This window comes from Spinacia oleracea, chromosome 1, assembly GCF_020520425.1.
Source record: "Spinacia oleracea cultivar Varoflay chromosome 1, BTI_SOV_V1, whole genome shotgun sequence".
NCBI classification, from domain to species: Eukaryota; Viridiplantae; Streptophyta; class Magnoliopsida; order Caryophyllales; family Amaranthaceae; genus Spinacia; species Spinacia oleracea.
Genome location: NC_079487.1, coordinates 64,520,902 through 64,592,990, shown reverse-complemented (window position 1 = coordinate 64,592,990; position 72,089 = coordinate 64,520,902). Strand labels below are relative to the sequence as shown.

The 72,089-nt window shown below is 38.9% G+C and overlaps 1 protein-coding gene and 1 pseudogene across 1 annotated transcript; one reads left to right on the top strand and one right to left on the bottom strand.

Annotated features, from left to right (window-relative positions):
• Nucleotides 1-11,622: 11,622 nt before the first annotated feature.
• Nucleotides 11,623-14,633, top strand: LOC110779924 (protein trichome birefringence-like 38). Its single transcript, XM_021984370.2, has 5 exons — nucleotides 11,623-11,964; nucleotides 12,208-12,376; nucleotides 13,548-13,723; nucleotides 13,838-13,996; nucleotides 14,139-14,633. Exons 1-5 carry the CDS (start codon nucleotides 11,669-11,671, stop codon nucleotides 14,428-14,430), a joined length of 1,092 nt encoding a protein of 363 aa, XP_021840062.2. The 5' UTR covers nucleotides 11,623-11,668; the 3' UTR covers nucleotides 14,431-14,633.
• Nucleotides 14,634-18,289: 3,656 nt separating this feature from the next.
• Nucleotides 18,290-23,252, bottom strand: LOC130465405 (calcium-dependent protein kinase 27-like; annotated as a pseudogene).
• Nucleotides 23,253-72,089: the final 48,837 nt, after the last annotated feature.

The following is a 72,089-nucleotide window of genomic DNA, read 5'->3' as shown; positions in this document are numbered from 1 at the left end:
CATTTCGAGCGCTTGACGCTCTTTTTCTTTTGTTGTTTCTTCTTGTGACGAGGGGGTTGCGGTTGTGGCCTGTGTACTTGTTTTCTCGGCCTCTTCCTTGTGACGATCGTCCACCCTTCGTCATCCTCCTCGTGTTCAACTGGCAACACATCATCACGTTGAACTGTTGGTCTGATCACGTAAAGAATTACTGGCTCCAAACTTCCAAATTGTAGGGTTTGAGCCTGCAGAAGTGATTCACAAACTACTGAAGCGTGATTAGTTGTAACCGCCTCATCTAGATCAAGAACAATCTTCCCATCTTTAGCAAGTTGCATAATCTTCTCCTTAAGGGTTATGCATTTTTCGATAGGATGACTCACCAACCTATGATATAGGCAGTATTTAGGATCGGAAGTTCTTCCCATTTGTTCAGGTCGCTTGGACTCGGGAAGTTCTATGACTTTATTTTTAAGCAAGTCATCCAACATGCCAGGCAAGTCTGAGTCTAGGAAGGGGTATTTCTTAGCCTGCAACTCTTTCAAGGTAGGCTTGTCGCTCTTAGCAAACCTGGAAGATGAGGCTTTATGTTCCTCCTTCGCCTTTCCGGAAATCTTGATAGGCGCTGAACTAGTAGTTACTGTCATAGTCTCCTTAGTCAGACTCTTGAAAGGTTTCTCAACCTTAATGTATTCCTTCTTCTCTTTCTTTGCTTCCGAAGAAGTCCCCTTTTTCTTGTTTTTGAGGGAAATCTCCATATTATGAGCCCTCGTTGCCAACTCTTGAAATGATCTCGGCCTTATACCCTGTAAGATGTAAAGGAGATCCCAGTCCATTCCATTGATGCACATTTCTACAACAGAAGTTTCAGTCAGACGATCTTTGCATTCCAAACTCAATGCGCGCCAACGGTTGATGTACTCAAGGACTGGCTCATCCTTCCATTGTTCAGTTTGCGTTAGCTCTGTCATGCTAACTACGCGTTGAGTGCTCAAGAATCTTTTGTAAAATTCTGTCTCCATTTGATCCCAACTGTCAATGGATTGCGCGGGCAGACCAGTGTACCAATCAAAGGCAGTCCCTTTGAGAGAACGGACAAATTGCTTAATGAGCAAGTCATTTGTTGTACCGCCATTGTTACATGTCTCTATGAAGTGTGCGACATGCTGCTTGGGATTACCATTCCCATCAAATTGGTTGAATTTTGGTGGATGGTAACCTGTTGGCATCCGCAGCTTGTCAATTCTCTTCGTATAAGGTTTGATGTAACGCTAATTGCCGTGAGAGCCTCCTCCCAGTTCACTTTTGATAGCTTTGGCTATCTTGTCTTGTATTTTTTGGGCATTGACTTTGACAGAGCCACCTGAGTGACTACTGGAGTCAGAGCTGTCACCATCACTCTCAGAACTCCCGTGACTTGAAGTGGTGTTTGTAGGACGTTTGTTAAGATTCTTAGTTAGATGCTTGATTTTAGCATCTTTTTCTTCTCCGTCTGCCTTTAGCCGTTTGAGAAGAACCATCATCTCAGCAAGTTGCTCCTCCACAGTTTTCGCATTAATCACCATTACAGACGCAATGTCTGCATGTGAGAACTCAAAGGGGTCTTCGAAACCAGGTGCCTCTTCGAATGTCGCAGTTGGAGAAACACTACCAGTTTCAGAGTTGTTCTCTCCGTCATAAAATTCGAAAAATGAGCTATTGTGGATGACCATCTTGTCATAAGCTCCAAGAAAGTTTTGCTTCAATTTAGAGAAGCAGCAGGATGTTGTTCCAGTTCAGCTGGAAACGTTGAACGGAATACACAGGCTTCATGCGACCTTTGAGAGGAAGGTGTGACAAACACCTTAGGAACTGAGGGAAAAGCATGGTGTTTGCGCGCCTTAATAGGAACGCATGCTGTTTGCAGATCTGCTACAGCAACGGCAGTATTCTTCTTCCTCATTCCCCTTGTAATGATGCCAGTGTTTTGGAACATTGCAGCCAATGCTGCAGCTCGCTCCTGAACTGTGACAGTTGTCACGCCAGCGGGTTGAGAGTCAATTTTCTTTGGATCCATAGAAACAGAGATGAGAGGAAGAGAATGTCCCACCAAGCGTGCCAAAATTTGTTTACACAAATTTTCTAGTCTAGGTAAATAAGATAGAAAATAATGTAACAAAGCAATTTTATTGATATTTGAATGTTTGGGTACAATCTCTGTAATTGACAGTTTACAATAAAAGAAACTAAGTCCTCTGATCCTATTCCGCAGCTGACGGTGACACGTGTATGACACCTGGATTTGGTTTTAGGGTGACAGTCGTTTGATGACGTCAACCTGAGTTTGAGTTTAGGGTGACAATCGTCTGATCACGTCAACCTTAGTTTGAGTTTAGGGTGACAGTCGTCTGATGACGTCAACCTTAGTTTGAGTTTAGGGTGACAGTCGTCTGACGACGTCAACCTGAGTTTGAGTTTGGTTAAGCAGTCGACACAAATTTGATGTGTTTATTGACTACTTTCAGAGATAATTCCTAGAGAATTTATGGGCTCTTGAGAATAATGAATTTCTGGTCCCCGCTACTGAAGTAGAAGAGTAATATTTATAGGAGATGGAGACTCCTTTACTGGACTTGATAGGTTTGGGCTTGGGTCCATTTTGTGACTTGAGAGTCTTTAACCTGGTCCACTTGGTTTGTTTATTTGGGCTAATAACATTGACTAGCCCAAACGTTTATGACCCAAATTGTATTTGATTGATTCGGGTATTTAGTTTAGGTGGGCTTAAATAATTAAAATGGATTTTAATATGATTTCAGTCCAAATTAATTATTTTAATTTAATTGTAATACACTAACAAATTTTCAGTGACTGCAGGCCTATATCTGTAAAACATTAAATGCTTGATTTTGATTTAGAGGCCAACAAATGGGTAAGCATTTGGTTTAAACATTTATCATTTATGAAATTACATTTCATAGATCATTTAATCTTGGTTTAGTGTTAAATGATGAAGTCCAAGTGATTCAAAACATTCAAATGGGATGTCAAGATGGATTCTTCGACAAAGAAACACCCATAAGTGAACTTGAATATTGAAATCACAAAAGGATCCCTAATCCAGGTCATTGAAAGGTTGGACGACCAATGACTAATGAAGATTAGATTGCAAGTTGATTTATAGTTCTGTTTCTTGAACTAGATGGACTGGATGTCAGAAATCATTTGCATAGATACTTATTGGATCTTGTATCGGATTGACCATGAGAACACTTTAAGAGATTAAAGTCATGTCATAAGTAGTTCTCATTAATGGTGATTAGAACCATTCTCAGAACATGAGCGATTATGTCTGCTCGTTTGAGAATTAGTTCGCTTTGATGCTAGCTAAACATCGCAGCGTAAAAGGAGGCTATAAATGCAGTTATTGGGCGTACTATGAATCAAAGTGAGTGTTCATAGATTGCAAGAATGGATTGTCCTCCTATCTTTGATAGGATATGGTGTTGTTGTGTAACAAGGCCTCTCGGGGAGTTAGATACTGTAAAATGCATGGCCGTGCTCAGAATGGTTAAGGCTTAACCTTTTGTAAAATTTTAACAGTTGAGCTCTGTAATCCGAGAAACACTTCTGGACCTAATAAGGATGGCTTGGATCTTACCTTATGTTCAGCAAGTAACACTAAGCGACAAAGGAATGTGAATGGACACTTGTCTGAATGACAAGTGGGAGACAGAAGGAAATATGTCCTTCACCCAAGGTGCATTAAGTCTAATACCAAGGTTCAGATTAATTGCGAACAATTAATTCAGTGAGATCAAGTGATAGGAACAGCTAGATGGAGCAATGCTTCTGATCAGTGAGTTCTAATCTATATTAAGCTCACAACTTACTCTTGACTGAACCTACAAGGTCACACCATTGGCATGTAACAGATCACCGGATTAAATGAATCGGAAATTCATTTAATAGCTTTTCGGGAAATTAGTTCGGAAAAAATAATTATACGATTAAACATTGGATCGTGAAATCGTATATCGTATTGCGTATATTTGTAAGCTAGGAGAGACGAATAACATATCGTACGACATTCGATCGTCAAGTACGAAACGATAAATAAATTGTTGAAGGATAATTTAATCGCAATACGTAAGCAACCCACGAGACGGAGCGCACAAGCGCAAGGCACATGGGCGCAGCGTGCATGGCATTGCAGCGCTGGCCCAAAGTCCTTGGCTGTGTAGCGCGTACGGACCAAAGGAGTAAGGAGCAGCAGCGGCACGCGGCCCACGACCCAGCTGTGCGCGCCCGCTGCTTCCTTTGCGTGTGGGCTTGACCGGCCAACTTGGTTGGCTTGCCCACCAAGTTGGTTGGTTTGCTTATTATGACTACTAGGTTATTCTAATAACCCAATTACACTTTTCCAACACACCCCAATCAGTCGACACACATCAAACCCTAAGGATGAGAGAGAAACCTTAATTCTCTCTCAGCCTCCACGGATGTGTTCTTCCCAAAAGCACAAACTCTTGAGTGATTGTCTAAGCTACGATTATCAAGACGGATCTGAACGTGTCGGTGAACCAAGTAGAGGAACGACAAGTGGAGTTCTAAGTTCGTGTTCGTTGACAGATTACTAGAGAAAATACTCTTCGAATGTAAGTTTGCTTAATCTGTGCTTTATACATGTTTCCTGGTTTTGGGGATTGTTTCCGCACATGTTATTATGTTTAACTGTATCCCCTACAGAAATAACATCATCAGTTCCCGGTGAAGGAACAAGAAAATTGAAGGAGGGAATGGAGGAGGTGCCCGTAGAATTCAACGAGGAGAAGTCTAGTGGTGGCGTAATCAAGGAGGACTCCATGAATTAATTCAACAATTAAGAAAGTCTAGCGGTGGAGCAAATAATGTGAGGAGCGAGAAAAAAAGGTTTTATATGTGGCATGAAGTTAATTGTGCGTGGGAGTGGATAATAACGTCATCTCTGGTCTTTTTTTCACGGGCCTTTTAGGCAGACTCGTAGGCGAGAACTAGTTATAGAGCAATATTTTAATGAACATACTTAAGAATTTTTTTTTTTAATTTTTTTGTGAAATAGTAGAAATATATTAAACCAGAGTTATGAGGTACAAACTTCATACAAACATGTTTGCAACAACAGAAACAAACAACCAAAAAATCTAAGAAAACAACCTACACAAACTAAGGCAAGCAGCCAATACATTGAAGCCCATGAAGACCTCTAGAATAAGCTATCATCTTGGCCTCTTGCACAATACTCTCAACACTTCGTTGTAGCGATTTGAATTTCCTATGATTTCTCTCCTTCCAAAATAAGTAAACAGCAACAGTAAGCAACAACCTATAGATTTAATGCCTCCCTAAATTACTCTTCAACTGATTCTCAATAAAATGCAGCTCGTTGGCCATTTATGTGGACTCCTCTTAACATCAATCCATCTCAACAACCTACTCTAAACAGCAACATAAATATTAAAGAACATATGGTTTATACTCTGTGCATCATTTTCAACAACATAATGGATCACAAATGATACCTATCTTCATTGGATGATAAGTAGCCAATCTATTAAGCACAGTCAACCAAACAATGAAGATAGGCGGAGCTGGATTATTACACATAAGTTTTTCCTTCTTACCTTTTGCATAATACCTCTAAATCCTTGGCATACTCCTAATGTTCTTTTAATACTCCTAATAAAAGAACATTAGAAGTATTAATTATTTTTTAAGTGGTATTTAAAAAATATTCCTTTGTAGTGAGAATGAATTATAAGGGTAATTCAAATTATAAATAAAAGATGATAGATTCCAATTTATAATCTGTCGTATACAAGTTTTTAATGTTAACCACTAGACCAAGGCAATGAGGCATCGATCTAAATAAAACTATATTCTTAAATTATTATCAAATAATTTTGTTTACAACTGAGGCCAAAATAATGTAGCCACAGCCAGCTTATCATCCGTTCTCACCGCGGTGTAATTACTTAATGATTTGGCTGTTAATCATGTCATGTGTTGCATACTTGCCAATAACTAATGATTAACTATGTTCTGAAATACAACTCACACGTCGAATTGGTTGACCTCCTAACAACTCCATAATTATCTTAAGTGTATTCGATAAAAAATCATAATTCAAATGATAATTAATTAACCCTATGAAAAAGGGAAATAAAAGTTTTAAACAATATTATTGCTTTGCTCTTTTGAGCTCTTCTTACCTTCCGTTATACGCCGTTTTTTTGAGTTCTTCTCTACATCACTTTTATTACCCCTTAAAATTGCCCTCCATCACCCTCCAATATTTTAAAGGAAATATTATATTTTATCACCTAAAAAAATCGAAAAATTATTGTTTATCACATACAAAATTAAAATTTATATTTTACCACCTAAAAAAATTTAACCTGAAAACGGAAAAATGGATGAAACGGTTTCATCAATTTTTCCATTTTCGGGTGGTAATTAAAACAAGTGTTAATTTTAATTTTAGGTGGTAAATACAAATTTTAGTTTTTTAGGTGCTAAAAATAATTTTTTGATATTTATTTTTAGATGATAAAAAATAATTTATCCTATTCTAAAACCACTTTGTGTTTCCTTAATTGTATACCGGCCCAAAATAAATTAATACTTGTACAAGGCTGAACTAATTAGTCAATACAAACTTTTGTATAAGGCGGTCTCACAGGAAAGACCGCATTGTTGGCAACCAAGATGCCAACTAAGCGCTAATGTCAGCTGAGAACTTTTATTAAATAAATATAAATACATATTTTTCATTATTTTTCATTTCATTTCATTTTCAACCCTAATTTCTGCTCTCCCTCTCTCTCCTCCCTCAACCTCTCCGCCCCTCCCTCTCCTCAAAATCTCCGCCGCCGTCGGTCATCCTCGCCTCTTCTCACTCTCCACAAATCTCCGCCGCCGTCGTTCATCCTCGCCGCTTCTCACTCTCCTCAAATCGCCGCCTTTCTCTCCACTTCAATGGTTGTAGGTTTTAGGCCACCGCAAGATCCACCGCGCCATTCTGATTTTTGATCTCGTCGGCGCTGCTCGTAAAGATTCGACAAGGAGGAGAACGGCGAAGGAAAGAGAGGAAGGCGGAGAGCAGAGGCGCCGATTCACCTCCTCACAAAGCTGCGGCGATCCGTTGTGGTATTGGATTCGGCCTCGACGTTATCGCGGTGGCTGCAACGGCGAACGAAGGAGATGCAGCGGCGAAGGAAGGAGATCGTGTGACTTGGATTTATGGTCGATGTTCGATTGATTTTTCAATCGATTTAGGTTTTTGACTTTTTAGGCTTTGTCGCCGCTCTAATTGAGAAACAAATCGAAGGCGTTTATTCCGTTGATGAAGGCCAGATCTAGTTGATACAGGTTTGAATAAAATTGTTTTGCTTTGATTTGATTTCAATTTTGTTTGATCATTCAAATGTTAATCGAATTGTTTTGTGGTTTGATTTTGGTTTCGATTTTGTGTTTTGATTTAATTTGATTGTGTGGTTACATATGCGTAGGCGAGGCTTCTTCGTTGGAGATGAGCTAGTGGAGGTCAAGGACGAGGAGGCGGAGGCGGAGTATTCGATGGCGGTGATAGTGGAGGCCTTCGCTGCTGCCGGTGAAGATTTGAGGAGAAATTAGGTCAACTCTTGCGACAGAATCGCTGCAAACTGCAGATTTTAGTTGTTTTAGTTTCGTTTTAGTTTTAGTTCAGAATCGTAATGTTTTAGTTACACTTTTTTTGTATTTAGTTAAGAATAATTATGTTTTAGTTTTAGTTATAATTCTGAAATAATGGTCTCTTAGTGGAATTGCTGGATTGATTTTCTATGTTTTAGTTATGATTTTTTAAGTTTTAGTCACGGTTTTTTGGGTTTTAGTTAAGGTTTTTTGAGCTTTAGTTACGTATTTTTGACTTTCTATTCAGGGCTTTAGTTATGATTTTTTGAGTTTTAGTTATTATTTTACCAGTTTAAGTTACGATTTTCTTGGTTTTAGTTAAGATTTTTTGAGTTTTAGTTATGTATTTTTGAGGTTCAGATAACGAATTTCAGAGTTTTAGTTAAGATACAAAATTTTAAGCATTGAAACCAATTAGTTAAGCAATTGAATCAATTAGTTAAAAAATTAAACTAATAAGTTAAGTTTCGGAACCAATTAGTTAAACAATGTAATAAATTAGTTAAGTAACGTAACATATTAGTTAAACCATGCAACTGATTAGTGAAGTACTAAAACCAATTAGTGAAGCACTGGAAGCAATTAGTTATGCAATAGATTTAATTAAGTTAATTAACCACTGGAACTAATTATAGTTAAGTTTGAGATTCAATTAGTTAAGTAACGAAACTAATTAGTGAAGCAATGAAACCAATTAGTTAAGCACTGAAACCAATTAGTTAAGTAATGGAATCAATTAGTTAAGCATTGCAACTAATTAGTTAAGATTTTATGAGTTTTAGTTAATAATAAGTTTGTTTAAAATTAATAACTATTCGACTCATAAGTTTAACTATTTATTTTTATACCTTAACTATTTTGTTATTCAATTAGTTATGATTTTATTACTTATAGTTATGTTTTACACTAGTTTAGTTAGTACCCCAAAAAAAATTGAAAATTTTAATTTCGAAAAAAAAAATTGGAATCGAAAAAAAAATTTAAGCCTGAAATACAATTAGTTAAGCCTGAAATACAATTAGTTAAGCTTAAAGTCCAATTAGTTAAGCCTGAAGTCCAATTAGTTAAGCCTGGAAATCCAATTAGTTAAGCCTGGAAAATAAAAATCAAAAAAAAAAAATTCAAAATTTTTTTTTAAAAAAAATTTGAATAAAAAATAATAATTTAAGCCTGAAATCAAATTAGTTAAGTCTGAAATCCAATTAGTTAAGCTTGAAGTCCAATTAGTTAAGTCTGAAGTCCAATTAGTTAAGCCTGAAAAAAAAATCAAAAAAAAAAATTCGAAAAAAAAAAAAATCAAAAATTTTTTGAATTTTTTTTGAAAAATTTACATGCTGACGTCAGCATGACGTCAGCACATGCGCCAACGGGGCTGCCAGCAAGACTGCCAACAAGGCGGTCTTTCCTGTGAGGCGGTCTCACACAAAAGTTTCTCATTAGTCAATACCAATTATTAGTTATACTGGGTCATGATAAATTATTAAGGAACATGTTAGCTCTAATTAAGGTGGCATATATCATTAAGCATAACGTAATTAACCGATTTGATATTATAATTTATTTTATTATGTTATCTTAGATATATGATACATTCTTCAGTTCTTTTTTGTTTGTCCAATCTAGAAATCTTTTTATTTTATGACAGATAAACTTTTACCACGCATGACTGCATGAGTATTCATCAATTTAGGCCATTTTTAAGAGGCTCAAAAGGAGATAGAGTGTTGTTAACAATGAGACCCCATTAGATGAATTATCAAAAATGATAAAAAATTATCCTTTTTTATAACTTTTCTACGAAGGCTTTTTTTTTCATAACCAAGAGAAGTCCTTTTAAAAAAAAAAAATTAAAGATTGTGAAATAATAAGTGAGAAACGAGTTTTGAGTCTCAGATTCACATTATTGGACATTTGAGTCCATAGGTGAGTCCAAACAATATATATACAAAAAAATGAAAGAGGGTAAAAAGAATGATGAAATAGGCCTAACAAACAACAATAAAGAGAACGATGTCAATTCATTCTCTTTTCCTTTGATGAATTCCCCCAACAAAACACCCCCTTATAAAGGTGTTTGAGCCTTGATTAGTGGCTCGCCAATAGTGATGATCCTATATAAGAAAAAATATATGTGCATTGAAAACTATAACAAAAAGGAATTAAAGGATCTGATAAGATAATAAATTATATAATATAAATAATAATATGCTTTGAAATAAGGTGAAATAAATAGGGCCTCATGCCACCAAGTTACATACATGCATTAGGAAAACGACTACATTTGTACTACGTACTACCTCCATTTCAAAATTATTTTTACAGTTACTATTTGTACAAGTAATATGATAAAAGAGGAAGAGTGTGTGAAAATGTAGGTGAATATAATGAAATATGGATAAAGTAAGAAAAGTGATAAAATTAAGATGGTGGGTGTAAGAAAAAATGAAAAAACTAAGAATTGAGTGGAAAGTTGTTGTAGGGTAAAAAGGGTGAGATAGCGAATTTTCGATCATGTCCAGAAAAAACATAGAGCACGATGTAAAGAACATTGTGAAAAGGACTAAAACGAAAAGTGTAAAGATCATTTTGAAACAGAGTTCGTATTAATTAAAACAAGATAATCGCAAACATCTTAATTAAGTCTCATAGGGTTCTATCTATTACTTCTTCCGTTCTTTTTTAGTTGATATACTTCTTCTTCTTTTTTATCACGTTTGTCAATGTAAAATTTAAATCATTAATATCTTTAATTATCAATGAGTAAAAATTAAAAAAAGTTGATATAACGAATCTATGCAATGAGGATTATAGAAAGACTCTATAATACTATATTTTTTCTTAAGTATAAATCACACTTGATACAAAGTAGATTCGAAAATTATAAAGGTCGCAACATGCGACCTTTAAGCCGTGTCACATTGCTGACATGGCACGCCTAAGTGTCATAAATATATTTGAAAACTAAAATATTTAGACTGTATAACTTATTATACATGTTACAAAAATGGTAGGAAAATCTTAATAAATATTCTAATTTACAAATTGATTAATGTAATTATTTATTTCGGAAAAATAATTTTAATTTGTATAGGAAATTAGAAAAAAATACTTTTAATTATTTATATGATATAGGAATTAAAATGAAAAACACATTTACTAATTTATACTTGCAAAAAAGAGAGGAAAAGATGGTATTGTTGAACGTACGGATGTTGAAGGAAAAGATGGTATTGTTGAAGTGTCATTCTTCCTCTCTAGATGAACTCAAAATATGGTGCGTGACTGCGTGTAGTGAGGCTGGGAGATGAATGGCTGTTTTACTACGAAAATGACATAAAACTAACCAAATCATTAAAATTAAAATTAATAATATTTTAAAGTAATGTATAATTATGAATTTTTATTTACATAAAGTATATAAATTAGTGTATTTTTTAAATTAAATTGATGCATTTTTTAATTGCAAAAAAATATATTATTAGATTATAATTTTTAATTTTTTAATTTGTAATTTGTAATTTATAAGATAAAAGGAAATATATATTTACTATAAATATAACAAATATATGTTTCCTTATTTGTATTGACTTCCTTATTTATATATTTTCATCGTAAAAATATTGAATTGACAGTAAAAAAATTTGATGACATGTACCCTACGTGCCGCCTATATGTACCAATGAAACGCCGACACGTAAGATTGTGAATATTTCGTTGTCGCAACTTGCGACCTATATCGTCGTCCAAATTCGGAAATATAAATAGTGAATGTCAAATTGTGTCATCTAAAAAACAATGGAGGAAGTATGTACCTAAGATAACATACTTCTATTAAATAAGATATTGTATCAACCAGAATACCAGATACAATATTCCTCCTAATAAAATATGTACTTAGCTATATACTACGTATATATATATATAGTAGTTTAATTGATAGAGTATAATTGTGTGTTCGATCTCACTTTGTTCACTTGTCTTTTTTGTTTCCTCAAACATGGGCAATAGACCGAACACTCGAAATCTCCTCATTACTATTGTTGGAACATTGGTCATATGTTCATGTCTGATTAGCGTAAGCCAAGCAAACCATCTTCCTGAACAAAGAAAGCGGCGCGAACTAAGCCAATGCAACATTTTCAAAGGTCATTGGGCATGGGATGCTTCATATCCTATGTATGATTCCTCAAAATGTCCAGAAATTCGCAAAGAATTCGATTGCCACAAATACGGCCGCCCCGATAAGTATTATCTCAAGTTCCGGTGGCAGCCAAATGATTGTGATATTCCAAGGTTTGTACATATATATATGTCAATTCAACAAAATTACCGTTCCTTAATTATTGGTCATACTTTGTGACAAAAGACATACTCTAACATGGCCGCACCACATGCATAGATGCACAATATTTGATTCTGTTTACTACTAGCTAGTATATATATATTTTTAGAAGTTTCAATTTAGTTTATTTAGAATACAATTATTGATTGTACGTAGATTATTTAACTTTGTATATATGATCAATGAAAATGCAGGTTTAATGGAGTGGATTTTCTAACGAGAATGAGAGGAAAGAAGATAATGTTTGTTGGAGATTCACTTAGTCTTAACATTTATCAGTCGTTAATTTGCATGCTTCATGCTGCTGTTCCTAACTCCAATATCACTCAACCATCTGGTGGCATGAAGTCCTGGTTTTTTCAGGTAAGTAAACTTTTACTTTTACAAGTCATACACTCATACTTCATCCGTCCTTTTTTTTAGTTGCACCATTTGGAGCTTTATTCAAATAGTTGAGTCACTAAATTATAATGTAGTCATAGATTTATCATTGGGGCCTTAGGGGCCTTAGGGGACTTAACATTCAAAATTAAAAGTCTGATCATAAAGATTTTGTAAGTTTATGTAAATAATCTATGGAAATATGATAATTTCTGAAATTTTGTGCTAATTATTGTACGCTTTATAAAAAAATATTACGCATTGATTTTAAAAAACAATTAACAGAAATGAAAAAAAGAAAGAAAAGAAAAGGCAACCAAACATAACATAAGTAGTTTTTATGCTTATGCGCATTATTTTATCCACTATTGTGTATAAGGCTTTGGCTTGGGAAAATTTGGTAATATTAATCCAATCTTTGGCCGATTTTCTTTTATTAATCCCACCTACGACATATTTTTTAATAATCTCTCATTTGATCATACAAAGTAAAATAATCTACGTATAAACAAGTTTTAGACAGAAAATTGTCCATGATCAAATAAATCACCCCAACTGGAATAGTGAATAGAGTCGAGTTGACTTGTCTCGAACGTGATTAGGCTCGAAATAACAATAACAAATTACTGATCTAATCAAAATAATGCATGCCAAGTACATTATTTATGCCACGTTCAAGTTTGTGTAATTGTATGCGCTGGTGAATAATTTATGCATGTGACTAGATTATCGTACAGTCGAATCGTAGATTTTTCTGTTCTTCAAATACAGAAATTAATGTAATACTCTTTCCAGTTTTTGAATTAAAAATGTGAAATTGAATAAAATAGTTTCAAAAACCCATCTTAATAGTCTCTTATTTATTGATCTTTGTCGGTCTCTAAGAATAATTATTATTCTATGTCAAAAAAAAAAAATATATATATATATATATATATTATTGCTTTAAACAAAACTAAGACGGAATTTGTTAAGTGGAAAAAAATTAACTATAAACTACTCCGTACTAAACGCGATTAATATTAAATAAATATCTTTAATTTTAAGACACCTGGGTCCTGTGATTCAAAAAGCACATTATGTGTTTTATTAATAGAATGTACTTGTCATATACTCGTAATGAATTAAGCCTAGTTTTCTACGTGATTTGCAGGATTATAATGTTAGTGTTACGATGTATTCTTCTTTATACTTTGTTGACATTGAGAAAGAGGAAAGCGGTCGAGTTTTGAAGCTGAATTCGCTTAAAAATGGCAAAATTTGGGAGGAGATGGACGTTTTGATTTTCAATACTTGGCTATGGTGGAACAGGATGGACGATAAGAAACAGTACGTACAACTTCCTAATATTTAACATGTCTATTATGCATTCGCCAAAGCATATTCATTTAGGTAATTTGCAAGAGTTAATAGATCGATTTTGTTGGTTTTTGAATTTTATAGATGGGACTATATACAAGATGGGGATGTAATACAAAAGGACATGGATCGGATGGTCGCGTTTAAAAAAGCATTAACGCTTTGGGCAAAATGGGTTGATTCTGATATTGATCCCAACAAGACTAAAGTTTACTTCCAAGGAACCAACCCTATGCATTATGAGTAAGCCTTTGCTTATAATTAAATCTTTATTTTTTTAATTTATAGCGATGATAATATATATAACTAATCAATCATGTTAATCTCATAATTTTAAAACTTGAGTGATTTATTAATATAATTCATTTTCTTGAATTCATATCAGTGGGAAGGAATGGAATGCACCGGGGGTGAAGGGGTGCTCCAAGGAGACAATGCCTATGAAAGGATCAAGTTACCCGACTAGAGCACCACCCGTATTAGAAGTGGTAAAACAAGTACTAAGCACGATATCCAAACCCGTTTATTTACTTGATATCACAACTCTTTCACAACTAAGAAAAGATGGCCATGCCGGTGCTTATAATGGTTTCCATGGAATGGATTGCAATCATTGGTGTATAGCTGGGGTTCCTGATACTTGGAATCAACTTCTCTACACAACTCTTTTAATGTGATGTTAGTTTTTTTTATTAGCTACGTACAACTTAATTCATGTATTGGAATTGGAATTACAAGCATGATCGATAAAATTCAGTTTTAAACGGTAACAATTAGTCACTCGACAAGGACGACACCGCCTTAAATCTCGATGTTATAACCAAACACGTGCCACGAACGATTAGGAACAAACACGCAAATACAATATATTACAAATAGCAAAAACAATCATAAAAGACACATGTGTTTGTGAGGAAATTTAAATTTTCTTCCCTATTATCGTATTATTAAGTTCTTGCAAAATAACATAATAACCCCTCACCAATGTATTTTTCCCTCTCATTTTCTAACTAGGCTTAAACCCCTTTATAAGCTAAACTAGAAACCTACATCTACTAGAATTATATTTGTTCCCCCAAGTCTAAATAATTCTTGAGAATATTACACTACAAGAAATTGTACTATTAACGACGGGAAATCCCGTCGCGAAAGGCCAATAATCGTAGGCCGTCATTAATAGAAAATTTTGTCGTTAACCCGTCGTAAAAGACATTTGCGACGGTTATTCCCGTCATTTTTGGGTTGTTAGCCCCGTCGCAAAAGGCTTTTGCAACATGATTTTTGACCCGTCGTAATTAGGTTGTCGTTAAAAATACAAATTATTGTAGTGTTACGTACCAAAATATATATAGTTTCCTAGTTACAATTCTAATTAAACTAGGAGACAAGATATTAAAGTCCAACATGAATAAGATTCTCATAATTCTTTTCAAGTCCACCGTGATTCCTAGCATCATTGTTTGATGTGGTTTGTACCAAAAGCTTATATTTGACTCCAAGTCTGTTTCATATTTTTGTCGATTTAACTAAGTTGTGTTATATTTCTAACAAACCTTCCCTTAAACTCAAGTTAGTATCTTCACGTACCTCCTTCACGTACCAACGAAAACTTTCGGAGTTTGCATTCCCTTGAGCCATAATTTCTCTCTGAATACCTCCTTCAGGTAAGAAAAGATTTTGTTTGTTACGTCGTCCCGTCAAGATCACACTGCTCCAAACGACCACCCTCAATATGAATAGCATAATCCAAGCCATCCAAACGACCCAAAGATATGAGATTGCGATCAAGTCTTAAACATACCCTACCTCTCGTAATTTTAGAATCTTCCCATCACGTGTCTTGATCTCAACCTCACGTATACCCCAACCTTAGCCTCTTTCCCATTGGGTAAGGTAACACACAACTCATCACTTTTTTTTAAAAGAAGTAAACCACTCCTTCGTACAACAAATATGTTGTGAGCATCCTGAATCCAAAATTCAACCCTCTTTAAGATCTTTACTCTCCTCCACCATGAGAGTCATATCCTCATCAATAGCAATAGTAGCTATACCTTTGACCCTGCCATTCCTCAACGCCATCAAGTCTTCCCTGTACATAGGACACTTTAATTGTATATGTCCTATCTCGTCAAAGTACCAACACTTGATGTTAGGGGTTGTAGTGTTTGCCTTCATCTTGCCTTTCCATTTATTGCTACTACCTTACGCTACCAATCCTGCTCCTCCATGGATTAATGACGACCCTCCTTGCTTCACAAACCTCTACGCCTCGAATAACGCCACTACAATGTCGTCTAAAGCAATTGGTGTCTTCCCTACAAGTAAACTAGTTATCATAGAGTTATACCTTTTAGGGAGAAATGTCAACAATAAAATTGCCTTGTCCTGAAGGAAATAATGCCCTTGGTCCAAGTATGCATTCTATGTTAAGTCTAATAAATGCGGTTCAGTATTAATTAACAAGTTAATAATTCAGTGAGATCAAGTGAGCTGAATGCCTAGCTAGAGGCCGCTTTAGTTCAAGTGGAATTAATGATATTAATCCACAGCTTACTCTTGACTGAACCCGTAGGGTCACACAAATAGTACGTAAACGGATCAAGTATTTAATAGCATTAAATACTCCATCTATGAATATTCGGAACCGACGGATCTTGGTTTCAGTGGGAGCTAATATCGTCACAGGCAAGGAATGAATACTCCGGAAACGATGATATTGCCGGAAACGGAAATATGGATCGTATCGGAAATATAAATATTATCCAAGTCGTAGATGTTGCCGGAAACGGAAACATGGTACGTGTCGGAAAATATTATCGGAAATGGAAATATTGCCAGAATCGGAAATATTGCCGGAAACGGAAATATTGTCAGAATCGGAAATATTACCGGAATCGGAAAATAATTCCGGAAACGGAAATATTAAATATTTGTTCGAAACGGAAATTAATTCCGGAATCGGAAATATTAAATATTGTTCGTATCGGAAATGAATTCCGGAATCGGAAAATTTAATCGGAAGCGCATCGTACGAATAAGCATCGGACGAGGCCTGCCGGACGAGGCCCAGCACGAAGCCAGGCCATCGCCCAGCAAGCCAAGCGCGCCGCACAAACAGCCACGCCAGGCCCAGCGCAAGGCCAGGCCCAGCAGGCTGCGCGCAGCGCGCAGCGCGCACAGCGCGCACAGCACGCGCAGCGCGCGCGGGCGCTGAGTGGGTTGCTGCTCGCGCGCACGCATGGGGCCCATCGTGGCTGCCGTGCGTGTGTGTGCAAGTGTTTGTGTTCGTGCACGTTTCCTAAAACATGCAGAGTTCGGTTAATGATTAAATTCCTAAATTCTATTTGATAAATTAATTAAATTAGAGTTCTTGTAGGATTCTAGGTTTGATTAATTTGTATCTGAATAGGATTTCGATTCCCTTTCCATACCGCTATAAATATGAGGCTAGGGCTCACAATTTATAACACAAGTTTCAAAGTATTCAAAGTGAGTTTTTGAGAGAAAAATTCAGTCACACATTTGCCTATAAAGTGCCGAAAATAATAGTACCTTAAGGGCGATTCTAGTTGGTCAATCTTAAGGCGGATCCGGACGTGCTGTGGACTATCTACGGAGGGACGACACTTGGAGTCCTAAAGACTTGTTCTTGCTCGGTTCGGGCGCAGCTAGGGAAGGCACGCAACAAAGAGTATGCATCTAATCTATGCTAAATGATTATGTGTAAATAATATGTTTTCCTGGGTTTATGGTTTTTCCGCATGATTTATGAATTGTCATATGTATCATAACCTAACATGTCCTCCTCCTCGATTTTTACATCTAAACTCGATAACTGGGTGATCAAGCCATTAAACTTATTCTGATGATCTTGTAGTGCACTGTCTTCCTCCATCTTGAGTGAATAAAGGTCCTTTTTCAAGAACAACTTGTTGGCCAATGACTTAGATGCGTACATCTTAATGAATTTGTCAAACAACACTTTTGGATTATTATCCTCACTACACCAAAATAAGCTTTTAATAGCGCTTTTTTCAATTAAAGACAGCGCTTTTAAAGCGCTGTTAATTAGCACCGCTGTTAAAAGAATAATAGCGCTTTTCAAAAGCTCTATTAATATTGCATCATTTAGCAGCATTCAATATATAAGCGCTATTAAATCTCTGGTTATGGCGGGAAATTTTGTGCACCAAACAACTTATTTTTTTTGAAATTTGTGCACCAAACAACTAATTTAATTTCAATTAACTAGTTGTGTTTACCTTAAAAGTGTTGCTATTAGAGGCCGCTTGTAATATTTGACGGACTCTTTTTTAGTTTTAATTTTTTTTATTATTAAATAGATGTAATTAAAAACAACCATTTTAGAACCGGTAATATAAGAGTTGAATATATACATATAAACCGTCTCGATATCTCATAACTTAAAATCATATGCAATATTTTCAACACACTAGAACAAAAACAATAGAAAAAGAAAGACGCATGCATGTCATGGATTGCTTGAGCATCCATTCATGGTACTAACATAAACTAATTTTTTCTGATGGGCATCTTCAGGCACTTGACGCGAAGATACACACTCTGCCTTTGTGGCGATGGAACAAACAGAGGAGCCTGATTCTGTTGCTGATTTGATTCTAAATTTTGCTGATACAACCTAGTGGCTGCCACAGGTTGGCAACTTTTCAACTGCATAGGGACTTTACTAGGTGATAGCTGATGTTGCAAAGAATATACACGCAGTATTGCATCCGTTGTCATCTCTAATCGGGGTTTTTTGAACTTCATGTAAGCAGGAACTGATGCCTGATGTGCTGGTAACATCACTTGTGGAGAAAAACTTGGACCAGGAAGCTGTGATGTACCAAAAGTTCTTGCACTGTTTGATGCAAGTGAATCTATACTGCTACTGCCATTGCCTGACAAATAAAGCACCTCGGATAATGAAGAATTAGCAGAAGCAATCAAAGAGTTTCCATCAATACTTATTCTTGAGCTTTTCCCATGACCAAATTGCACATCTTGTTGTGGAATCTGAGTGACAGAAGGGGAAAAGTTTATTTAAGAGCCCCACATATCAGAGGAGCCTCCATTCTGGGAGAGGTAACTGTCAATCTGTCATCGTATGAGATGGACCTCAGCAACTGCGCAAACTCCTCAGTATCAGACATATGGTTCATAAGTTGGTGTTTTGAACCCATTATCCAATTAGGGATCTAAAATCATTTAAGATGAGACTGCAGGATAAATGCCACTATATTAAAACAGTAAGCCAGAAACATTGCTAAGGGTGCACTATACAATCAGAGAAAAAACATACGAGACGTAAAATCAGTAGAAGCTAAAGAAATCCATGCATGACATGCTTTTAAGTCCCAACTTAAATGGAAAATGGTAAACTAGTATCAATAACATATGACATGATACAATCTCATTACCAGGTTGATTACTCATGCATCAAAAAGTGGCAATCCAAAGAACATGAGAAAAGATGGCTATGTTCGAGTGAAAAAGGAGGGAATCCGAACATGAGAAAAGATGCAGAAAATAGAGTTTAGTACTGGGATACATTGAAATTAGATGATCTTTAAGTACTATAAAACTTAAACAATTCGAACTAAATCCCTGAACATATAATGCCTATAAATCTATAATCCTCAAACGGAAACTGGTAATTTAAGTGTCACTAACAAATTACAGGCATCTTGAAGTGGTTAATAGTATAGGTTGAATTTTACCCGGCGGGCCATCTTCTTCAATTTGTTCATGGCTAAAAGTTGCTTGAGGCGCGATAAAACAGCTGAATCAAGAGGCTTGTCAGTCACTTTTGAGTCGTCAACAATCCACGGATGGCCTGGTAGAAGCAAAGTAGAAAACAAAATATCATTTAGTTTCCCTTAATCATGATAGACCACTAAAAAGTAAATCCTTTTGGTTCTTAGTCTTCTTACCACCAGTTCAGGTAAATGATAGCCATACAGAGAATTGAAAAACAGAATTGAGCATCAACTTCAAAACTTTCTCTGATAAATGATAAACTATGACTAAAAGGTAGTTGAAGTGTTAGGGAAATCTCATTATTACTTGAAAAAGGGGGCCAATGAACTTGTTGGTTTTGAAACTAGTTTGATATTTACTTGAAAAACTCAACACATAATGAAAATATAGCTGCATTTTATTCAAATCTTACTGCAGGGCACACTACACAAAGTAACAAATGCAAAAGATGGCTGGATGACTTGGAAAAGAATGGTTTAATACATACTTGACTTTAATCTATCATTGAGATCCATAACACTTGCTTCTGATATTAGCAAGAGTTGGGCTTCATTGAAAAAATTTAATGAACTCGCGACATCCCTGCACGTGCCTGCACTTTCCTGTTTTTTTTAAAAAAAACAATTTGAAGCTGAGGCTCTTCAGAGAATACATGGACGTGCAATAGCATTACTAAACCAGATGTTGACTTCCTGGTTATAACACTGCACTTCATATCTGGAAATTGTGATTTCACCTCTTAGTATATTATGTAGTCATACAATCAGACAATTAAAAGCAAATCTGTCAATCAGAGAAAAGAATAACAACATTGCAATTTATTTAACAAAGCTCCTCCAGCATTTCAAAATGAGTTTAGGAAAGAAAGCACATAGGGGAAATGAAACAAAATATACCTAAGTGTTTGTGTTACAAGGTTTTTTCTATGATTAGATTGAGGGAATATACACTTCCGTATTTATTTAGAATGCTAAGTTATCCTAAGAAAGAATTAAGGCCAAGAAGAAGAGATGTCTTACTAAGCATTTGATAGGCCGTGAGCCTCGCTTTGGGATCTCTTTCAAGCATCTTACTAATCAGATATTTTGCTCCCTCGGAGATGCTTGGCCATGGCCGTGTCTCAAAATCAAGCTTTCCTTTCAATATTTTCCTGAATATTCCTGCATCAGTTTCTACAAAAACAACAAAAAACCAAGAACAAGTTTTAGGTGAGACAATCTCACACTGTCACGCTAATTTATTGTGACACATAAAGAAGTTTCCCTTGAAAAGCTAAAAGTCACCCTGGTTTTACATATTATTGAGGACTGTCTCATAGAAGATGTCGTGCTAGCATAACTCAACAAAGACAGAGGAAAACTTGCAGATGCTGCAATTTTCCGATGTCTTAAGCTTAAGCTAAATCAGCAATTTATCTATGAAAACTTTGATGCATGCCTTGAATTAAATACCTTCATTTACCTGGAGAAAAAGGTGGATTTCCACTGAGTAAGATGTACAATATAACACTTGCACTCCAAACATCTGCTTATGGACCATAGAGCTTGTTTAATACTTCTGATGCCACATAGTAAGGACTCTCAACCACATCACTGAAAGTATCACCTGCAAAACATGGATGAAAATAGATATTTATTAATCAGAGTAATGTTCAGCAATCCCCAGGAAGTGAAAAAGATTACAGTCTCGGGGTGGAGAAGGTGCCCATGGTGGTATCTAAATAAACATATAGTCATGGTTGTACTTAGGAAGTGGTGGTATATGCTTCATTGTGGTACCTTAGCGGTGTATTTGGATACATATGAAGTATAATTATGGTCGCAACTTGGATCAACAGTACGGTAAAATCATCTTCAGAACAACTAGTTTGGAGCCATTTCTCGGTACCCAAAAAGGTAAACACTGCAATATATTTTTCTCAACAGATCAAGGAATCAAAGAATATACACTTCAAGGGGAAATCACCAGATAATGAACTTAAATTGCTAAACTAAATAGGAAGAAATAAAGACCAAAAGTGGATACTTACGACATCCAAAGAGGGGAAAAATGCACGAATTAATCCATAAAGGTTGTAAAATATATTTCGCCGCATATGAGTGATCCTCACCGCTATACTTGTATCTATGTAGCCAGCAATACCATGAGCCCCAATGTATTTTATTCTTCTCTCTTCCAATATAATTAGTACTCAAAATATTCCAGATACTTCAATACAACACAAGCTACCTATGCAGCACATGAAAACAACAAATCAGTAATCAACTGTGCACAGAAATCAAGTCACGTTAACTGTCAAGAATGAGTTCATTAAACAATAAACATGTTACCGTGTATTATAGTTACAATAAGAATGTCTTATTTAAACATAAACCTCATTTAAATTTAACAAATTGCATACAATAAATAGCAAAACCCCCAATTTAGCTTTCTTGATGATTAGTTTTGCAGGTGCTCTCGATTTTGATTGCTCCAAGCTAAGAATAAATATTTTGAAAACATCAGTTACACTAGGTCCAAGTACAAGTACCAGTCAGAGTGCAAGCAGCAGAAGACATGAGTAGAAAAAATCACATAAAACCAACATTTGTAACCCCTCAATCAAAATTAAACTTCTTAATCAAACAAGAACCAAGTTAAATTAACTTCAAAAGAAGCCAACAAATTAATTTAATAAATTATTTAAACTAATAATGCTGAGGCCTAATTCTATATCAATTGAACATAAACTCAATTAATCGATGCTAAATAATTAGCAAGTGATTACATGTCAATTAGTATAAAAAGGGTTTTAGGGAAAATAAAAAATCAACATTATTACAATAACAAAATCAAGCATAATTTGTACAGAATATGCCAGGATTATTATTCAAAACTAGCCAAATTGACAACATTAGATGAGGATCAATTCCATTAAGCCACAAATATGATCATCAAATAAAAAAAGTGAATCCATAATTAACGATTATAATCCATCATATGATAAAAGTAAAAGCAATGAATGTAAATCAACAGACAAATACCTAAATCCGCAGAACTTGTGAACGAAAAAAAAATACCTCGGGGATTTAGTTTGCAGTTTTCCTTGTTGAGATCTAGTAATTGGGATAGTAAACAATCGTCGAGCAAGGGCGAACTCCGACTTCCTGTTGTATGGGAGCGAGTGAGAGAAAGGGGATAGCAGTTTTCAGGAGGAGATAGTGGGGTGGATGTTTGGGGTTTATCGTAGAGCAAAGGGCGAGAAAGGGGGCTAGCAGTTTTCTAGAGGAGATAGTGAGGTGGAGGCTTGGTTTGTTTTTTTAGAAAAATGGAGCGCATAACAAATAATCACAACGTTTAACTAGAAGCGCTATATTATATTAAGGTGGAAATTAAGATTGCTTCTTTCAACAGCAATATAAAATAAAGTGCTGTTATTTAATATAATTAATAGCGTTTTTTGATAAGCGCTAATAATTAGCTGCTGTTAATTAATATTTTTGTTGTAGTGCCTCTAAGACATTGTACTTGATCTTCAGTGCAAGATCCAATTTGATCGTACTAGTAGCTCGTAGTTACATATCCTCCCACTTGTCCTACCCACCGAATCGGGTTTCTTATCCTCCAAAGTCTTGCGAAGGCTTTGATGTATAAGAATATCCTTAATTGTACTTTTCCACAGCAACGTCTTCCCATTAAAAGGTTCCACTTTGTACTTGTTACCGGAATCATCCATGGCTAAAACCCAGCTCTTGATACCAGTTTGTAATAACCAAACATGTGACACGAATGATTAAAAATAAACATGCAAATACAATTTAGAACAAATAGCAAAAACAAAAATAAAGGACACTGTTGGAAGTATAGGTAGTTTTGCTTCAAAAGAATGAAAATTGTGCTTGTCCCACATTGACAAAAAAACAAGAGTTTTACCCACTTTATATATCCACACTCCACTAATAGGTTTGTTAGAAGACTTGAGAGGAGGCTCTAGGCCACCGCACACGCGCGCACGCGCGCGGGCCGGGCCGGGCTCGGGCGAGGGCGAGTGGCGCGGCGCGTTCGCGGGTGTGGGTGGGGCCCTTTTTGCCGCCGATCAGTCCTGTGTAACGGCTAGTTTGTTATATTTTGGTAACCGAATATTTTCCATAACGGTTACAGATTTTATTCCGGAAATTGAGTCATTGATTGATTCTAATTGATTACCGAATTTATTTCCTTCCCGAAATAATTCTTCCGCCTTTCCGTTATTTATTGTGCCTTCCTCCTTCACAAAGAACACACAGAAAAAAATTGCTCTCCGAAATTTTTCTCTCAAAACACAAATTCCCTGGTTCGTTTTTGGGCAACGTTCAATCTCGTTTTCAATCTATCTTTTTGTACTACACCTACGAGATAGATGTCGTGTAACCCTGGAGGTTGATTGTCAAGAGGCCGTGTGTATGTAACGGGGCAAATTAAACTTTAGGGCAGTGTTTATACACGCCACGACTTCGTTAAAGATAAGTTTATTCGTTCATTACTAGTCATTGTTCCTACAATCTAAAGTTGAATTTTTTCTTCCGTTTTTTATTTTTACAATGGCTGGTAATATCCCTACTGCTATCCCTTTTACGTCTGTCATGCTTCCCTACCCTTTTATCCCTGATATGTCTAAGTTAGATCCTTTCGATGGGAAGAATTATAAGATGTGTCTGACAAAATGGAGTTTTTCTTGGGTCAAATTGGGGTAGATCATTGTCTTACTGCTCTTGCTGCCCCTGCTAATTCCACTAGGGATTTTGAGAACGATAACAAAACTTGTCGTGGGATGTTGTTGCATTACATGACCGCTTCTCTTTATATGATTTATAGTAAGTCTAAGAATGCTATGGAAATTTGGGATGCTCTGAAAACTAAGTTGTTGGAGTTTTACTCCTTTCGGTCTATCTTGAAAAACTCCAAATTATGTTGCTTCAAAAGAATTAAAGTTCCCGTAAATGCAATGTGGTTTTTCCTTTTATGAATCATCAATTTTGGAGCGTAATTATTGAATTGATTGTGTAAAGTCAACTAATTGATTTGTTGGCCATTATTGCCTTAATTATTTCCTCCATTTATGGCCTAATTGATGACCAATTAATAGCCTTCTGTATATGTTGATCCTTTTGGGATACTTAAAAAGGAAATTGATTCTTTCTCCAAACACACAGAAAAGAAAACATTATTCATCTTCTCCAAAAATACAAACACAAAATCGACCATTGTTCTAGGCATTGCTTAAGGGTGTTCTCAGTCTTCGTATCCGTCCACACCGGAAATGAGGAGTCGTGTAACCCTGGGGGTTGATTACCATGAGTCCGCGTGTGTGTAGCGGGGCAAATTCAACTTTAGGGCAGTGATTGGTGTCACGCCACGACATAATTTCAGATAAGCCATTCTAATTTAATCTGCTATTAGTCATATCTCCTACAATCTAAAGTTGAATTTGATTTTTATTCTTATGGTTAATAGTACTATGTTGAAATTTTGTTATTGCGAGGATTATCTCTCTAAATGCGACTCAATCGCTGCCGCAAGGAACAAAATTTTATTGTTATTTTGTTTGATCGGTATAGTGTTCAAGGGTTTGATAATAATAATATCAAAACCGAATATGTATTAGCATATGAATTAGTGCTTTTGGGTGTTTATCTAACTATGTCTCCTTCTGATTATTGCTTTGACATAAATTGAAAAGGATATCAAATAGGCTATGAAAATGCTCATCCAAAGAAGAATCATGCCTCAATATCAGAGAGAGATGTAATAGAGTTGCTAAAGACGAACAAAAATGTATGCATGCCAACAGTTTGATGAAATGCCAAAGAGAGGAAAATGAGAAGGTCAAGCGATCGGAATTGATCTCGGGACATCATACTACATAAAAGGAGAGTTTTCTTATCTAAATTAAATTTGGGTCAAGCTCTAACTAATTTATATTTTATATATATACTATCTCCCTTGTGCGGTTTTATTCCGTCTTTTCGATGTGGGGTTGTTTGGTGAGTAGTGATTGGTCTGGATAAATTTGTTTGTTTCACTGCATTGCATATACGAGAACTGCAAAGGTTGGAGTATTTCCTAGTATTGGATTATTATTGTGAGATTAGATCATATCTTCGTGTGGTTTCTAAGATCAGTTAGGTGGAGAGAGAGATATTGAAGTTTGTTACACCCATTAGTCTTCTGGAATTAGGGTAGGTTGAGTCTGAAACATAATAGATTATGCTGGAGTACTGGAGATGGCACATAGGAAGTTCTCGTTGGTATCAACAAAGACTACTACAAATCTGCGTAGTTAGTTTTGGTCTTTAATGACTTGTTAACTTATTTATTTGCTTAAGCATTAATTGTTGGCACAATGTCTAGTATCCGGATAGTTACTTGTTTATGAGTTTGGTATTTACTTTTAACTCTTGATAATCAAATAATGTTTTGAGAGCTTAAAAGATTCGATTTGTTGGCTGATCTAAACTTCTGTAGGCGAGGGACATGACTTCTGTTGCGATTCCGACTATTAAAAGGAATTTAAATTTGTCAATTTCTTCTTGAACTTTTATGGACCTCAACTGGATAATATGAAATAATCCCCTTACTTAGACAATCCTATGATACAGGTGGGGAATGTGAAGTGTTACATTAATCACTGAAATGCACCTTGCGATGATGGTCAGACGAGTATGTTTGAAATGGCCATTGGTTAATAGAAAGTGATAGTTATATTATGGAGTTGAGTGTCCATTTCATTGGATTCTACCATTAGAAAAGTTTTGGATGTTAGCTCATTGTGGGAGTAAGGCGATTTTTCTGTTTCTCCACGTTGTTATTTACATATTACTATGTATGTGGTTGTCAGGTACAATGAGTTAATTGGAATATGTGAGATCCATTGTTGGTGAAGCCAACTCCATTAGTTCTAGTGTTTTGGCTTACAAGCTATAATTGAGATAGCTGGTAATGTGATTAGAATACATGCTTGAGGCATGGACATTGATCATGGAAAAAAAATGTGATATCGTGTGAAAATGAGAGGAATATTGAGATTTTCTCATAAAAGGCCTTTGTATAAATTTTTTGTTGGAGTCAGCATTGAGGAATGGATTTGAAGCCTATGTGGAGTGAATTGTGATTGATACCCGTCTTAGAAATAACTAAGTTCAATGGGTCAAACGAAGTCACAAAAGAACTCAAGTAATGTACTACAGCTAGAGCTGTCAAAAATCGACCCGACCCGAAAACCGACCCGAACTCGACCCGAAAATACTGGGTCCTGGACAAGATTTTGTGACCCGTAACCCGATTTTATCCGAACCCGAGCAATCCGAAAAGGAATGGGTCAAAACCCGACCGAACCCGTTTTGGACCCGACCGATTGAAAATCATTGTATTTATAGTAATAAATGAGATTATGAGAAAATTTAAGCATAATAGACACGTTGTTTTTACTATTGTTGTGTGTAATATGATTTTAATTTGAATTATACGCCATTTTATGGTTGAATTTGACTAAATATAAACTTTCGTAGGAAAATTTGTTAATTTGTGCCAACATTTTGTATATTTATCACCTAAATTAATGAAAATATAATGCGCGTTTTAAAATCTCTCAACCCGTTGGGTCGACCCGAACCCGAAAGTTCTGGGTCTTGAACAAGCATTTGTAAACCCGAACCCGAAAGTGACCGACCCGATTCAACCCGAACCCGAAAGTAATTTTTTACAACCCGACCCGACCGACCCGTTTGACAGGTCTAACTACAGCCATTCCTATTAATAAAAGTGATGTAGCATTTTCTCTACTGTCATATGTGTAAGGTTGAGCCAAGGCTCTTAATAAGTTCATAGCCTTGTAAAGGTGGTTTGTGACAGTACAAACTTGATGAGCTTACCTATGTGAATGTGGGGGTTACGCCCAATCTCGTATGAGGTTCCTTAGGCTAGGACCTCTAGAGCGTTCATGAAAAACCAGGTATATGTGGGGCATTGACTATTAAAGTTCGCGAGAGCACTACTTGTTTTGAGAAAAGTTTGGTGCGCTGTTGTGTTACTACAATCCCCATGCAAGGTTCAAGGGTAATTCTACCTTACATGGTTGTATGACATACTAGTATGCACCAGGTATCAATTCAAGTCCACAAGACATTGATACTTGAATTGCAAAACTAAGTATCCCTTGCCCAGGACATCTTCTCTTAATAAAGCCTATTTTCTTTTGAATCATGTGGGGGAATGTTGGAGTTTTACTCCTTTCGGTCTATGTTGAAAAAAAGAATTAAAGTTCCCGTAAATACAATGTGGTTTTTCCTATTATGAATCATCAATTTTGGAGCGTAATTATTGAATTGATTGTGTAATGTCAACTAATTGATTTGTTGGCCATTATTACCTTAATTGTTTCCTCCATTTATGGCCTAATTGATGACCAATTAATAGCCTTCCGTATATGTTGATCCTTTTGGGCTACTTAAAAAGGCAATTGATTCTTTCTCCAAACACACAGAAAAGAAAAAATTATTCATCTTCTCCAAAAATACAAACACAAAATCGACCATTGTTCTAGGCATTGCTTAAGGGTGCTTTCAATCTTCGTATTCGTCCACACCGGAAATGAGGAGTCGTGTAACCCTGGGGGTTGATTGCCATGAGTCCGCGTGCGTGTAGCGGGGAAAATTCAACTTTAGGGCAGTGATTGGTGTCACGCCACGACATAATTTCAGATAAGCCATTCTAATTTAATCTGCTATTAGTCATATCTCCTACATAAGTATGGCACTGATGATTTTGGGACTAAGAAATATGCTTGTAGTCGTTGGTTAAATTTCCGTATGACTGATGATAGGCTTGTCCTTGATCAAGTTCATGAGTATGAACATTTATGTGCTGATATTGTTGATGAGGGTATGAAAATCTGTGAGCTTTTCCAAGACAACTATCTCCTTGAGAAATTACCCCCTTCTTGGCAAACCTATGTCCATTCCATGAAACACAAACAAAAAGACTTTACCCTTCAAGAACTCGTTTCCCACATTAAGATTGAAGAGCAGAACCGTCTCCAAACCAAGGGAAAATCTACTGACCATTCTTCCTCTACTGCTAATCTTGTTGAAACTAAAAGAAATGCAGGTTATGATAAGGGACCGAAAGGCAAGGGTCCAAATCAGTTCCATGGTACAAGGCAGAACAACAACAACAACAAAGAGAAAATGCAATTTAAAGGAAATTGCTATACTTGCGGTAAGTATGGTCATTCAGCTAGGGAATGCAGGCAAGGACATGGACCTGGGAACAAGCCAAAAGAGAACAAGCCTCAAGCTAATATCACTGAAGACATCATTGCTGCTGTCGTTTCTGAGGTGAATCTGGTGAGCAACGTGACTGAATGGGTTGTTGATACTTGAGCAACTCGCCACATTTGTTCGAGCAAGGAAATGTTTCAAGACTATGAAAAGGTTTCTGAAGGAGAATGTGTCTTCATGGGAAACTCAAGCACTGTGAGTGTACTTGGCAAAGGAAAAGTTTTTCTAAAGCTTACTTCTGGAAAAACTATTGCTTTGCAAAATGTTTTGCATGTACCCGATATCCGCAGGAACCTCATTTCTGGTGCTTTACTTAACAAAGCAAGTATCAAGTTAACTTTTGAATCTGATAAACTTGTACTTACCAGAAATGGTGAATTTGTGGGTAAGGAATTTTGTAATGGGGGTTTATTTGTGCTTGATGTTGTGACTGATAATAATAACTCTCCTGCTTCTGTTTATATTGCTGAGTCAGTGTCTTTATGGCATTCTAGACTAGGTCATGTGAATGTTGCATCTGTAAGAGACTCAAACAACTTAGTCTTATTCCAGACTTTAGTAATACCTCTTTTGATAAATGTGAAGTTTGTGTAGAAGCTAAGCACCCGAAAAAGCCTTTAATAAGAATGTATGTCGTTCTTCTACCTTACTTGAACTAATTCATAGTGACTTAGGCGACTTTAAGAATTCCATGAGTATATCATATTACCTTTGTGGATGATTTTTCTCGTTACTGTAAGGTCTATTTATTGAGTACTAAAGATGAGGCCGAAGAGAAATTCCATATTCATAAGGCTGAGGTTGAAAACCAATTAGACCTGAAAAAAAAAGAGTTAGATCAGACAGAGGTGGTGAATATGATGGAACTCCTTTAAAGAAATTTTGTGAAGCTAATGGAATTATTCATGAGGTTACAGCTCCTTATACCCCAGAACAAAATGGAATAGCTGAATGCAAAAATAGAACACTTAAGGATATGATGAATGCTATGCTTATAAGTTCTGGTATGCCTACTAACATGTGGGGTGAGGCAATTCTTTCTACTTGCTATGTCCTTAACCCTGTTCCCCATAAGAAATTAGATAAAACCCCATATGAATTGTGGAAAAGGTTTAAGCCTAATTTGGGTTACCTTAAAGTGTGGGGGTGTTTGGGAAAAATAGGACTTCCTGATTTTCAAAGGAGTAAGATTGGACCTAAAACCGTGGATGGTATTTTTATAGGTTATGCGTCCAACAGTGCTGCATATAGATTCATTCTTAAGGATGCATCCGGTTTTGGACCAATTCGAGAGTCAAGGGATGTAGAGTTTTTTGAGCATATTTTTCCTATGAAAGTTAATGTTCAAGCATGCTTACCTGTTGCATCTCCATCTTCTATTGTGCATCATGACATTGCATCATCTAGTGAGACTCTAGAACCTAGAAGGAGTAAAAGAACTAGAACTGAGTCTAGCTTTGGACCCGATTTTATTACTGCCTTCCTAATTGAGAAAGAGTTATTAGAAGAGCAAGAAGTTGATGCATTTCTCTTAGAAGAAAACCCCATATCTTATGGAGAAGCTATGAGGTCAATTGACTCAAGTTTTTGGTTAGAGGCCATAAATAGTGAAATTGTTTCTATCATGAGTAATAACACTTGGATTTTGTCTGATCTTCCTAGAGGTTGCAAGCCCTTATGTAGTAAGTGGATATTTACTAAGAAACATACTCCAAAAGGATCTTTGATTAAGTCTAAAGCTAGGCTTGTGGTAGGAGGTCATCGTCAAAAGCATGGTGTAGACTATTTTGATACATATTCTCCTGTCACTAAAGTGTTGGGTTATGATACATATGAATAATCATAAATCATGCGGAAAAACCATAAAGCCAGGAAACATATTATTAACACATAATCATTTAGCATAATTCAGATGCATACACTTTGTAGCGTGCCCTCCCTAGCTGCGCCCGAACCGAACAAGAACAAGTCTTTAGGACTCCAAGTGTCGTCCCTCCGTAGATAGTCCACAGCACGTCCGGATCCGCCTTAAGCTTGACCAACTAGAATCGCCCTTAAGGTACTAAAAATTTCGGCTAATAGGGCAAGAGTGTATGGCTGATTTTTGCGAAAATCTTACCTTTGAATACTTGAATCTTACGTATATAAATTTGTGACCCTAGGCACATATTTATAGAGTTAAATAAAAGGACTTAGAATCCTATTAGAATACCAATTTAGTTTAACTAGAATCCTATTAGGATTCTTATTAAATAAAATCTATCTACTAGGATTAGGATTTAATCATAGAACAAATTCTAATAGCTTTAGGATTTGTATTGCACACAACCGTACACGAGCACGAGCACGAACACCACCCGCTCAAGCCTTGTGGCCCACGCGAGTCTGCACTCGCTCGCAGCCCAATGTCGCAGCCCAGATTTGCTCCGCGCGCGCCAAGGCCTTGCTGGGCCTGGTGTAGGCACCTACTTTTGTCCCCATTCCCGAAAGGGAAGGTTCGATGATGAGAACGTAAATCTCCACTTGACAACGCATCTCCTATAATATAAGGAATCTCAATTCCCCTTTTCATTTCACCCGAAACCTGCTATTTATAGAAACCAGCTATTTATGGAAACCTACTAAAAATAGTAACTGTCGTAATGGGTAGTTGTTAAAAGTGGCAAGTCATAAAAGATAGAAACCTGTCAGAATTAGGTGTTGCACTCCAACATAAATCCTAAATGAGATAGAGATTATGAGAGAATCCTATTCCTAATATGATTCGAAAATAAGAGTCACGTATTAATTAAAATCCTAACGAGCCTAGAGTTCGTAACGGGCCCAGATGCATTCCATCATAAAATTAATACGCACTAAAGACTCAATTAAGTCTCAAACACTCCGGATTCTAGGAATCCGAATCTGACTGAGAAAACAGCCCAGATCCTATTTTCAACGCCTGGCTCTGGGCGCCGAAATCTTTGACGCCCAGGCCTGGGCGCTGAAAATACCTGGGACGTGTTCTTTCCTAATTCTTCGTGGATTAGAGTTCTACAATTCTATCTTTCCACGAACTCTTTTCTATAAATAGGGCCTTAAGTTCGACGTGAAAAGGACATAACACACAATAATTATTCTGAGTATTGACTCCAACCCCTAAGCCTAAGCCTCACGCTGCGAAATTGATCACGCGTTCTATCGCAATCGATCCATAAATCGAACAGAACGTATCCTGTCCCATAACTTGAGATCCGTTAAATAAAAGGAGAAATAGCAAAGTCAAAGTGGTTAGTTTTCTGAGAACCGTGACGTACCTCTCAAGGGTGCGTCGTAATGTGTCCCTTTTCTATGATTTAATTGCTTTCCTCGCCCTTTTATGAACTATTAAACTAATTAAATCTGATTGTTCTATCACGCCTAATAAATATTATGTTTTTGGGAAATTGGATTATCATGCTAGGTCCCTTAATACAATCTAAATCAGATAATCGCGCTCGATCTAGTATTATATGTTGCATATTGTTAAAATCGACTCAGATTAGTTTAAAAGTTAACGCATGTCCCTTCAATTATTTATGCTGAGCTAGTAAGGATATCCTGCGAGCTAGTAAGGATATCCTGCCTCTGGAGTTATCGAAGAGCGAGTACTCCTCTCGGTAGTTACAGTCCCCCGAACCCTCAATCTCTACCCTGCGGGTGTACATTGAGCGATCCCCACCACCAGGGATCACAAGGGAACCTACGGCCGTCGTGGTCAAACATAATTGCACTCCCTTTATGTCACGATAACCGGGTTTTGTCAGTTTTTCTCATTGTCATTAAAAACTGAATGGCGACTCCTATATTACTAGTCAATTGGGTGTAAACTCACAGGAAATCCAATTACACTTGATTTGACAAAAAGAAGCGTCACACCCACGAGGGACGAGGTCACGCATTAGCCTCGTGCTTTTTCGACCCCCTCACAGTGGCGACTCCGCTGGGGAAAATGAAGGAATTACTCGTGCTTGTAGGTAATCAAAATAGCCGAAGGGAGAAACGATCCTACCCCGCGTTTATTTCCCCATCAAGTTGGGACGACCTGAAAATCAGCATATTAATGTGAACGGACAGAACCGCATAACGAATCTTGGCTTCCTTGGTGTTTCATCTCGGGAGTTGGGACTAAGGATACCCATCGCCAACCGGGGGGTGCATACGCTTCGAATGTTGTCCACTCAGCACTTTCGCTAGTAGTACACCCGTCCCAAACCCAATCGCTCGCCCACTAGGTCCCTCTCGCCTGCATGCCCCCTTGGCTTGCACTTGCGGGTTGGCCTTCTGGGACGAAATTCGTCTGTTGAAAGCACTACCCCGACCGGGGCATGTGGTGGATCTGCGATCGAAGCGATACCAAGCCAGGCGCAAATAAATACCCATAGAAGCCTATCATAAGCCTATCATAAGCCAGGCCTCATGATGGAATGTTAGTTATGTGTAACGAAATATATGATTGTGTGTGACAAACTATCCTAGAAAAACCAACGACCTTAAAAATTGCCCAAACATTCATAAACCAATTTGCCAAAGAGTTATACCGAAATACGTGTTCCGCAAACCCGAACGATCGCCACAAAAATAAGCGACGCTCGGGATGGCCTGTAACGAATCCTACAAACGCTGCACAACGCGTAAAGGACGTTATTAGGCAAGCACGCAAAATCGAAGTCGCATAAACAAAAGTAGACGCAAACAGAAAACGAGAACCAGCCAGGGACGCATTTTCAACGCCCCTGGGTGGACGCCAGAATTTCTCACGCCCGACGCTGGGCGCTGAAGTTGCTGTTTGGCCTTCTGGTCAGGCGCAACAGCCTCGGTGCCCGCGAAAAAGAAAACACGTAGCAAAAAAAACCGTTCGTAAAAAAATTGCTGCGAGGGCGTTAGAAAAGCACTCGATTCTAAAAGCGACTCATAAAAAAGAATAACTCTTTGCGTCGTTGTTAGGCCTCCTACGACGACAATGCTCGGCACCAAAACCGAACATGCTAATAATTATGAATGTCACACGGGCAAGTGTTTCGAAAATCCAAAGAATGACCAAAAGAAAGAACTAAAAAGTGTACCAACAAAAGAAAGAGTGAAAAACCAATAGAGAGAGTCGAAGTCTAGACTAAATAATACTTGAAACTTTGGGACCTAAACTTTAGCTTATCTTATGCATAGGACTGGTCCTGCCACTTGGTGCCGATAAGGAAATCAACGGTTAGTGCGCCTCGAAGATACATCGCCAACACCAGGTTTAGTGACTCCAAGCTCCGTCCGCCATCCCTCATTTCAAGGATCTCCGCTTCTCCAACCTCGATTCGCACCCTCAAACATGTCCATCGAAGAATTGCGAGACCAGATGGCTCAAATGAACCAACTCATGGGCCAACTGAAAATGGAAAACGAAGCCTTAGCGGCTGCACAAGCCAAAAATGACCTCGATAACGAGAAGAGGATTGAAAAAATGGTCCTACAGCAAACCATGGGGAGCAAGTACTTCTCCCTCAATCCTGAACCTTTTCCTGGCAAACTACCAGAAAAGTTTAATTCATCTGACTTACCAAAGTTTAAAGCCACGGACAATCCCCGTGATCATCTATTGAGCTTTGTGAATGCCATGAACTTGAAAGGCGTGGACAAGTCCATGTATTTACCTGCCTTTCCTTTGTCCTTGGAACCTGTACCGCTCAAATGGTACTATCACCAGGACCCTAAGCTCTTCCCCACTTGGGAAGACTTTGTCAATGTCTTCATCAAGCAATACTCGTCGAACATGGATTTTCAAGTCACCATGCGCGAGCTGGAAGTTCTCTTCCAAAAGAAAAATGAGGGTTTCACAACCTACTTTGCTAGATGGAGGGATCAGGCGGCCCAACTAATCAATAGGCCTCCCGAAACAGAATTGGTCCAAAAATTCATTGACAACCTGGACCCGGCCTACAGACAACACCTTGGGTACCTGGGACTTGACACTTTCAAAAGAGTTTATGATGTGGGAATAAAGATCGAGGATGATCTCGCAAAAACAATACAAAGTAAACCCGCATACAAAAGAAACACCTACAACAGGGGCAACACATCCCAAGCCCAAGAAGTCCATGCTGTAGAGGAGACTCCCGCCCGAAGAAGCCCTGGAAGATGGGTCCGAGACCGAAAGTTTGCCCCACTCGGGTCGACTTTGGTACAAGCCTTCGAAAGACTAACCAATCAAGGAAAGTTGAGACCTATAGGCCCCACCTGTGACCCTCCTGTCAAGAGCAAATATTGGGTCGAAGGTACTTATTGCAAATTCCATCAAGGAAATGGACATGACCTTGAAAACTGTTGGAACCTAAAAAATACCTCTCCCTAACGTTGGCAAACCCAACAACAACAAGAGCCCACTCGGCTGTTGTCACATCTCTCTCGACCAACCAGAAAATGAGAACTTTGACCCTACGGTGTACATTACACCACAAGGTGCACCACTCGCCGTGGTCCCTGTGGATCGAATCGAGAGAGAAGTGTGCGGCGTGTGGGATGATGAGGCTGAAGATATTTACCTATCTCAAGTGTCGGGCCAGGACCTCTTTACTGAAACTTGGCCCGGGTATGCTCTCATTGACACCACCCCTCAGGAGCCCGAGGTCGACAACCTCACCCGATCCGGAAGAATATACCAACCGGATATTCGCCCACCTCCTATGGACGATATCCCAGTTAGGCAAACTCCTGAGAATGGACGGCACTCCACCGTCGCGGAAGTCATTGAAAATCCTTTCTTGAAACAACTAAAAAGAACTAAAGCCGAAATTACCATCTGGGATCTCATGTGTACTTCAAAGGAACATCGCGAAAAGCTTATTCGCTCACTCGACCTCATCTCAGTACCTACAGATATCACACCTGACTCATTGGTTAGCCATGTCACGAGAGATGCCGGAGAAAAGGCCATAGTTTTCACTGACAAAGACTTTCCCAAAGAGGGGGGTGCTCACAATAAGGCCCTCTATCTAGTAGTTGGATGCAAAGGACAAAACATCCCCCTAGCACTCGTAGATAACGGTTCGGCGGTTAATGTTTGCCCATTGCGAACCGCCCATTGCTTGGGGCTAGGAAACGATGACTTCCAAACCTCCACGCAAGGGGTACGAGCTTATGATAACTCCCGAAGGCCTATGTTGGTAAAAATCAACCTTACCATACAAACCGGGCCTGTGGCACGCACCACGGAGTTTCAAATAATCGACATCAAGCCCACTTTCAACCTCCTCTTAGGGCGACCTTGGCTCCATGACTTAGGAGGTGTGGCTTCTACCTTGCACCAAATGGTTAAACTTAACCATAGCGGGGTAATACTAGAAATCCGCGCCCCTCCTCTCGACGTCAGTTGTACTATGGTTGGAACGGCCGAAACTGCAGACGACCTTTACGGGTTTCAAATGGAAGAAGCAATCCAGTTCATCGAAGACTATGATCCAGCATTCCTAGACCCGCACGCATCCTGAGTCATCCCTAGAATGCTGTTAGCTCAAGGTTATTTCCCCGGAACCCCATTGGGCATAAGGAAGAAGAAATGCACATTACATCCTTTACCCAACAAATCTACTCCCTTTGGCATAGGCTATGAACCAACGGAGGAAGATATTGCTGGCCGCCTGTCTGGGCTACGCCTTAACAAAGCCAAACAAACCACCCTCCTTCCCCCGTATCAAAGAACCCTTAACGGAATGTTCGTTCGGGAAGGAGAAGGACACCCATGCTGTGATTTCCCTGAACCCTTCGTTCAGGATGGCTTGCTAAAACCAGGATTTGAAATCTTCCATGACTGCCACACCTTGGATGAGGCACCCCACCTCACCAAGACTAAAACAGCTGAAATATTGGACGACCAGGCTCTATGGACATTGTTTAACGAATCGAGGCCTATGGAGGACGAGACTGTGATGACTACCCTAGTTTTACAAGATGAAGGTTTCGATCCAACCCGGTTAATCGCTCCTGCATCAACACTAGAAGAGATCGAGAACGGATGGGTGAAGACGTATCAGTGGGTCAATGCAAAAGGAATAGAATTCAAGATGAGCACCGGTGAAGGACCAAAGTTTTACGAGACTAAACCCAAGGCTTGAGCCACATAGAGCACCGTAGTAAAAAGCGCCCAGTAGTTCTTTAGATTGGTAAAAAAAAATAAAGACTTTAGATGGTCCTAAGACCCCTTAGAATATAGGTCAATTTTATTTCAGTATGTTTTCCTTACTTTCCAAATTAATAAAGGCGTAATATTTCTCCTAAAATTTTTATTCTAACACTAAAGTAAGCACCAAATGTACTTGCGAAATACAAAAATTAAGAGGCGGCCCACTCTAGGCCCAACAAACGAGGCCCACTCGGTCTTGAAATAGTGCCATGGGAACCAATTTCCGAAACCCACAAAATAAACCGCACCATCCCCTTCATATCCCCAAAACATAAAGGTCAACCAGTGTCATCATAAAAGTCAATCCATGCAACCCAAAGAAATCGAAGGAAATCAAAATCCAAAACAAAAGCAAATGTTGCTTAAAAAGGGAATTAATAAAATGTAACCCCGCCATACTCTTAAAAAACGACACGCACCTCAACCCACCTCAAAATCCTACACAAAGGTCTTCATATCTTCCGCACCCTAACTCCATTTTCAATGCCGTTTCGAGTCACGGATAGAAAAAAATAATCTGGACAAAAATGCATTTCACGCTAACAGTCAAAAAAGCCTCCGAAATAGCCTCAAAATTGATTTTAAATACGAGCAAAAATCAAAGCACTAAAACGAAAAAAAAGGAAAAAAGAAATGCAAGAACACGTGAAGCAAAGCGTCAAAGACGACCGCCCAAATCATTTTCAGCGCCCAGGGCTGGGCGCCGAAATCTTTGACGCCCCAGCCTGGGCGTTGAAACTCTCTGCCTGCCTAATTTTTAGAAGTGCTCGTCATTTTATCCGCACATAACGGAAAAATAACGAACACTTGGGGGGTACAGCACGTATCCAAAAAGGCTTACCAAAAAATATAGCCATACAAAAATAGTCGAATTTCATTTTTACATAAAACTTACGGCAAAAACGGTAGACGAGGCGAAAATAATGATAATACTTCACTCATTTGACCGATTAAGTAATTAATATGCTACCACCTCAGGGCATATCTATTAAAATCCGGCATCCTAGAACTTATTCTAGCTAGAACTACGCGCGACCTGATTCTGACAAGAGACGTAGGCTATCCTTACCAAGGATTCGGTCTAATAAAAAAAAAACATATATAAATTGTGCAAAAGTGTTAGACATATAAAAATATAAAAAAGAGGAGAAACAAAAAAATGAAAAATAAAATACGCCTTTATTGAAAAATAATAAGAAGGAAAACAAAGTGCTAAGAAATGAAAAAACAAACACAACTGAAATAAATAAAGGGCACCTACACCCTAGCAAGAACTACACTACTCTAGTTCTTCCGGATCATCAAATAAAGTCTTGTAGAGGGCAATATATGTTCGCAGGATCCACCCCCACAGTCTTCTGTGCTGCCCCTATATCAATCTCCATAAGGACCGACTCCTGGACACTAACTTCCAAAGATGCCAAGGCTTCAGAAACATTCTCGGTTATAGCCCGCTCAGCCTCAAGGGCACAGACAATGGTGGGAGAAGGATTATTATCATCTACTAGACTAGTCACTGTTTCTATAGGCGGCTGAGCCTTCCTAACCCATACATTGTTCCGGCGACGATCTCCGCGAGAGCTTGCATTTCTTTTAACAACAGCAGGCCCCTTCATGTTAGGCATCTTTTTAGGCCTGGAACTGGAACGGGGAGGAACTTCCTTTCGCTTTCGATCAGGACGAGCTTTCACAGTCTTAATACCATGGGTGCGAGGTTTGGCAGAATCAGGACCCTCATACTTAATACGAATACGAGGTATCAAAAGCTCAGCCGACTCCCCATTTCGAGCCTCGGTCCTCATAGCTTTATCATCGGAGCTCATCCACAACTTGTAGTTTTTAGAAAGACCCACAAAGCCATTTGTAGCTACGGCCCAACGCGGGAGACCATCATAATACTTAGCCCACGCTTGAACCCTTTCTTGTGAAAAGGCCGCTACTTTAGGTGGTACCGTATCGGAAAAGGGGATAGTTTGCCTTAAACCGTATTGACGCATGACTCGGTAAGGGAAAATATAAGTGGGCCGAGATAGCCCCAACAAAGAAACATAAACCGATACATCAGAACCCCTTGTCATAGTAGTCAAACCCCACCATGGTACCACCCACTTAATAGAACTGATGCCATGAGTAAAAAAGGAGGCCCATTCGGCCTCGTCCTGGCCTCGGTGCAAATATTTTCGGTTACCCAAGGCTATAGGGCGATAATGTTTAGGATCGGCAGGAGCTTCCAAGAGCCTAAGCCGTTCCACGAGCCAAATCTGCAAAAAACGGGTATGATCAAAAAAAAAATTAAAAAGAAAACGGTTCCTGGGGCGCAGTTTCAACGCCCAGAACCAGGCGCCGATAATTCTAGCGCCCAGCCCTGGGCGCTGAAACTCAGCCCCAAGGCAGGACGAATGAAAAATATATATGCAAAAAAAAAACGTATACGTGCGCAAAAAAAAAATCGATTACCTGCAGTAATAGGGGGCTTCCCTTAAAAGATTCAGATTTGGCGTCCTTCTTCAGCTCATCCGCACTCAGCAAAGTCTCGGCAACAACCAACGGCATAATAGAATAGCAACTTTCCATCTGGCTAATCAAGGGGATCAACCTTATGTCACCGAACTCACCATTGTTATTCGACAACAAATAATGATTCAACAAGCAAAATACAAGGGCTCGAATATTCAATTTCTGTTCGGTCATATTCTTACTAGGCCTAAAGTGGTGTTTTACAAGTTTTGCCAAATTAACCTCATCACCTACAACAATTTCAGCAAGCATGTTAGCATCTAGTCCTAGGAAAGCCCCTATGGTTGTTTTACTCTCTTCAATAGTGCCAGGAGTGGCAGGGGTAGCATTAGTAGGATAACCAAGGATCGCGGCAAATTCATCTGGCAAAGGACATATTTCGTTGCCTCGAAAGACAAAAACATGATGATCGGAATCCCAAAAGCTTAGGGCTGCGTGCAGAAAATTATAGTCAATGTTAATTTGTTGTAAGCCTAAAAGTGCCCCTAAGTGGTATTCTTTCAACAAAGCCTTTTCTGTAGGATTAAGGGCCCGTAGCCAACGCCTAACAGCCCGTTGGAGTGAGAAAGTGGGAATCGACATGACGAAAGCAAGGAGTAACTAAAACGCAACAAAGAAAAAGGTAATTGAGAGTGATGGAAAATAAGGACGTATCTAGCCCCTATATATAGCTGAACGCATCAAGTGACATCCTGATCCCATTCGGAAACGCGTTAAGAAATCCGAAAGTCAAAATTCGCCAGGAAAGGACTTTCAGCGCCCGAAGCTGGGCGCCGAAATAATTAACGCCCAGCCTTGGGCGCCGAAATGCAGCCCAAGGCCCAGATTTCACAAAACGCGGAGCAGGAAAAGACTTAAAACCGTGTTGCTAGACACGAGGCCCTATTGCAATTAAGATCAAGCCCAAAAGCACCTTTAAGCTCCCAAATAGCAAAAATGGTAAAACTTGGTCGGAACTTAGACTTGTTTCAAGGAACATATATGTACACTTTTCAAAATAAATATGAAATATCAAGGTCATTCTTCGAAACACCAAAAAATGTTGTTAAGTCGTTGGTTTCTCAAAAAATGTTTGTCTGTCAAAGATTAATCCAGGCCAAGCTAAACCGGATGATATTAAACCTCGTCGCCCGAAGACTGAAGTCGCACCCCATGACTTCGCCAAAATAGCACACCACGTACTATGAAAGGTCGCTCGCACATACGAGCACGACCCCAAACATGATTAAAAGACGTTATGAAGTATGCGAAAAATGACCAACAAAAGCCCAAGTGCTTGAGGGCTCGCGAAAAGTATACTCCAACAAAGAGTGCGCAATTGAAATCACATTCCCGGACTACGTTATACGCCGTCCCATGTTTGGATGATCTCAAAAGAACAGGTTCGACCTCAGAAAAGGGTCGTCATTGACACTTGTACATGGTCCTCTGATCAAAGACCAAGTGGTGGCAAAAATCGAGCCATAAAGACTAGCTCAAAACCACGAAAGCAGACGGCCGCAAGACAAAGGTCCGTCTAAAACCCGTTGTCAACCCACGTTCAGGTTACAACTTAATTCGAGCATCCCTCGAAAGAATTCGCTCTTGCAAGAATGAACAAAAGAAATTCTCAAAAAAAGAAATCACGATAAAAAATAGGAAACTTGCCCATCTCAGTTGGCAAGATCACGTCACGAACCACGCGAGTTCCAAAACGAAAAAACGAATTCAGGGACGTCCACCCTCAGCGGACAGGGCTCGCCCACCCTCAGCGGGCCGGGTCTGCGTCACTAGCCGCGCAGATCCTCAGTTTTCCAAAAATAAAAATTTTCAAAATTCAAAATGAAACAGGCTCGCCATCTTCAGCCGGCGGGGTCTACGGCGCAAACCACGTAGGTCCTCATTTTCAAAAAATAAACACAAAACAAATTTCAAAATAGATTCGTCCACTTCTATCGGACGGGGTGTCCACCCTTAGCGGACAGGTTCTCCATCTTTAGCCGGCGGGGTCTACGTCACAAAACCGCGTAGGTCCTTATTTTCAAAATTTCAAAAATAGATTCGTCCACTTCTATCGGACTGGGGTGTGTAGACACCTACTTTTGTCCCCATTCCCGAAAGGGAAAGTTTCGATGATGAAAGCATAAATCTCCACTTGACAACGCATCTCCTATAAAATAACGAATCTCAATTCCCCTTTTCATTTCACCCGAAACCTGCTATTTATGGAAACCTGCTAAAAATAGTAACTGCCGTAAAGGGTAGCTTCTAAAAGTGGCAAGTCATAAAAGATAGAAACCTGTCAGAATTAGGTGTTGCACTCCAACATAAATCCTAAATGAGATAGAAAACTGCAAGAATCCTATTCCTAATATGATTCGGAAATAAGAGTTACGTATTAATTAAAATCCTAACGAGCCTAGAGTTCGTAACAGGCCCAGACGCATTCCGTCATGAAATTGATACGCACTAAAAGACTCGATTAAGTCTCAAACACTACGGATTTCAGGAATCCGAATCTGACTAAGAAAACGGCCCAAACAGCAATTTCAACGCCCAGCCCTGGGCGCTGAAATTGCCTGGATCATATTTTCAACGCCCAGAGCTGGGTGCCGAAATCTTTGACGCCCAGGCCTGGGCGCTGATAATACTTGGGTACGTGTTTTTTCCTAATTCTTTGTGGATTAGAACTCTGCAATTCTATCTTTCCACGAACTCTTCCCTATAAATAGCCCCCTAAATTCGACGTGAAAGAACACACAACAACACACAATTATGTTCTGAGTATTGACTCCAACCCTTAGCCTAAGCCTCTCGCTGCGAAATTGTTCACGCGTTCTGTCGCAATCGATCCATAAATCGAACAGAACGTATCCTGTCCCATAATTGAGATTCGTTAAATAAAAAGGAGAAATAGCAAAGTCAAAGTGGTTAGTTTTCTGAGAACCGTGACGCACCTCTCAAGGGTGCGTCGTAATGTGTCCCTTTTCGATGATTTAACTGCTTTCCTCGCCCTTTTTATGAACTGTTAAACTAACCTAATCTGATTGTTCTATCACGCCTAACAAATATGATATTTTTGGGAAATCGGATTATCATGCTAGGTCCCTTAATGCTATTTAAATCAGATAATCACGATCGAATTAGTATTATATGTTGCATATTGCTAAAATCAACTCAGATTAGTTTAATAGTTAACGCATGTCCCTTCAATTATTTATGCTGAGCTAGTAAGGATATCCTGCCTCTGGAGTTATCGACGAGCGAAGTACTCCTCTCGGCAGTTACAGTCCCCCGAACCCTCAATCTCTACCTTGCGGGTGTATATTGAGAGATCCCCACACCAGGGATCACAAGGGAACCTACGGCCGTCGTGGTCAAACATAATTGCACTCCCTTTATGCCACGATAACCGGGTTTTGTCAGTTTTTCTCATTGTCGTTAAAAACTGAATGGCGACTCCTATATTACTAGTCAATTGGGTGTATACTCACAGGAAATCCAATTACACTTGATTGAATAAAAAGAATCGTCACACCCACGAGGGACGAGGTCACGCATTAGCCTCGCGCTTTTTCGACCCCCTCACAGTGGCGACTCCACTGGGGATAGTGAAGGAAATACTCGTGCTTGTAGGTAATCAAAATAGCCGAAGGGTGAAACGATCCTACCCCGCGTTTATTTCCCCATCAAGTTGGGACGACCTGAAAATCAGCATATTAATGTGAACGGGCAGAACATCATAACGAATCTCGGCTCCCTCGGGAGTTGGGACTAAGGATACCTTTTTTCGCCAATAGGGGGGTGCATACGCCGCGCATGTTGTTAGGTTATGATACATATGACAATTCATAAATCATGCGGAAAAACCATAAACCCAGGAAAACATATTATTTACACATAATCATTTAGCATAGATTAGATGCATACTCTTTGTTGCGTGCCTTCCCTAGCTGCGCCCGAACCGAACAAGAACAAGTCTTTAGGACTCCAAGTGTCGTCCCTCCGTAGATAGTCCACAGCACGTCCGGATCCGCCTTAAGATTGACCAACTAGAATCGCCCTTAAGGTACTATTATTTTCGGCACTTTATAGGCAAATGTGTGACTGAATTTTTCTCTCAAAAACTCACTTTGAATACTTTGAAACTTGTGTTATAAATTGTGAGCCCTAGCCTCATATTTATAGCGGTATGGAAAGGGAATCGAAATCCTATTCAGATACAAATTAATTAAACCTAGAATCCTACAAGAACTCTAATTTAATTAATTTATCAAATAGAATTAGGAATTTAATCATTAACCGAACTCTGCATGTTTTAGGAAACGTGCACGAACACAAACACTTGCACACACACGCACGGCAGCCACGATGGGCCCCATGCGTGCGCGCGAGCAGCAACCCACTCAGCGCCCGCGCGCGCTGCGCGTGCTGTGCGCGCTGTGCGCGCTGCGCGCTGCGCGCAGCCTGCTGGGCCTGGCCTTGCGCTGGGCCTGGCGTGGCTGTTTGTGTGGCGCGCTTGGCTTGCTGGGCGATGGCCTGGCTTCGTGCTGGGCCTCGTCCGGCAGGCCTCGTCCGATGCTTATTCGTACGATGCGCTTCCGATTAAATTTTCCGATTCCGGAATTCATTTCCGATACGAACAATATTTAATATTTCCGATTCCGGAATTAATTTCCGTTTCGAACAAATATTTAATATTTCCGTTTCCGGAATTATTTTCCGATTCCGGTAATATTTCCGATTCTGACAATATTTCCGTTTCCGGCAATATTTCCGATTCTGGCAATATTTCCATTTCCGATAATATTTTCCGACACGTACCATGTTTCCGTTTCCGGCAACATCTACGACTTGGATAATATTTATATTTCCGATACGATCCATATTTCCGTTTCCGGCAATATCATCGTTTCCGGAGTATTCATTCCTTGCCTGTGACGATCTTAGCTCCCACTGAAACCAAGATCCGTCGGTTCCGAATATTCATAGATGGAGTATTTAATGCTATTAAATACTTGATCCGTTTACGTACTATTTGTGTGACCCTACGGGTTCAGTCAAGAGTAAGCTGTGGATTAATATCATTAATTCCACTTGAACTGAAGCGGCCTCTAGCTAGGCATTCAGCTCACTTGATCTCACTGAATTATTAACTTGTTAATTAATACTGAACCGCATTTATTAGACTTAACATAGAATGCATACTTGGACCAAGGGCATTATTTCCTTCAGTCTCCCACTTGTCCTTAGGGACAAGTGTGCATTTCCTAATTCCTTTGTCGCTCGATGCTTGCTCTTGAACATAAGGTAAGAGTTGTCATCCTTATTATGTCCAGAGGTGTTCCTCGGTTTCAGAGTTCAACTGATCAAATAAACAGATAATCATAGCCTATGATTCATCCGAGCACGGCCATGCATTTCACAGTTTCTAGCTCTCCGAGTGGCCTTGTACAACTTTTAAGCATCTCATCCCGATTTATGGGAGGACAATCCCAATCTTGCGATCTTGAGATTAGACTTCGTTTGATAGGTGATTACCTGAGCGTTGCCTTTATAGCCTCCTTTTACGGTGCGACGGTGGGTCAACGTCAAAGCAACCAGTTCTCAAACAAGTAATCTCAAATCACTCAGGTATTGAGGATTTAGTGTCTAATAATTTAATGAAATTTACTTATGACAGACTTTCATCTCTTACAGTAAAGTTTCATAGGTCTCGTCCGATACTAGTCTTCCCAAAGTAAGTATCTATGCAAATGATTATGACATTGCCATGTCCACATAGTTCAAGAAACAGAACTACTAGTCATCTTGCATTCTAATCGTCTAACGTTTTCTATGCGTCCAATTTTATAGAAAACTCCGATTAGGGACCATTTTCAACCTTTGACATTCAAGTTCACTTGATAGACATTTCTTAGTCACAGGACTGGTCCTGACAGTCTATCTTGAATATATCGTCAAATTGAAGGGACTCATCATTTAATAAACCACAAATTAAATGGAAAAATGAATTCTTTTCATTTATTGTGAATGATTAACCAATAATGTTTTACAAAGATTTAAACTCTAAAACTTTAAAACATTAAACAGAGACATCAAAGCCATTCTCCAATATGCTTGATTCCCATAGCTGCAGTGTGCGAGTTGTGCTTCGCCTGCGGCAGAGGTTTAGTTAATGGATCTGATATGTTGTCATCAGTTCCAATTTTGCTTATCTCGACTTCTTTTCTTTCAACGAACTCTCGTAGAAGGTGAAATCTACGAAGTACATGCTTGACTCTCTGGTGGTGTCTAGGCTCTTTTGCCTGTGCAATAGCTCCGTTATTATCACAATACAGGGCTATTGGTCCTTTAATGGAGGGGACTACACCAAGTTCTCCTATGAACTTCCTTAGCCATATAGCTTCCTTTGCTGCTTCATGTGCAGCAATGTACTCCGCTTCAGTTGTAGAATCCGCAATGGTGCTTTGCTTAGCACTTTTCCAGCTTACTGCTCCTCCGTTGAGGCAGAAGACAAACCCAGACTGTGATCTGAAATCATCTTTGTCGGTTTGGAAACTTGCGTCCGTATAGCCTTTAACAATTAATTCATCATCTCCACCATAGACCAGGAAGTCATCTTTGTGCCTTTTCAGGTACTTCAGAATATTCTTGGCAGCAGTCCAATGCGCCTCTCCTGGGTCTGACTGGTATCTGCTCGTAGCACTGAGTGCGTACGCAACATCCGGGCGTGTACATATCATAGCATACATTATTGAACCAATCAATGATGCATATGGAATCCCATTCATTCGTCTACGCTCATCAAGTGTTTTTGGGCACTGAGTCTTGCTTAGAGTCATTCCATGAGACATGGGTAGGTAGCCTCGCTTGGAGTCCGCCATCTTGAACCTATCAAGCACCTTATTGATATAAGTGCTTTGACTAAGTCCAATCATCTTTTTAGATCTATCTCTGTAAATCTTGATGCCCAATATGTACTGTGCTTCTCCTAGATCCTTCATCGAAAAACATTTCCCAAGCCAAATCTTGACAGAGTTCAACATAGGAATGTCATTTCCGATAAGCAATATGTCGTCGACATATAATACTAGGAAAGCAATTTTGCTCCCACTGACCTTCTTGTATACACAAGATTCGTCCGCGTTCTTGATGAAACCAAAGTCACTGACTGCTTCATCAAAACGTATATTCCAGCTCCTGGATGCCTGCTTCAATCCGTAGATTGACTTCTTTAGCTTGCATACCTTTTTAGCATTCTTTGGATCCTCAAAACCTTCAGGCTGTGTCATAAACACAGTTTCTGTTAAAACGCCGTTTAAGAAAGCAGTTTTGACATCCATCTGCCATATTTCGTAATCGTAATATGCAGCGATTGCTAACATTATTCGAATAGACTTTAGCATTGCAACTGGTGAAAAGGTTTCATCGTAATCCACACCGTGGACTTGCCTGTAACCTTTTGCAACCAATCTAGCTTTGAAAACTTCAAGTTTCCCATCCTTGTCCTTTTTCAGTTTGAAAACCCATTTGCTTCCAATGGCTTGGTAGCCATCTGGCAAATCGACCAAATCCCATACTTGGTTTTCAGACATGGAGTCTAATTCAGATTGCATGGCTTCTTGCCATTGCTTGGAGCTAGGGCTCGTCATAGCTTGCTTGTAAGTCGCAGGTTCATCACTTTCAAGTAATAGAACGTCATAGCTCTCGTTCGTCAAAATACCTAAGTACCTTTCCGGTTGAGATCTATATCTTTGCGATCTACGCGGGGTAACATTTCTAGATTGACCATGATTCTTACCAGATTCTTCTAAAGATCTCTGAGTTTCATCCTGAATGTCATCTTGAGCATTCTCTAGAGTTTGTTGTTTGACTCGAATTTCTTCGAGGTCTACTTTTCTCCCACTTGTCATTTTGGAAATGTGATCCTTCTCCAAAAAGACACCATCTCGAGCAACAAACACTTTGTTCTCAGATGTATTGTAGAAGTAATACCCCTTTGTTTCCTTTGGATAGCCCACAAGGATACATTTGTCAGATTTTGGATGAAGTTTGTCTGAAATTAATCGTTTGACGTATACTTCACATCCCCAAATCTTAAGAAAAGACACATTTGGAGGCTTTCCAAACCATAATTCGTATGGAGTCTTTTCGACAGCTTTAGACGGAGCTCTATTTATAGTGAGTGCAACTGTATTTAGTGCATGTCCCCAAAATTCTAATGGAAGTTCGGCCTGACCCATCATTGACCTGACCATGTCTAGCAAGGTTCTGTTCCTCCGTTCTGACACACCGTTCCATTGTGGTGTTCCAGGAGGAGTCAATTCTGATAGAATTCCACATTCTTTCAGATGGTCATCAAATTCATAGCTCAGATATTCACCGCCTCTATCAGACCGCAGTGCCTTGATCTTCTTGCCTAATTGATTCTCTACTTCACTCTGAAATTCCTTGAATTTGTCAAAGGATTCAGACTTATGCTTCATTAGGTAGACATAACCATACCTACTGAAGTCATCAGTGAAAGTGATAAAGTAGCTGAAACCACCTCTAGCATTTGTACTCATTGGTCCACATACATCTGTATGGATTAAACCCAATAGTTCATTTGCTCTTTCTCCAACTTTAGAGAAAGGTTGCTTTGTCATTTTGCCAAGTAAACATGATTCGCATTTACCATAATCCTCTAAGTCAAATGGTTCTAGAATTCCTTCCCTTTGAAGTCTTTCCAAGCGTTTCAAGTTTATATGGCCTAATCGACAATGCCACAGATAGGTGAGATCTGAATCATCCTTTTTGGCCTTTTTGGTATTTATGTTATATACTTGTTTGTCGTGATCTAATAAATAAAGTCCATTGACTAATCTAGCAGATCCATAAAACATCTCTTTAAAATAAAACGAACAACTATTGTCTTTTATTATAAAGGAAAATCCCTTAGCATCTAAGCAAGAAACTGAAATGATGTTTTTAGTAAGACTTGGAACATGGAAACATTCTTCCAGTTCCAAAACTAGCCCGGAGGGCAACGACAAATAGTAAGTTCCTACAGCTAATGCAGCAATCCGTGCTCCATTTCCCACTCGTAGGTCGACTTCACCCTTGCTTAACTTTCTACTTCTTCTTAGTCCCTGTGGATTGGAACATAAGTGTGAGCCACAACCTGTATCTAATACCCAAGAAGTTGAATTAGCAAGTATACAGTCTATAACGAAAATACCTGAAGATGGAACGACTGTTCCGTTCTTCTGATCTTCCTTTAGCTTCAAGCAATCTCTCTTCCAATGCCCCTTCTTCTTGCAGTAGAAGCATTCGGATTCAGAAGTGGGTTGACTGACCTTTCTCTTTGCAGATTTGGCGCCAGTTTGCTTAGTTGGGCTGGCTTTGTTGCCACCTTTCTTAGCATTCCTCTTCTTTCCAGATTTCTTGAACTTGCCCCCACGCACCATAAGCACATCCTGCTTATCACTTTTGAGCGTCTTTTCAGCGGTCTTCAGCATACCGTGAAGCTCAGTGAGCGTTTTGTCCAGACTATTCATACTGTAGTTCAGTTTGAACTGATCATACCCGCTATGAAGAGAATGGAGGATGGTGTCTATAGCCATTTCCTGAGAAAATTGCTGATCCAGGCGACTCATATTCTCAATGAGTCCAATCATTTTGAGAACATGTGGACTTACGGGCTCGCCTTTCTTAAGCTTGGTCTCAAGAATTTGCCTATGAGTCTCGAATCTTTCGACTCGAGCCAGATCTTGGAACATGTTCTTCAACTCACTGATGATTGTGAAAGCATCTGAGTTGATGAACGTTTTCTGCAGATCCGCACTCATGGTGGCGAGCATTAGACATTTCACATCCTTGTTGGCATCAATCCAACGATTGAGGGCTGCCTGAGTGACCCCGTCGCCTGCAGCTTCGGGCATCGCCTCATCTAGGACATACTCCTTTTCTTCCTGCATAAGAACTATTTGCAAGTTCCTTTGCCAGTCAAGGAAGTTTTTCCCGTTCAACTTCTCCTTTTCGAGAATTGATCGAATGTTGAATGAATTGTTGTTTGCCATATTAAAAACTACAATTGAAAAGAATAAACAAATAAATAACCATTCACAGTTTCTCTTAATAAACTTTAAATTCTAGCATACATGCATAATTCAATGTTCATTAAGCATTTTATTCAAATTATGTGTTCCGGCAGGTGTGAATAAAATGATTCCAAGATCCTAAAATCATTGAAGAACTAAGCACAGTTTGTCGACTTAATCCTAGAACATCTTAGGTAAGCAAAAGCCTTTTGCTAATAGTCTAGAAACTATTCTTGGTTGATAGGTACGTCTAAGAACTTATTAGGTAAACCTATCGAATTTGCCACGACATAAAAGGACTCCTTACTTATATCGTTGAGTTTCACCAAAACTAACATGTACTCACAATTATTTGTGTACCTTGCCCCTTTAGGACCAATAAGTAACACCTCGCTGAGCGAAAACTATTACTAGATTGATGTAAAGGATATCCAAGCAAGTGTATATTTTGGCATGGCACCTTTTAACTCAATTTTTAAGTTTGGAACTTAAGGCTCTTACTATGTTGGTTAGATTTTAAGTGAACTAAAATCCTTAATCATGCAACATAATCAAGCTTTTGATCTCATGCATTTTAAGACATATTTAAAGCAATAAATAACTTAAAACATGCATAAGATATTTGTGATCTAGTATGGCCCGACTTCATCTTGAAGCTTTGACTTCAAAGTCCGTCTTGAAAATCTCCGTGGGAGGCACCATTTTCTTCAAATAGGATAAGCTATAACTAATTACAACTATTTGATGGTTCGCAGACCATATTTGAATTGAAAAATAACTTTGGTACTTTAGACCAATTACATTCAAATTAATGGTACGCAGACCATATTTTCTATCCTATTTGGGCCATACTAGTCACTTCATAACCTGCAAAACAGTACATATACAATATATACCATTCACCCATTCATTATCATGAATGGCCCACATAGCTGGTTAGTAAAACACATTATGCATCACGTAAACATTTGCAGCAATTAATCAAGGGCACCAATAATCTACCAATTATTCAGTCCTTATTAATTCTAATCAAGTTGTTTTAACCTTAAGGATTTGTAGACCTAATCAAGAGTTTATGACTAAAAAGCGCTCCCACTTAAACCAATAAATTCATATGCTTTACCAATTTTAAACATAAAAATGTATTTCTAGTCTAACCGGAAACATACAAATTTAATTAAAATTTAAAGCTCATATAAATTTATAATTGAATCCAAAAAGTTTAATTTAATTTCAGTCGCATTTAAATTAATTCATGATTTTAATTTTAGTAAAATAATTAGAATAAATAACATTTATTATAATTATAATATTCAAAATTAAAATCCAAGAAAATAATTTAAATTATTAATTTTAAAATTAATTAAAATTACGTGAACTGAAATTTTCAAATTAAACATTCAAAACGATCTAATCGTAACGCAAACACCCTACGCGTTGCACGCCCATGGGCCGCACGCACACAGCCATCGCTGGCCATGCGCGCGCAGCCCATGCGCTCGTCGCATAGCTGCTGCATCCCTATCGCAAGCCTCCGCACGCATTGGTGCTCGCTGCGCGCGCCAGCGCTCATCGCACGCGGGCTATCGCTCGCAGTGCGCGCGCGACATCGCTCGCTGGGCGCGCGACATCGCTCGCTGGGCGCGCGACATCGCTCGCTGGGCGCGCGAGCCATCGCTCGCTGGGCGCGCGACATCGCTCGCTGGGCGCGCGACATCGCTCGCTGGGCGCGCGACATCGCTCGCTGGGCGCGCGAGCAATGCTAGGCGCAGCGCTCGTGGCACGCGAGCTTGCGCTCGCTGCGCGCGAGGCTGCGCGCTCTTGTGCGAGGCAGCGCGCGTTGTGGCGCAGCTCGCTTGCTGCCCACACGCGACTGCCTTGGCTCGCCCTACGCCCATGCCCATTCGTCCATTGGTCGTGGCACACGACACAAGGCAGGGCTGCTGCCTTGTGCTCGTGCACTACGCCCTTGCTCATTGCATTCGTGCCGCACGGGCGACGAGCTCCCTTGCTCGTCGTCGCATGCCCGCATTATACAACACCCCTTAAGGGTAACACGAAGCGTCCATTGCTTCGTGCGTGCAAGTTATATGAACGAATCGCATAAAAATTTAAAATTTATATTTAAAATTAATGACAAATTAATAAATAATATTAATTTCATAATTTTAGGGCGAAAAATCGAAAATTTATTATCCAATTGATTTCCGATTGTTATGGATTCAAGTCTAGGTCATAAAAATTTAAAATTTATCGTAAATTTACAATTTTTATGGTGGTTTTTAATCATAGGTTTCTAATTAAATTACAATTAATTATGAAAATCAAATTAATTCTAAATTATTCTAATTTTCAACAAATTAATCATAATTAATAATTAGATTGCATAATTAACAAGACTAGGCATTCAAACTTGTTAAACATATGCAGTAGGTCAATCAAAAATTCAAGATTTATCAACAAGAATCGCAAATATTTAATTTAACATCTTAAATTTACGAAATTTTGCATTCGAAAAACTAAAACCTTCGAAAAGTCATAGTTAGGCTTCGAATTTGAGAATTCTGGGTTCGGCAGAAAAATACTATTTTTGTCAAAATTTTAGAATGCCTTTTACATGCGGAATTGACACAAAAATCACTCAATTCGGATGAGTAACGAAGAAACTGCCGAAAAACTGCGTACGTATAATTAAATAAACGCAATTTGCAATTAATTAACAATTACGAAAATTAATCACCCCTTTTAATTCTTGCAAATTTGTAATATTTAACCATGTTCATGCAATTTAGATTATGAAAATAATAAGGGGCTCGTGATACCACTGTTAGGTTATGATACATATGACAATTCATAAATCATGCGGAAAAACCATAAACCCAGGAAAACATATTATTTACACATAATCATTTAGCATAGATTAGATGCATACTCTTTGTTGCGTGCCTTCCCTAGCTGCGCCCGAACCGAACAAGAACAAGTCTTTAGGACTCCAAGTGTCGTCCCTCCGTAGATAGTCCACAGCACGTCCGGATCCGCCTTAAGATTGACCAACTAGAATCGCCCTTAAGGTACTATTATTTTCGGCACTTTATAGGCAAATGTGTGACTGAATTTTTCTCTCAAAAACTCACTTTGAATACTTTGAAACTTGTGTTATAAATTGTGAGCCCTAGCCTCATATTTATAGCGGTATGGAAAGGGAATCGAAATCCTATTCAGATACAAATTAATTAAACCTAGAATCCTACAAGAACTCTAATTTAATTAATTTATCAAATAGAATTAGGAATTTAATCATTAACCGAACTCTGCATGTTTTAGGAAACGTGCACGAACACAAACACTTGCACACACACGCACAGAAGCCACGATGGGCCCCATGCGTGCGCGCGAGCAGCAACCCACTCAGCGCCCGCGCGCGCTGCGCGTGCTGTGCGCGCTGTGCGCGCTGCGCGCTGCGCGCAGCCTGCTGGGCCTGGCCTTGCGCTGGGCCTGGCGTGCCTGTTTGTGCGGCGCGCTTGGCTTGCTGGGCGATGGCCTGGCTTCGTGCTGGGCCTCGTCCGGCAGGCCTCGTCCGATGCTTATTCGTACGATGCGCTTCCGATTAAATTTTCCGATTCCGGAATTCATTTCCGATACGAACAATATTTAATATTTCCGATTCCGGAATTAATTTCCGTTTCGAACAAATATTTAATATTTCCGTTTCCGGAATTATTTTCCGATTCCGGTAATATTTCCGATTCTGACAATATTTCCGTTTCCGGCAATATTTCCGATTCTGGCAATATTTCCATTTCCGATAATATTTTCCGACACGTACCATGTTTCCGTTTCCGGCAACATCTACGACTTGGATAATATTTATATTTCCGATACGATCCATATTTCCGTTTCCGGCAATATCATCGTTTCTGGAGTATTCATTCCTTGCCTGTGACGATCTTAGCTCCCACTGAAACCAAGATCCGTCGGTTCCGAATATTCATAGATGGAGTATTTAATGCTATTAAATACTTGATCCGTTTACGTACTATTTGTGTGACCCTACGGGTTCAGTCAAGAGTAAGCTGTGGATTAATATCATTAATTCCACTTGAACTGAAGCGGCCTCTAGCTAGGCATTCAGCTCACTTGATCTCACTGAATTATTAACTTGTTAATTAATACTGAACCGCATTTATTAGACTTAACATAGAATGCATACTTGGACCAAGGGCATTATTTCCTTCACATGTTTCCCACTTGGTACTTGTGCAGGTAGTACACCTATCCCGAACCCAATCGCTCGCCCATTAGGTCCCTCTCGCCTGCATGCCCCCTTGGCTTGCACTAGCGGGTTGGCCTCTTGAGCGAAATTCGTCTGTTGAAGACACTACCTCGACCGGGGCATGTGTTGGATCTACGATAGAAGCGGTACCAAGCCAGGCGCAAATAAACTACCCATAGAAGCCTATCATAAACTACGTGGCATATTTAATTTTCAAATCCATGTTTGTAATGTAGTTATGTGTAGCGAAATATGTGATTGTGTGTGACAAACTATCCTAGAAAACCAACGACCTTAAAAATTGCCCAAACATTCATAGACTAATTTTCCAAAGAGTTATACCGAAACACGTATTCCGCAAACCCGAATGATCGCCACAAAAATAAGCGACGCTCGGGATGGCCTGTAACGAATCCCACGAACGCTGCAACGCGTAAAGGACGTTATTAGGCTATTTTCAGCGAGTACCAGTCAGGGACGCATTTTCAGCGCCCCTGGCTGGGCGCCAAAATTTCTCACGCCCACTTCTGGGCGCCGAAGTTTCTGCCTGGCCTTTTGGTCAGGCACAGCAGCCTCGGTGAAGGAAATAATGCCCTTGGTCCAAGTATGCATTCTATGTTAAGTCTAATAAATGCGGTTCAGTATTAATTAACAAGTTAATAATTCAGTGAGATCAAGTGAGCTGAATGCCTAGCTAGAGGCCGCTTCAGTTCAAGTGGAATTAATGATATTAATCCACAGCTTACTCTTGACTGAACCCGTAGGGTCACACAAATAGTACGTAAACGGATCAAGTATTTAATAGCATTAAATACTCCATCTATGAATATTCGGAACCGACGGATCTTGGTTTCAGTGGGAGCTAAGATCGTCACAGGCAAGGAATGAATACTCCGAAACGATGATATTGCCGGAAACGGAAATATGGATCGTATCGGAAATATAAATATTATCCAAGTCGTAGATGTTGCCGGAAACGGAAACATGGTACGTGTCGGAAAATATTATCGGAAATGGAAATATTGCCAGAATCGGAAATATTGCCGGAAACGGAAATATTGTCAGAATCGGAAATATTACCGGAATCGGAAAATAATTCCGGAATCGGAAATATTAAATATTGTTCGTATCGGAAATGAATTCCGGAATCGGAAAATTTAATCGGAAGCGCGTCGTACGAATAAGCATCGGACGAGGCCCGCCGGACGAGGCCCAGCACGAAGCCAGGCCATCGCCCAGCAAGCCAAGCGCGCCGCACAAACAGCCACGCCAGGCCCAGCGCAAGGCCAGGCCCAGCAGGCTGCGCGCAGCGCGCAGCGCGCACAGCGCGCACAGCACGCGCAGCGCGCAGTACGCGCAGCGCGCAGCACGCGCAGCGCGCAGCGCGCGCGGGCGCTGAGTGGGCTGCTGCTCGCGCGCACGCATGGGGCCCATCGTGGCTGCCGTGCGTGTGTGTGCAAGTGTTTGTGTTCGTGCACGTTTCCTAAAACATGCAGAGTTCGGTTAATGATTAAATGCCTAATTCTATTTGATAAATTAATTAAATTAGAGTTCTTGTAGGATTCTAGGTTTGATTAATTTGTATCTGAATAGGATTTCGATTCCCTTTCCATACCGCTATAAATATGAGGCTAGGGCTCACAATTTATAATACAAGTTTCAAAGTAATCAAAGTGAGTTTTTGAGAGAAAAATTCAGTCACACATTTGCCTATAAAGTACCGAAAATAATAGTACCTTAAGGGCGATTCTAGTTGGTCAATCTTAAGGCGGATCCGGACGTGCTGTGGACTATCTACGGAGGGACGACACTTGGAGTCCTAAAGACTTGTTCTTGTTCGGTTCGGGCGCAGCTAGGGAAGGCACGCAACAAAGAGTATGCATCTAATCTATGCTAAATGATTATGTGTAAATAATATGTTTTCCTGGGTTTATGGTTTTTCCGCATGATTTATGAATTGTCATATGTATCATAACCTAACAGTGGTATCAGAGCCCCTTATTATTTTCATAATCTAAATTGCATGAACATGGTTAAATATTACAAATTTGCAAGAATTAAAAGGGGTGATTAATTTTCGTAATTGTTAATTAATTGCAAATTGCGTTTATTTAATTATACGTACGCAGTTTTTCGGCAGTTTCTTCGTTACTCATCCGAATTGAGTGATTTTTGTGTCAATTCCGCATGTAAAAGGCATTCTAAAATTTTGACAAAAATAGTATTTTTCTGCCGAACCCAGAATTCTCAAATTCGAAGCCTAACTATGACTTTTCGAAGGTTTTAGTTTTTCGAATGCAAAATTTCGTAAATTTAAGATGTTAAATTAAATATTTGCGATTCTTGTTGATAAATCTTGAATTTTTGATTGACCTACTGCATATGTTTAACAAGTTTGAATCCCTAGTCTTGTTAATTATGCAATCTAATTATTAATTATGATTAATTTGTTGAAAATTAGAATAATTTAGAATTAATTTGATTTTCATAATTAATTGTAATTTAATTAGAAACCTATGATTAAAAACCACCATAAAAATTGTAAATTTACGATAAATTTTAAATTTTTATGACCTAGACTTGAATCCATAACAATCGGAAATCAATTGGATAATAAATTTTCGATTTTTCGCCCTAAAATTATGAAGTTAATATTATTTATTAATTTGTCATTAATTTTAAATATAAATTTTAAATTTTTATGCGATTCGTTCATATAACTTGCACGCACGAAGCAATGGACGCTTCGTGTTACCCTTAAAGGGTGTTGTATAATGCGGGCACGCGACGACGAGCAAGGGAGCTCGTCGCCCGTGCGGCACGAATGCAATGAGCAAGGGCGTAGTGCACGAGCACAAGGCAGCAGCCCTGCCTTGTGTCGTGTGCCACGACCAATGGACGAATGGGCATGGGCGTAGGGCGAGCCAAGGCAGTCGCGTGTGGGCAGCAAGCGAGCTGCGCCACAACGCGCGCTGCCTCGCACAAGAGCGCGCAGCCTCGCGCGCAGCGAGCGCAAGCTCGCGTGCCACGAGCGCTGCGCCTAGCATTGCTCGCGCGCACAGCGAGCGATGTCGCCCGCCCAGCGAGCGATGTCGCGCGCCCAGCGAGCGATGTCGCGCGCCCAGCGAGCGATGGCTCGCGCGCCCAGCGAGCGATGTCACGCGCCCAGCGAGCGATGTCGCGCGCGCACTGCGAGCGATAGCCCGCGTGCGATGAGCGCTGGCGCGCGCAGCGAGCACCAATGCGTGCGGAGGCTTGCGATAGGGATGCAGCAGCTATGCGACGAGCGCATGGGCTGCGCGCGCATGGCCAGCGATGGCTGTGTGCGTGCGGCCCATGGGCGTGCAACGCGTAGGGTGTTTGCGTTACGATTAGATCGTTTTGAATGTTTAATTTGAAAATTTCAGTTCACGTAATTTTAATTAATTTTAAAATTAATAATTTAAATTATTTTCTTGGATTTTAATTTTGAATATTATAATTATAATAAATGTTATTTATTCTAATTATTTTACTAAAATTAAAATCATGAATTAATTTAAATGCGACTGAAATTAAATTAAACTTTTTGGATTCAATTATAAATTTATATGAGCTTTAAATTTTAATTAAATTTGTATGTTTCCGGTTAGACTAGAAATACATTTTTATGTTTAAAATTGGTAAAGCATATGAATTTATTGGTTTAAGTGGGAGCGCTTTTTAGTCATAAACTCTTGATTAGGTCTACAAATCCTTAAGGTTAAATCAACTTGATTAGAATTAATAAGGACTGAATAATTGGTAGATTATTGGTGCCCTTGATTAATTGCTGCAAATGTTTACGTGATGCATAATGTGTTTTACTAACCAGCTATGTGGGCCATTCATGATAATGAATGGGTGAATGGTATATATTGTATATGTATTGTTTTGCAGGTTATGAAGTGACTAGTATGGCCCAAATAGGATAGAAAATATGGTCTGCGTACCATTAATTTGAATATAATTGGTCTAAAGTACCAAAGTTATTTTTCAATTCAAATATGGTCTGCGTACCATCAAATAGTTGTAATTAGTTATAGCTTATCCTATTTGAAGAAAATGGTGCCTCCCACGGAGATTTTCAAGACGGACTTTGAAGTCAAAGCTTCAAGGTGAAGTCGGGCCATACTAGATCACAAATATCTTATGCATGTTTTAAGTTATTTATTGCTTTTAAATATGTCTTAAAATGCATGAGATCAAAAGCTTGATTATGTTGCATGATTAAGGATTTTAGTTCACTTAAAATCTAACCAACATAGTAAGAGCCTTAAGTTCCAAACTTAAAAATTGAGTTAAAAGGTGCCATGCCAAAATATACACTTGCTTGGATATCCTTTACATCAATCTAGTAATAGTTTTCGCTCAGCGAGGTGTTACTTATTGGTCCTAAAGGGGCAAGGTACACAAATAATTGTGAGTACATGTTAGTTTTGGTGAAACTCAACGATATAAGTAAGGAGTCCTTTTATGTCGTGGCAAAATCGATAGGTTTACCTAACAAGTTCTTAGACGTACCTATCAACCAAGAGTAGTTTCTAGACTATTAGCAAAAGGCTTTTGCTTACCTAAGATGTTTTAGGATTAAGTCGACAAACTGTGCTTAGTTCTTCAATGATTTTAGGATCTTGGAATCATATTATTCACACCTGCCGGAACAATAAAATCGAATAAAATGCTAATAACTTGTTTGAATTGCATGGTTGCTTTAATTTCAAGTTATTATTCATGATAAATGTTTAGACTTTGCATGCTTCAATGTATGTTTTAATTATTGTTTATAATTAAATATCTTGCACTGCAATAAATCCTTTTAGAAAGGTAACAGTAAATTTCCTCGATTGGTAGTGAATCCAAGAACGATTCACGGAAAAGAGAGAAAGTGAGCAATTTAAAAATGTACGTTTCTTATAGCGACTTTTATGGTTGTTTTCGAATATCAAAATCGAATGGCAAACCAATTGGTGCTTGTGAATTCAAAATACACTGTAGTTTTGAGATCATGAAGCATTGAGTTTAACACGCTCAGCTTTACCAATGGTTAAGAACCTAATATCTTTTTCCATTTAATTCTCGAATGAGTCTAGTCCCTAGACATTCGAATAGATCGATGCTTAGAGAACTTTAGAAGCTTCTGGTAAGATCATCTAGTTGAAACAAAATATTCAACATAAATGGTAAAGAACCTTGTTGGGGTGACATTGGACATGTCTAACAAAGTATAAAAGTCAACACTAAAGAATTCAATTCTTAAGACTATAAGAAAGGGTACAAGAAATAGGAAAACAAAGGAACAAATGAAAGGAATTTACGATTCCGGTTCTACCTATAAGTTTAAAGAGAAGTGACCTAGCAATCAAACTTCCTTGGTATCATATACCGCTTGAGGTTCTTACTTCGGTAATAACTCAAACAATGGAAGCTAGGATACACTAATGACCTACAAGTGGGAAATGAAGCATGGCAATGCTACATTAGTTGTAGGGTCATCTAGTTTGTTTTAAGTCCTTTCAAGGCTGGAACTTAATGGCTATTTTGTTCCATAATCAGCATACCTAAATTTCTGCTTCAAACACAGAAAGACTCACATTCAAGAAAAACAAAAACAATGTTTGTTTGTTTATTTGAATGAAATGGTCAATTACAGGTTGAGTCAATATGCTTGATTAAAACAAACAACTCTTTAAAGAACTTTACTAGGTTCAAATCAACCCCTTGATTTGAGTTCCACTAAATCTTTGGCATTGTTGCTTAGACCATATCAACAAGTTAACATTCAAAAGCTCTATTTTAATGGACTTTTGAAAGTTGATTGATTTCTAGATCATTTTAAGACAACCAGTCTTACTTGTTGAAAGTAACAAAAGATATGAACTATTGTTAGAACGCCTAGACAATAGAGTTCAAAGCTAAAGAAAAATTTTATGACTTTATTATTTCACATGGATTTGAGTGAATATAGGTTTATTTACTCAAAAGTGATATAAGTTGAATCTGTTTGGCTAGTTCAAAGATTCAGAAGTATAAAATCCACTTGGTAAGAAATCATAAAGATCTAGGTTAGATCATGTTAATGATTACTTGAGACCAAATATGATCATCAATGATTGTGTGTTGTAATTTCACAATCTAGCTCCATAAGATATGGCATATCTTAGTTGGAATAATCGAAGTCAATTAGTACTTGATTCGATCAATGATGGATCATAAAACTTTTCCTATAATTTCTAAAACAAAATGCTCAACTACCACCAAACTAAACCAAATTCGTCAAAACTATTGAAAAGTAATTTCAGAATAACTTTTCATAAAATATATCTAGAGAGTTGCAAAACTCAGTGGGAGCTTAGTTTTTGTCATTTCGACAAACTAAGGCCCAAGTATAGATATATGTTTCATTGTGATTTATTCAAATGAGGCACAAGGGTATTGTTTCTACCACGAATTTTTGAGAACATAATGTTTGTTTGCTCGAAATAATGTCCTTTTGGAGATTCGTTTCCAAAATGACAAGTGGGAGAAAATAGACCTCGAAAGTCTTCGAGACGAACAACAAACATAAACGGACATTCCGGAGGCTTTTCGAAGTGCTTCAGAAAATCCGAACTTATTCTTTAAGGACTTTAGAAGTGGCTTTAAAGAATAGACATCTCTTAGAAGACTTTACAAGTGCTTCAAGGAGAACAGAATATTCAAAGGACTTTCAAGTGGCTATTGATATTCTATTGTTTGATGTTCTATACCCTAGTAGGCATAAAGTTCAAGTCACTGGAACTATGAGATTCTTCTATTAGATAGTGAAGAATCATGGAGTTCAGGTCACTGAAACTATGCAATTCTTCTATTAGATAGTGAAGAAACCTACAACTTGCAGTCAAACTATTATCATGTAGATTAATGAGTTTGTGACTTGTAAGAAAGCTATGACGAAACCTAGATTCCCTAAAATGGTTAGAGGCCATATATAGACTCAAATGTTTTAAATGGTTAGAGGCCATAAAACATACTCAATGTTTTGATGACAAAATTGAAATTTTGTTGATTTGCAAGAATGGGTTCACACCTATTGGTTGCAAGTTTGTTTTAAGGATAAAAACCATCAAACATGGAATTGTGTTCACACACAAAGCTAGATTAGTTGCTAAAGGTTACAAGCAAATTCATGGTGTAAATTGCGTTGAAACCTCATGCATAATCGTAATGCTCAAGTCTATAATTCAAGCAATGATTGCATATTGGTACATATAGCAATTGGATGACAAAACGTATTCCTCAATCAAATGTTGGAATAAACTATGTACATGGTATGTCATAGGATTTGTGGATCCAAATAAATGCTTGAAAGAGAAAGCTAGCTTATAAAATCTAAGTACAGATTTAAGCAAGCAATTGGGAATTGGAACTGTATTTTAAGTGAAGCTAATAAGCATTTTAGTTTCATAAAATATACATGATTCTTATACATATATAAGAAGTTTAGTGGGAGTACATAAAAACTTAATTGGTCCTATGTGTATCACACACATATCTCTCTATTGTAAAATAACATTCAAATGCTAATGACTTAGATTTGAGATTATTCATCAATGATGGACCATGGCGAAACTTAGTACATACTGGGTATTAAGATCTATTTACAAAGATCTTATGATATTGTTTTGGATTAAGTAATGGCATTTACTAAATCAAACACGAAAGTCTCCATTGGAGATATTCGACCCATGTGAATAAATCTAAGTAAAGGATGTTTTAACTATGTATAAGCATTTACTAAGTTAAACATCAAAGAGTCTAAATGAGATTCTTAACCTATATTATATGTCAAAGAATTTAGCTGAATTTAGTATCTACTGAAACTAGATAAGCTAAAGTTACATGAATAGAATTCAATTGGGAAATATTCTGCAAAAGAATTTATCATGTATGATATAATATGAGGATCGCCAAAAACGTATCGTATGACTTTAGGCATGACGAACATATACCAATCTCTATTGATCTAAGTGAAGATCAACTAGATTGAGATCAAGAATACTTATGGTACTTGAAATGATACATAGGAATAGTTCTTGATTCAAGGAAATAAAGATATGCTAAATATTGATGCTACACGCATAAACACTGGCAAAGGATCAAGCAAGACCCTTTGGAGTTAACCATTGATAAGGACGAGCTATAGAGCATCGGGTTTTGAAATGACAACATGGATTGGAGATCATGAGTTGTTGCGTGGGAAATTAAAATAATAATTTCTATGTTCTAAGATATAGTTGGAGAGTCTTCCACATATCTATGAACTTCTTGGATAGGTAAATCCAAACAAAGCATCACTAGCAACCTATACAGTTGAAGTAAAAGTGATTATTGCCTAAGAAGCAATAAAACAGGGTTGTTTAAAGTTCTTCACTGAACTTGGGTAGATCACCTATCTGCTGGCTTGATGGTTCTTCATTGAAAAATGCGTGGAACCACTCTTGAAGCAAGAAAAACGTCTTCTAACTTGATGGTTCTTCATTGCAAAATGAGTAAAACCACCATCAAAGTAAGAAAGACTAGATCACATAATAAACAAACTCGAAAAGATCTTATCATCATATCTCGAAGAACATTCGATGAAAATGATATTAAGATTGGCAAAGCATGGTAACTAAACCTATGCAACAAGTGAGAAGCAACACTCACGTTGTAGCACTGGAAATCAAGCATAGCTTTGAATTCCATGAAATGTTTTAAAGATGGGTTAGAGGCCCATGGTTGTAAAACATTGGGGTTGAACATTTATCATATATGAAATGTGTTTTCATATTCCATTTAATCTTGGTTTAGTATTAAATGATGAGTCCCTTCAATTTGACAATATATTCAAGATAGACTGTCAGGACCAGTCCTGTGACTAAGAAATGTCTATCAAGTGAACTTGAATGTCAAAGGTTGAAAATGGTCCCTAATCGGAGTTTTCTATAAAATTGGACGCATAGAAAACGTTAGACGATTAGAATGCAAGATGACTAGTAGTTCTGTTTCTTGAACTATGTGGACATGGCAATGTCATAATCATTTGCATAGATACTTACTTTGGGAAGACTAGTATCGGACGAGACCTATGAAACTTTACTGTAAGAGATGAAAGTCTGTCATAAGTAAATTTCATTAAATTATTAGACACTAAATCCTCAATACCTGAGTGATTTGAGATTACTTGTTTGAGAACTGGTTGCTTTGACGTTGACCAACCGTCGCACCGTAAAAGGAGGCTATAAAGGCAACGCTCAGGTAATCACCTATCAAACGAAGTCTAATCTCAAGATCGCAAGATTGGGATTGTCCTCCCATAAATCGGGATGAGATGCTTAAAAGTTGTACAAGGCCACTCGGAGAGCTAGAAACTGTGAAATGCATGGCCGTGCTCGGATGAATCATAGGCTATGATTATCTGTTTATTTGATCAGTTGAACTCTGAAACCGAGGAACACCTCTGGACATAATAAGGATGACAACTCTTACCTTATGTTCAAGAGCAAGCATCGAGCGACAAAGGAATTAGGAAATGCACACTTGTCCCTAAGGACAAGTGGGAGACTGAAGGAAATAATGCCCTTGGTCCAAGTATGCATTCTATGTTAAGTCTAATAAATGCGGTTCAGTATTAATTAACAAGTTAATAATTCAGTGAGATCAAGTGAGCTGAATGCCTAGCTAGAGGCCGCTTCAGTTCAAGTGGAATTAATGATATTAATCCACAGCTTACTCTTGACTGAACCCGTAGGGTCACACAAATAGTACGTAAACGGATCAAGTATTTAATAGCATTAAATACTCCATCTATGAATATTCGGAACCGACGGATCTTGGTTTCAGTGGGAGCTAAGATCGTCACAGGCAAGGAATGAATACTCCGAAACGATGATATTGCCGAAAACGGAAATATGGATCGTATCGGAAATATAAATATTATCCAAGTCGTAGATGTTGCCGGAAACGGAAACATGGTACGTGTCGGAAAATATTATCGGAAATGGAAATATTGCCAGAATCGGAAATATTGCCGGAAACGGAAATATTGTCAGAATCGGAAATATTACCGGAATCGGAAAATAATTCCGGAATCGGAAATATTAAATATTGTTCGTATCGGAAATGAATTCCGGAATCGGAAAATTTAATCGGAAGCGCGTCGTACGAATAAGCATCGGACGAGGCCTGCCGGACGAGGCCCAGCACGAAGCCAGGCCATCGCCCAGCAAGCCAAGCGCGCCGCACAAACAGCCACGCCAGGCCCAGCGCAAGGCCAGGCCAAGCAGGCTGCGCGCAGCGCGCAGCGCGCACAGCGCGCGCAGCACGCGCAGCGCGCAGCGCGCGCGGGCGCTGAGTGGGCTGCTGCTCGCGCGCACGCATGGGGCCCATCGTGGCTGCCGTGCGTGTGTGTGCAAGTGTTTGTGTTCGTGCACGTTTCCTAAAACATGCAGAGTTCGGTTAATGATTAAATTCCTAATTCTATTTGATAAATTAATTAAATTAGAGTTCTTGTAGGATTCTAGGTTTGATTAATTTGTATCTGAATAGGATTTCGATTCCCTTTCCATACCGCTATAAATATGAGGCTAGGGCTCACAATTTATAATACAAGTTTCAAAGTATTCAAAGTGAGTTTTTGAGAGAAAAATTCAGTCACACATTTGCCTATAAAGTACCGAAAATAATAGTACCTTAAGGGCGATTCTAGTTGGTCAATCTTAAGGCGGATCCGGACGTGCTGTGGACTATCTACGGAGGGACGACACTTGGAGTCCTAAAGACTTGCTCTTGTTCGGTTCGGGCGCAGCTAGGGAAGGCACGCAACAAAGAGTATGCATCTAATCTATGCTAAATGATTATGTGTAAATAATATGTTTTCCTGGGTTTATGGTTTTTCCGCATGATTTATGAATTGTCATATGTATCATAACCTAACACTCGGTGCCCGCGCATAAAAAATATATACGTAGCAAAAAAAAAAAAAAAAAAAAAGAAGACTTTTCGAAAAAATTGCTACGAGGGCGTAAGAAAAGCACTCGATTTCAAAAGCGACTCGTAAAAAATTAATCGGCGTTAGGCCTCCTACGACGACAATGCTCGACACCCAAAACCGAGCATGCTAATTAAACGACCTTGAATGTCACATGGGCAAAGTATTCAAAAAATAATGTTCGAATAGAGTCCTTAAAGAAAAATAATGTTCAAATGAAAAATAAGTAAATCCGAGTCTAGACTAGGCTATGCCAAAGTACAATCTAAATCCTAAGTCTTAGTTCTCTTATCCATAGAATCGGTCCGAATGCTTGGTGTCGTTCTGCAAGTTAAAAGGTTAAACCATATTGAGTTTCCCCTCCTAACATTTAAATCAATAAGCACCCATATGTAATTGTCATCCCTTGCTAAGAGTCTACGGCCTCAATACTCTCTCTCACCAATAAAAAGAATATATTATAGTATTTGCAAAATGGAAACAGTCACATTCTGAAAATCATTCCCCCATAGTCGCACAACCCCCAAAGTGAACCTAAGGTGTCAATACCATTGGCAAAGAAAAAAAATTAATGGCCTCAAGGCTTATAATCACATTGGGTCACGCCTATCAAAGTCCTCTCGAGTCACTCGCTCCTTGAAATACTACTAAGTACGGATTAAAAGATTTTCCATGAATGCAACATGACCAACCATGAAAATACCCAAAAAATCGGCATACCATAAGGCTACCATTGGGGTAAAGCAATACACACTAAGAGAGAAGCCGCACTAATGATTCTAGTCTTGCAAAACTAAAAATTCGATCTCCCCAACTAACTACCTTGCCAACATTAAGCAAAATGGCGCCTGACAAGTGAACACCCAAGGGTTAAAATCTAAAGTGTCAACCAACAAAAGTTATGGTCCAATTAGCCTAAGTATGAGAGTCGCTTGGTCAAGTATTATAGGCTTACGCCATGTCATTATTTTGAGTCTAGGCCACCTCCTTGTATTCATACACGGGTTATAATCAGAAAGATTAATGAAAGTTCGAGTCTAAATCATAACTTCCAATTAAATCCCGAAAATTAGAATCTGAAAAGAAGCAAAAAAAATTATTTTCGATGTAATTCTTTCGTTAAATTTCAAAAGGGTAAAAACAACATTTTGAATCTACGCTATTTGCACATTTTAAGGAACGACTAAATACGTTTGCAAAGTAAGACAATTTAAAGGTCCACCCTAGGCCTACTAAAATTAAAGGTCCACCCTAGGCCTACTAAAGTTAAAAGTCCACTATAGGCCAACCAAACGAGGCTCACTCAGTCTCACCTCGTGACTCAAAGACCACAATCATCTACCTTTTAGCCCAAATAAAAAATTTTAAGGATTTATGTTGGGGAGAAGTCCCAAGCAAAAGAAATACTTAAATAGAAAGAGAAAAGGGAGAGCGAAAAGAGCGAGCCATGAAATACTTAGCCCATACCTCCCAAAGTGCAACATTTACCCAAGTACACGAAGGAAAAGAATTGAGTCAACCAATCCAAATCATAAAATTCTACGATGTCTACCCTTTCCAATCCTTATGATCTTAGACGCCTTCGCTCTGGGGTCCCTGTTCAGCTCATTTAACCCATACATGCTCTCATTGCCATAACCCAAGAAACCACTACCTCGACTCTTGTTCTTGAACTTGTTGTCAACTGCAAACCACGCACGGCCATTGACACGTGCGTCATACCCATTATTTCCAAACCTGTTCTTACACCACCATTAGCATAATGACCATATAACTTGTGTGGATACATCCTGTCGATATACCCTTGAGCCGTCCCCATGCTACTCATTGGCCTTGGTTGATGTAAACTCGTGACACTAGCTTGGGGCTGCAAATTACGAGTCCTAATAGATGTGATCCTCATGCTTGACCAATACCTATACAAATCATCCTATCTCATTCGACCCGTCTTTCAAACCGTCTTGAGTCACGAGTGAAAAAAGAAGACAAACGAAAAGTACGAAAAAGTAATAAATAATAAAAAAAGAACTTTGCAAAGCGCCTCTAAAGTTAGTCTAAAAAAGAAAAATAAAGAAGCATTTAGCGCACCAAAAAATATCCGCCCAGAAACCATTTTCAGCGCCCAGAGCTGGGCGCCGAAATCTTTAGCGCCCAAGCCTGGGCGCCGAATCTCTCTGCCTGCTAAAAATTTGTCGAGAAGTGCTCGTCATTTTATCCGCACATGCACGGAAAAAATAACGAACACTTGGAGGGGTACAACACGTATGCGAACATACGTACCACCAAAAAATACATGTACAACACGTATTCGAACATACGTACCACCAAAGCAGCAGATTAAAATAATAATAAACTTCACTTATTCTACCGTTTCAAATAATATGTTTCCGCCTCAGAACGTACTTATTTAAAATCGGCATTCTAAGAAACCATTTTCTAGGCTAAGATCTACGCAAGACCTGATTCCAAATTAAATCTATTTAAAGCGGATACGTAGGCAATCCATGATTCGGTCCAACCAATTTGCAAAAATATTAAAGCCTATAGAAAAACAAGAATAAAAATAGAAGTCCCTTATTGAAATTTAATTACTTGCAATCCAAGTCGAAAGAAAAATCAAAGGAAGAATCCAAGTCGTCAAGATGCCAAAATTAATGAGCACACATCGAAAAATAATAAGGGCACGTACCCTTGCCAGAAGGAGCACTCACACTCCTAGGCACTTAGCCAAGACTCAAAAGATCGCTTTGCCTCAATTGAATGGGGGCTAGCGCAAGCGTCCATGACCTCTAAAGTACTCAACTTGACCCTCCCTAAAGCGAACTAACTCACTTAAAAATCTCCTTTCACCACTAGACATAGTCGTTCGCTTAAAGACCTTCTTTCACCACTAGACACAGTCATAATCGCCAACAAGTAATAAAGGCAGTAAGCTTGCAATAAAGAGCATTGTTCTACGGCGTCGCCCCATCGTTCCTTCGAACTCAGGGCACCCGTTCATGGTAATTCAAATTCTTGCGAATCCCCTTTGAAAAAAACAGACATTGTCTATAGGACTTGGCACTTAACCAAGGCTCACCCTACTCAGACATATGACACGGGCATCTAAAATCGAAATCTGAAAACATTATTAATGAGAAGACATAAACAGCAACTAGGGGCTAAAAATTGAAATGAAAGAGCTAGGGAAAGAACTAAGTATACCTTGACCTTTTGTGCAGACATACACTAAGTAAATCTAAGTCAATTTGAAAATGGTTTATATTCCCGCAATTCTGGAAAAGATGGCCCTAAAAGCCTAAAAGCATATGCCAAACGGGCACAAGTAATATCTTGACACCTGCACCCTGGCTTCCAGCAAATCCTTAGACAGCATTCCATAAATCGTAACAGTATTTTGATTCACTCATATAATCCTGTACGAACCCTTCTATAAGTCAACCTACTTAGCACACCTCGGATTGTACACAATAGGACTCGGATTTTAAATAATTTTCAAATGATTTTCAAAAGACTTTTTCGAACATAATAAAGCGTCGTTGGTTTAAGCTAAGTATGCATTTATCTCAATGTTGCAAGTGAATCAAAGGATTTCCAAATATTATTATGGGTAAAGAAAGGCACCTAGCTTTTGGACAAGGCACACTTCAACATGTGACTACCTTGACCATGGCAATGTCGCACAATACGACATTTACAAGAGAAGCAGCAAAATCACTACTCGAATGTACCTCGCACTAAACGAGTCTGGTTCAAACTATTCATGATCCATGTCACCATGAATGCATAAAAACGTATGCAAAGCATTATAGCACCAAGCCAATCCCGTAGCTACAGTTGGAGGCTTGAGAAAAACACTCTAAAAATGCTCGAAATGACGATTTTTATCGCAAATTCTCGACGCTAATGCTATACATATGTCATAGGGGCTCAATCCTAAGCTTTAATCGTGCAAAACGAACCTTAGAATGGCTACAACCCCTCCCAAATTCTAAGCACTACTTAGAATATATAAAGTCACCCCACTAACAAGGGTAACTGAAAATCGCGAGTCACCAAATCTCCGATCAAACCACTGCACATAACGCTCGCCCTATAAAGCGCCCGTTACACAGTCTACATCGTTCCAAAGCAAAAGCGAAAGAAAAAAAAATCAAAAAAAAAACTTTCAAAGTTCTGCCCAGAAATCATTTTCAACGCCCAGAGCTGGGCGCCGATATCTTTAACGCCCCAGCCTGGGCGCTGAATATCTCTGCTTGCTAAATCTTGCCCTGATATAAAAACAAGAAAGAAACACCTATGAATCCTCGCATCGAACGAAGTAATAAGCCATGCAAACCCACGCAGAAGGTGCTACACTTATTCTAGCACCTGAACAAGGCATGATGAAATACTCCAATGCAAATGATATCCCAACACCTGGAAGAATGTTCTAAGACACGCCGTTAGGCCACACAAGCCTACGTCGCACCATAAGTTCAACCGTCCCACGATACAAGTCTAAAAGAAGAGTAAGGCATGTTGCACTAATGTAGGCACGACCAAGAGCACGTGTAAAAGAGGAAAAGACTACTTATCGCCCAAATTCAAAATGCAAGCCACACGACTTCTACATTAAGGATTAAAGGTAGCAAAATATTACCTACCCCGGAAGGGATAGCTCGCACCTGCACGAGCGGAACCCCAAGGCATCTTTCTCGAAAGAACCTACAAAAATCGTACGCCAAAAGGAAGCATCCCAACATGCATACTTGGGAGCTCCAAGCTACGAAACAACCATAGCAAAATAAAAAAAATCTCAAAGCAAATGTTTGAACAATCGAAAGGGCACGATGTTTGAGCCCACTTCATGAATGGGCCTAAACCCTATCAAGCTTCTAAGCAAACTATTCAAAATCAGTCGTTGCTCAAAAAAAAAATATATATGAAACAATTCAAGCAATCTGATTAATGGACCGCACACAACGGCCATTCTATGAACGCTCGTTCGCACATACATATCATCATTCACGAACACGTTCAAAAAAATATAAGAGCGATCAAAGTCTTACACCTCAAGGTATGTTCCTCGGGCCATATAGACTCGCCCAACTATCGCAATAATTGTACGCCTTAAGAGCAACAGTTCCTTAAAATAATCGCCCCAAAGCAACAAGCACCGTAGTCCACCAATCGGCTACGGCTTCTCAAGAAAATCATCACGTTCTAAAAACAAAGAAAAAAACAAAAGAAGAGAGAATACATAGAACTTCCAAGTGAAATAAGCGAATGAACAAGAGGCCAACTATGTCATCAAGAAACCTCGCCAGAAATTATTTTCAGCGCCCAGCGCTGGGCGCCGAAATCTTTAACGCCCAGGCTTGGGCGCCGAAAATGATCTCAGACCCAAAAAAATAGCTCTGACTTCTATAGGGCCCTGCCATATTCATTCGACTTTAAAATTGCCGAAAGTCGCACCTCACGGCTTTGTTAAAAGTAGCACGCCACTACAAAGATCGCTCGCACTTACGAGCGCAATCCCAAACACGATCAAGGACATTACGAAATGCGTATCCCCAAGGAACCTCTTCAACAAGAAATGACCGTCAAGCACGAATTCTTGGGGGCTCGAAAGAAAATATAGAGTATACAAAGTTAAAAACAATATTCCCAGACTACGCTATACGAAGTCCCGTGTTTGGATGTCTCAAAAAATAAAAAATAAACCGGTTTACGACCTCAAGACAAAGGTCGCCGTTGATACCTATACATAGTCCCCTAATCAAGGACCCAGGTAGTGGCAAAATCGAGCCGTAAAGACTAGCTCAAAATCACCAAAACGGACGGTCGCAAGACAAAGATCCGTCTGAGCACGTTGTCAGCCCACGTTCAGGTTACAACTAAATTCGAGCACCCCTCGAAAGAATTCGCTCTTGCAAGGATGAATAAAAGAAATTCTCAAAAGAAATCACAAAGAACCAAAGAAATAGGAACTTGCCCATCTTCAGTCGGCAAGATCGCGTCACAAACCGCGCGAGTTCCCAAATCGAAAAAAAAACGAATTCAGGGACGTCCACCCTTAGCGGACAGGGCTCGCCCACCCTCAGCGGGCGGGGTCTGCGTCATTAGCCGCGCAGGTGCTCAGTTTTCGAAAAAATAAAGTCTTCAAAATTAAAACAGGCTCGCCATCTTCAGCCGGCGGGGTCTACGTCACAAACCGCGTAGGTCCTTATTTTCAAAAAAAAAGCAAAACAAATTTCAAAATAGATTCGTCCACTTCTATCGGACGGGGTGTCCACCCTTAGCGGACAAGGTTCGCCATCTTTAGCCGGCGGGGTCTACGTCACAAACAGCGTAGGTCCTTATTTTCAAATTTCCAAAACAGATTCGTCCACTTCTATCGGACGGGGTGTCCACCCTTAGCGGACAGGCTCGCCATCTTTAGCCGGCGGGGTCTACGTCACAAACCGCGTATGTCCTTATTTTCAAAACATCAAAACAGATTCGTCCACTTCTATCGGACGGGGCATCCACCCTCAGCGGACAGGCTCGCCATCTTCAGCTGGCGGGGTCTGCGTCACTAACCGCGCAGGTCCTTAGTCGCTGCAGCGATAACTTTTGCTGGATTTTCCTTCGTTTTACGTCCTATAAAAACAAGGGTGCTGGATTTTCCTTCGTTTTACGTCCTATAAAAACAAGGGGGTTTTCTCGTTTAGCTAGCCCTGAAAATGAGAATCTTTAAAAAAACGTTTTACCTCGTGATTGGGCTTGGCTAGGCCCAATTACACTTTACAGTTTTGATTTTAAAAACATCTGTAGGTACTCCCAATGACAAAGTGAGGGAGTTTCTACGCACCTTTAGATCCTTCCAATGACAAAGTGAGGAAGTTTCTATACTATCAGTTGACAAATCCCAATGACACGTGAGTGATATGTCGACACTTCAAGTGATGACCCTTAAGTCAAATGTTATCACTCGGGGGCTCGTGAGACCCTCGCAAAACAGGTCACGTATACCATGGCTTGTGTGACGCACTCCGTCTAATACTTTGACTATCGTCATACTCCAAGACTCAGTCAAAGTGGGGGCTAACTGTAGACACCTACTTTTGTCCCCATTCCCGAAAGGGAAAGGTTCGATGATGAAAGCATAAATCTCCACTTGACAACGCATCTCCTATAAAATAACGAATCTCAATTCCCCTTTTC

Bases quoted from the DNA above. Each gene is read 5' to 3' on its own strand.
- LOC110779924 (XM_021984370.2), top strand. From the start codon at position 11,669: ATGGGCAATAGACCGAACACTCGAAATCTCCTCATTACTATTGTTGGA. The intron at 12,377-13,547 runs GTAAGTAAACTT...CGTGATTTGCAG, and splicing joins TGAAGTCCTGGTTTTTTCAG to GATTATAATGTTAGTGTTAC. The intron at 13,724-13,837 runs GTACGTACAACT...TGAATTTTATAG, and splicing joins AGGATGGACGATAAGAAACA to ATGGGACTATATACAAGATG.